The 72089-nt window shown below is 44.4% G+C and overlaps 2 protein-coding genes and 1 long non-coding RNA gene across 4 annotated transcripts; all 3 read left to right on the top strand.

Moving 5' to 3' along the window:
* The first annotated feature begins 1285 nt into the window (after window positions 1–1285).
* On the top strand, window positions 1286–26847 carry LOC123739471 (palmitoyltransferase ZDHHC3). Its single transcript, XM_082977324.1, has 9 exons — window positions 1286–1433; window positions 2069–2157; window positions 4172–4245; window positions 4773–4885; window positions 19061–19122; window positions 25288–25408; window positions 25513–25585; window positions 25885–26044; window positions 26243–26847. Exons 1-9 carry the CDS (start codon window positions 1309–1311, stop codon window positions 26332–26334), a joined length of 909 nt encoding a protein of 302 aa, XP_082833450.1. The 5' UTR covers window positions 1286–1308; the 3' UTR covers window positions 26335–26847.
* Window positions 26848–26953: 106 nt separating this feature from the next.
* LOC145879990 (uncharacterized) lies at window positions 26954–31717 on the top strand. The gene is made up of 2 exons (XR_014392855.1): window positions 26954–27811; window positions 27855–31717. It is a non-coding gene; the product is annotated as an uncharacterized LOC145879990 (long non-coding RNA).
* Window positions 31718–34294: 2577 nt separating this feature from the next.
* On the top strand, window positions 34295–44170 carry pip4p1b (phosphatidylinositol-4,5-bisphosphate 4-phosphatase 1b). Of its 2 annotated transcripts, none has more exons than XM_082977325.1 (8): window positions 34295–34581; window positions 35202–35319; window positions 35528–35606; window positions 36112–36218; window positions 39481–39598; window positions 39695–39747; window positions 39840–39930; window positions 40501–41820. In XM_082977325.1, the coding sequence occupies exons 1-8, from the start codon at window positions 34491–34493 to the stop codon at window positions 40567–40569; spliced, it is 726 nt and encodes a 241-aa protein (XP_082833451.1). In that variant the 5' UTR covers window positions 34295–34490; the 3' UTR covers window positions 40570–41820. The 2 variants fall into 2 exon arrangements, with proteins under 2 accessions (XP_082833451.1, XP_045577392.1); XM_045721436.2 differs by lacking the exon at window positions 40501–41820 and adding an exon at window positions 42641–44170 and having other exon boundaries at window positions 34297–34581.
* Window positions 44171–72089: the final 27919 nt, after the last annotated feature.

Here is a 72089-nt window from a genome sequence, read left to right on the forward strand (position 1 = left end):
ACCCTGTCTAACTGGGACATATTTTCGTAGCAGGGCGTCTATCAAAGGAGTTTATTTCTGGGGTGGCGCAAGAAATGGAGGCAGAGGATGATATAACCGAAGACATCGATGGAGAGGTTGGTGCTCGTCGGCTGACCTGTATGGTGGACGGAGAAAATATGTTCACTTCATCCATACTACTGTTCTTTGAGGAATCTTCTTAATCCTAACTTCTTATATGAAATGCCCTGTTAGGGGCGAAGGAGAATGAAGTGGCAAAGGGTAAGGAGTGTCCAGCGTTTCTTCTAACTGGAGGCGATGAGAAAATTGGAAGGAACGAGTGGCGGGTGAAGAAGCAACGGTAGTAGAGCCACTTCGACCAGTGAAGGGTTCTCATCAGCCGAACGGATAGTGAAAGGTGGATTTTGTATTATTTATTGGTCTTCAACTGTACAACACAAGCGGAAAAGAAGTCTAAGAAAAATTGAAATGATTGTGAACGCCGCTGAATGTTTTTTTTGGGGGGGGGGGGGGGTCTTTGTGACTTCACAGCCGAGGCCGTGCAAGAAATCCTGTCGGTGAATTTAGCCCCATCACTGGTTTCTGAGGCTGTGTAGGGATGTAAATTAGTAGTGGACTGTGATTTTTTTAAATTTATTTTAATTTAACCTTAATTTAACTAGGCAAGTCAGTTAAGAACAAATTCTTATTTATAATGACGGCCTACTCTGTCCAAACTCTAACAACACTGGGACAATTGTGCGCTCCCAATCACGGTTGGTTGAGATACAGCCTGGAATCAAACCATGGTCTGTAGTGGCGGTTCTAGACCATTTCAACTAGGGGGGGGGCAGTTGTACTGTTAGAGGGGGCCAGTTACATTAGTCTATTGTTGTCATATTGTTTTCTTCACTGCATTAGCAGGCAAAAGACCATGTTCATAATCATCATCGTTGCCGCTGTCTAATAACAGATGTAAAAAAAGAACGATAGCAAAAAATGTGTTATGTAAAAATTATTTTATACTCCACATTTAGGGGGGGGGGCCACAAGAGGGTCCGAAAGTGTTGTCAAAGGGGCACTGCCCCCCCCCCCCCCCCCCCCCGCGCCACTCGGGAGCCCAGTTCTTATTCAATACCGCCTCCAGCTGGTGGCGGTAACGCACATAATAACATTGGACGGTAACCGCAGTTCACCCCATCGGAGAGAACATGGCGTTTTGCTTCTCCCCCCCCCCCTGACGTCACCTCCCTCCTGACGTCACCGCCCTCCTGACGTCACCGCCCCCCTGACGTCACCCGGAAGAGGGGGACGGACGGGGGAACCAAGATGGCGTTTCTACGCTGTAGGCGAGACCCGTGTGGATTTATATGTCTCATACTCACTTATTTCAGCGTTTTTTACGCCGACTATGTGGTAATTCAGTATGTCCTCATCCCTGCCTACTCGGGAAGGTAAGTATTGCGTGCGTTTCTTCCTCTTAACTGCTTAAAAACGGCTTAGCGTCTGTACAGCTAACGTTAGCATACCTTGGCTGTTTGTATAGGTATTCTGTATCATTATCCAATCTTGACAACGGCTTCGTTATATTACTTTTAGTTACCTGTAGCGGGGATGTACATTCACTATAACCAGGTAGTTAACTTGTTTTCTCAAATCAGTCTTTGAGCACAGTACACATGAACAAAGTGAATGGCTAGTTTGGTAGCATCAAAACAATGTTGTTGACAGTCGGAGCTCCACTACTGAGAGTTCGTTTTGCATGGCCCGCTGCCCCGGGTGGGTAGGGATGGCATTTTAGGACTAATGGAATGGTATAAAATGCGCAAATCCAGTGCACCGGGACATGTATAATGAACTCGCCCAATGTGTGGGTTTACGGTGAACCTACAAATTGTAATCTATCCTTGTCAAACCAGCCAAACCGGATAAACATTTCATCCCTTCACTACTTCAGTTAGCGAAAAGGGTAAAATAGTTTTGTTTGGTGCTACAAGCCAGTGTAGTTGGCTAGCTAGTTCACTGTCATTCATTCAATCGGTGCTGGCAGTCTCCACCCTTGACTCTCTCTCTCTCTCTCTTTCTTCAGTGTGTGGTGTACACTACATGGGTCAGTATTTAACTTGATTCTACTACTGCTGCTGGCCTGTCACTCCAAAGCTGTCTTCTCAGACCCAGGTTTGTTCAGCCCGTGTGTGTGAGAGATAGAGACAATACTACCAACTAACGAGACTAACCCTGTTTGTAGCTGTCTGTCTGTCTGTAGCTGTGTGTATTTGGTGCAGTGGAGTAAAGTACTTAAGTAAAACTACTTTAAAGTACTACTAGAGTTGTTTTTTTGGGAATCTGTATTTTACTTCACTACACTCCTTAAGAAAATATTGTACTTTTTACTCCATACATTTCCCCTGACACCCAAAAGTACTCGTTACATGTTGAATGCTTAGCAGGACAGAAAACGGTCAAATTCACACACTAAACAAGAGAACATCCCTGGTCATCCCTACTGCCTCTGATCTGGAGGACTCACTAAACAGAGAACATCCCTGGTCATCCCTACTGCCTCTGATCTGGAGGACTCACTAAACAGAGAACATCCCTGGTCATCCCTACTGCCTCTGATCTGGAGGACTCACTAAACAGAGAACATCCCTGGTCATCCCTACTGCCTCTGATCTGGAGGACTCACTAAACAGAGAACATCCCTGGTCATCCCTACTGCCTCTGATCTGGAGGACTCACTAAACAGAGAACATCCCTGGTCATCCCTACTGCCTCTGATCTGGAGGACTCACTAAACAGAGAACATCCCTGGTCATCCCTACTGCCTCTGATCTGGAGGACTCACTAAACAGAGAACATCCCTGGTCATCCCTACTGCCTCTGATCTGGAGGACTCACTAAACAGAGAACATCCCTGGTCATCCCTACTGCCTCTGATCTGGAGGACTCACTAAACAGAGAACATCCCTGGTCATCCCTACTGCCTCTGATCTGGAGGACTCACTAAACAGAGAACATCCCTGGTCATCCCTACTGCCTCTGATCTGGAGGACTCACTAAACAGAGAACATCCCTGGTCATCCCTACTGCCTCTGATCTGGAGGACTCACTAAACAGAGAACATCCCTGGTCATCCCTACTGCCTCTGATCTGGAGGACTCACTAAACAGAGAACATCCCTGGTCATCCCTACTGCCTCTGATCTGGAGGACTCACTAAACAGAGAACATCCCTGGTCATCCCTACTGCCTCTGATCTGGAGGACTCACTAAACAGAGAACATCCCTGGTCATCCCTACTGCCTCTGATCTGGAGGACTCAGTAAACAGAGAACATCCCTGGTCATCCCTACTGCCTCTGATCTGGAGGACTCACTAAACAGAGAACATCCCTGGTCATCCCTACTGCCTCTGATCTGGAGGACTCACTAAACAGAGAACATCCCTGGTCATCCCTACTGCCTCTGATCTGGAGGACTCACTAAACAGAGAACATCCCTGGTCATCCCTACTGTCTCTGATCTGGAGGACTCACTAAACAGAGAACATCCCTGGTCATCCCTACTGCCTCTGATCTGGAGGACTCACTAAACAGAGAACATCCCTGGTCATCCCTACTGCCTCTGATCTGGAGGACTCACTAAACAGAGAACATCGCTGGTCATCCCTACTGCCTCTGATCTGGAGGACTCACTAAACAGAGAACATCCCTGGTCCTCCCTGCTGCCTCTGATCTGGAGGACTCACTAAACACACATGCTTCGTTTGTAAATTATCTCTGAATGTTGGAGTGTGCTCTCGTCCCTCTCTCTCCTCTCTCTCTGAACTGAAAGTTAATCTAAGTGTGTTCACCCCCACTGCAGTCCTGATCATACAGTTAGTGGCACAAGTTATAAAATAAATTACACACACACACTATTCCAAGGCTGGAGCCTGCGGCTATAAGGGAGATATTACAGAGAAATCCGTCAATTAAAAAAAAACAAGGAAATGGTGCTGTCTGCTTTGTTTAATATAAAGAATTTGAAATGATTTATACTTTTACTTTTGGTACTTAAGTATATTTTTAAACTTTAGACTTTTACTCAAGTATGACAGTTGTGTATTTTTCCCACCGCTGGTCTGGTATGGGTTTATAATATGTTTGTGTTGTGATTCAGGTTGTACCTGACTACCTGTGTGTCTTCCAGGTATGGTTCCTCTACCAGAGACGGCTATAGACTTCTCTGACCTGAGATCCCAGAATTCACACATGAATGAGAGGGTGAGTAAACACACTCACAGCACTAGTGTGATGGATGTCACTGTGCTCGATTAGACCCGCTGCTTCCTTCCCTATCTGGGTACACCGTCCTTACAAAGGCTTGATCCTCTGCTTCCTTCCCTATCTGGGTACACCGTCCTTACAAAGGCTTGATCCTCTGCTTCCTTCCCTATCTGGGTACACCGTCCTTACAAAGGCTTGATCCTCTGCTTCCTTCCCTATCTGGGTACACCGTCCTTACAAAGGCTTGATCCTGGGACCCTCTGCTTCGCAAACACACGTGACAACCGTCTTTTAGCCACCGAAAATCGAGCAATCCGGGGAAACGAGGGGAGCGATTTATATTTTTTCAAGCTGTGGAGTGAACTTAACGGTGTAGTCTAATTGACTATGATGTGTGGGGGTCTAGTATGATATTGTGTGTCCCTACGTTTTTAGTTGTGAAATGTTTAGTTGCTGTCCAGAGGCTGATACAGACAGACACACAGTAGTGTAATATATTGTCGCTATGATATTGTGTGTTACAGGGTTGTGAAGGCTGGACTGTTTGTAGTCGTTGTGAGACATACCGCCCCCCCAGAGCTCACCACTGTAGAGTATGTCAACGATGCATACGACGCATGGACCACCACTGTCCCTGGTTAGTAACACTACTCTCCTCCTACTACCTCTCCATCTCTGTCCCTGGTTAGTAACACTACTCTCCTCCTACTACCTCTCTCTGTCCCTGGTTAGTAACACTACTCTCCTCCTACTACCTCTCTCTGTCCCTGGTTAGTAACACTACTCTCCTCCTACTACCTCTCCATCTCTGTTCCTGGTTAGTAACACTACTCTCCTCCTACTACCTCTCTCTGTCCCTGGTTAGTAACACTACTCTCCTCCTACTACCTCTCTGTCCCTGGTTAGTAACGCTACTCTCCTCCTACTACCTCTCCATCTCTGTCCCTGGTTAGTAACACTACTCTCCTCCTACTACCTCTCTGTCCCTGGTTAGTAACACTACTCTCCTCCTACTACCTCTCTCTGTCCCTGGTTAGTAACACTACTCTCCTCCTACTACCTCTCTCTGTCCCTGGTTAGTAACACTACTCTCCTCCTACTACCTCTCCATCTCTGTCCCTGGTTAGTAACACTACTCTCCTCCTACTACCTCTCCATCTCTGTCCCTGGTTAGTAACACTACTCTCCTCCTACTACCTCTCCATCTCTGTCCCTGGTTAGTAACACTACTCTCCTCCTACTACCTCTCTCTGTCCCTGGTTAGTAACACTACTCTCCTCCTACTACCTCTCCATCTCTGTCCCTGGTTAGTAACACTACTCTCCTCCTACTACCTCTCTCTGTCCCTGGTTAGTAACGCTACTCTCCTCCTACTACCTCTCTCTGTCCCTGGTTAGTAACACTACTCTCCTCCTACTACCTCTCTCTGTCCCTGGTTAGTAACACTACTCTCCTCCTACTACCTCTCCATCTCTGTCCCTGGTTAGTAACACTACTCTCCTCCTACTACCTCTCCATCTCTGTCCCTGGTTAGTAACGCTACTCTCCTCCTACTACCTCTCCATCTCTGTCCCTGGTTAGTAACACTACTCTCCTCCTACCTCTCTCTGTCCCTGGTTAGTAACACTACTCTCCTCCTACTACCTCTCCATCTCTGTCCCTGGTTAGTAACGCTACTCTCCTCCTACTACCTCTCCATCTCTGTCCCTGGTTAGTAACACTACTCTCCTCCTACTACCTCTCCATCTCTGTCCCTGGTTAGTAACACTACTCTCCTCCTACTACCTCTCTCTGTCCCTGGTTAGTAACACTACTCTCCTCCTACTACCTCTCCATCTCTGTCCCTGGTTAGTAACGCTACTCTCCTCCTACTACCTCTCTCTGTCCCTGGTTAGTAACGCTACTCTCCTCCTACTACCTCTCCATCTCTGTCCCTGGTTAGTAACACTACTCTCCTCCTACTACCTCTCTCTGTCCCTGGTTAGTAACACTACTCTCCTCCTACTACCTCTCCATCTCTGTCCCTGGTTAGTAACACTACTCTCCTCCTACTACCTCTCCATCTCTGTCCCTGGTTAGTAACGCTACTCTCCTCCTACTACCTCTCCATCTCTGTCCCTGGTTAGTAACACTACTCTCCTCCTACTACCTCTCCATCTCTGTTCCTGGTTAGTAACACTACTCTCCTCCTACTACCTCTCTCTGTCCCTGGTTAGTAACGCTACTCTCCTCCTACTACCTCTCTCTGTCCCTGGTTAGTAACACTACTCTCCTCCTACTACCTCAACATCTCTGTCCCTGGTTAGTAACACTACTCTCCTCCTACTACCTCTCCATCTCTGTCCCTGGTTAGTAACGCTACTCTCCTCCTACTACCTCTCTCTGTCCCTGGTTAGTAACACTACTCTCCTCCTACTACCTCTCCATCTCTGTCCCTGGTTAGTAACACTACTCTCCTCCTACTACCTCTCTCTGTCCCTGGTTAGTAACACTACTCTCCTCCTACTACCTCTCCATCTCTGTCCCTGGTTAGTAACGCTACTCTCCTCCTACTACCTCTCTCTGTCCCTGGTTAGTAACGCTACTCTCCTCCTACTACCTCTCTCTGTCCCTGGTTAGTAACGCTACTCTCCTCCTACTACCTCTCTCTGTCCCTGGTTAGTAACACTACTCTCCTCCTACTACCTCTCTCTGTCCCTGGTTAGTAACACTACTCTCCTCCTACTACCTCTCTGTCCCTGGTTAGTAACGCTACTCTCCTCCTACTACCTCTCTCTGTCCCTGGTTAGTAACACTACTCTCCTCCTACTACCTCTCTCTGTCCCTGGTTAGTAACACTACTCTCCTCCTACTACCTCTCTCTGTCCCTGGTTAGTAACACTACTCTCCTCCTACTACCTCTCCATCTCTGTCCCTGGTTAGTAACACTACTCTCCTCCTACTACCTCTCTCTGTCCCTGGTTAGTAACGCTACTCTCCTCCTACTACCTCTCTCTGTCCCTGGTTAGTAACACTACTCTCCTCCTACTACCTCTCCATCTCTGTCCCTGGTTAGTAACGCTACTCTCCTCCTACTACCTCTCTCTGTCCCTGGTTAGTAACACTACTCTCCTCCTACTACCTCTCCATCTCTGTCCCTGGTTAGTAACACTACTCTCCTCCTACTACCTCTCCATCTCTGTCCCTGGTTAGTAACGCTACTCTCCTCCTACTACCTCTCTCTGTCCCTGGTTAGTAACACTACTCTCCTCCTACTACCTCTCCATCTCTGTCCCTGGTTAGTAACACTACTCTCCTCCTACTACCTCTCCATCTCTGTCCCTGGTTAGTAACGCTACTCTCCTCCTACTACCTCTCTCTGTCCCTGGTTAGTAACACTACTCTCCTCCTACTACCTCTCTCTGTCCCTGGTTAGTAACACTACTCTCCTCCTACTACCTCTCCATCTCTGTCCCTGGTTAGTAACACTACTCTCCTCCTACTACCTCTCTCTGTCCCTGGTTAGTAACACTACTCTCCTCCTACTACCTCTCTCTGTCCCTGGTTAGTAACACTACTCTCCTCCTACTACCTCTCTCTGTCCCTGGTTAGTAACACTACTCTCCTCCTACTACCTCTCTCTGTCCCTGGTTAGTAACACTACTCTCCTCCTACTACCTCTCCATCTCTGTCCCTGGTTAGTAACACTACTCTCCTCCTACTACCTCTCCATCTCTGTCCCTGGTTAGTAACACTACTCTCCTCCTACTACCTCTCCATCTCTGTCCCTGGTTAGTAACGCTACTCTCCTCCTACTACCTCTCTCTGTCCCTGGTTAGTAACGCTACTCTCCTCCTACTACCTCTCCATCTCTGTCCCTGGTTAGTAACGCTACTCTCCTCCTACTACCTCTCCATCTCTGTCCCTGGTTAGTAACGCTACTCTCCTCCTACTACCTCTCTCTGTCCCTGGTTAGTAACACTACTCTCCTCCTACTACCTCTCTCTGTCCCTGGTTAGTAACACTACTCTCCTCCTACTACCTCTCTCTGTCCCTGGTTAGTAACACTACTCTCCTCCTACTACCTCTCTCTGTCCCTGGTTAGTAACACTACTCTCCTCCTACTACCTCTCTCTGTCCCTGGTTAGTAACACTACTCTCCTCCTACTACCTCTCTCTGTCCCTGGTTAGTAACACTACTCTCCTCCTACTACCTCTCCATCTCTGTCCCTGGTTAGTAACACTACTCTCCTCCTACTACCTCTCTCTGTCCCTGGTTAGTAACACTACTCTCCTCCTACTACCTCTCCATCTCTGTCCCTGGTTAGTAACACTACTCTCCTCCTACTACCTCTCTCTGTCCCTGGTTAGTAACACTACTCTCCTCCTACTACCTCTCCATCTCTGTCCCTGGTTAGTAACACTACTCTCCTCCTACTACCTCTCCATCTCTGTCCCTGGTTAGTAACACTACTCTCCTCCTACTACCTCTCTCTGTCCCTGGTTAGTAACACTACTCTCCTCCTACTACCTCTCCATCTCTGTCCCTGGTTAGTAACACTACTCTCCTCCTACTACCTCTCTCTGTCCCTGGTTAGTAACACTACTCTCCTCCTACTACCTCTCTCTGTCCCTGGTTAGTAACGCTACTCTCCTCCTACTACCTCTCTCTGTCCCTGGTTAGTAACACTACTCTCCTCCTACTACCTCTCCATCTCTGTCCCTGGTTAGTAACACTACTCTCCTCCTACTACCTCTCCATCTCTGTCCCTGGTTAGTAACACTACTCTCCTCCTACTACCTCTCTCTGTCCCTGGTTAGTAACACTACTCTCCTCCTACTACCTCTCCATCTCTGTCCCTGGTTAGTAACACTACTCTCCTCCTACTACCTCTCCATCTCTGTCCCTGGTTAGTAACACTACTCTCCTCCTACTACCTCTCTCTGTCCCTGGTTAGTAACACTACTCTCCTCCTACTACCTCTCCATCTCTGTCCCTGGTTAGTAACACTACTCTCCTCCTACTACCTCTCTCTGTCCCTGGTTAGTAACACTACTCTCCTCCTACTACCTCTCTCTGTCCCTGGTTAGTAACACTACTCTCCTCCTACTACCTCTCCATCTCTGTCCCTGGTTAGTAACACTACTCTCCTCCTACTACCTCTCTCTGTCCCTGGTTAGTAACACTACTCTCCTCCTACTACCTCTCTCTGTCCCTGGTTAGTAACACTACTCTCCTCCTACTACCTCTCCATCTCTGTCCCTGGTTAGTAACGCTACTCTCCTCCTACTACCTCTCCATCTCTGTCCCTGGTTAGTAACGCTACTCTCCTCCTACTACCTCTCTCTGTCCCTGGTTAGTAACACTACTCTCCTCCTACTACCTCTCCATCTCTGTCCCTGGTTAGTAACACTACTCTCCTCCTACTACCTCTCCATCTCTGTCCCTGGTTAGTAACACTACTCTCCTCCTACTACCTTCCATCTCTGTCCCTGGTTAGTAACACTACTCTCCTCCTACTACCTCTCTCTGTCCCTGGTTAGTAACACTACTCTCCTCCTACTACCTCTCCATCTCTGTCCCTGGTTAGTAACACTACTCTCCTCCTACTCTCCTCCTACTACCTCTCCATCTCTGTCCCTGGTTAGTAACACTACTCTCCTCCTACTACCTCTCTCTGTCCCTGGTTAGTAACACTACTCTCCTCCTACTACCTCTCTCTGTCCCTGGTTAGTAACACTACTCTCCTCCTACTACCTCTCCATCTCTGTCCCTGGTTAGTAACACTACTCTCCTCCTACTACCTCTCTCTGTCCCTGGTTAGTAACACTACTCTCCTCCTACTACCTCTCCATCTCTGTCCCTGGTTAGTAACACTACTCTCCTCCTACTACCTCATCTCTGTCCCTGGTTAGTAACGCTACTCTCCTCCTACTACCTCTCTCTGTCCCTGGTTAGTAACACTACTCTCCTCCTACTACCTCTCTCTGTCCCTGGTTAGTAACACTACTCTCCTCCTACTACCTCTCCATCTCTGTCCCTGGTTAGTAACACTACTCTCCTCCTACTACCTCTCCATCTCTGTCCCTGGTTAGTAACACTACTCTCCTCCTACTACCTCTCCATCTCTGTCCCTGGTTAGTAACACTACTCTCCTCCTACTACCTCTCCATCTCTGTCCCTGGTTAGTAACACTACTCTCCTCCTACTACCTCTCTCTGTCCCTGGTTAGTAACACTACTCTCCTCCTACTACCTCTCTCTGTCCCTGGTTAGTAACACTACTCTCCTCCTACTACCTCTCCATCTCTGTCCCTGGTTAGTAACACTACTCTCCTCCTACTACCTCTCTCTGTCCCTGGTTAGTAACACTACTCTCCTCCTACTACCTCTCCATCTCTGTCCCTGGTTAGTAACACTACTCTCCTCCTACTACCTCTCCATCTCTGTCCCTGGTTAGTAACACTACTCTCCTCCTACTACCTCTCCTCTGTCCCTGGTTAGTAACACTACTCTCCTCCTACTACCTCTCTCTGTCCCTGGTTAGTAACGCTACTCTCCTCCTACTACCTCTCCATCTCTGTCCCTGGTTAGTAACACTACTCTCCTCCTACTACCTCTCTCTGTCCCTGGTTAGTAACACTACTCTCCTCCTACTACCTCTCCATCTCTGTCCCTGGTTAGTAACGCTACTCTCCTCCTACTACCTCTCCATCTCTGTCCCTGGTTAGTAACACTACTCTCCTCCTACTACCTCTCTCTGTCCCTGGTTAGTAACGCTACTCTCCTCCTACTACCTCTCTCTGTCCCTGGTTAGTAACACTACTCTCCTCCTACTACCTCTCCATCTCTGTCCCTGGTTAGTAACACTACTCTCCTCCTACTACCTCTCTCTGTCCCTGGTTAGTAACACTACTCTCCTCCTACTACCTCTCTCTGTCCCTGGTTAGTAACACTACTCTCCTCCTACTACCTCTCTCTGTCCCTGGTTAGTAACACTACTCTCCTCCTACTACCTCTCTCTGTCCCTGGTTAGTAACACTACTCTCCTCCTACTACCTCTCCATCTCTGTCCCTGGTTAGTAACACTACTCTCCTCCTACTACCTCTCTCTGTCCCTGGTTAGTAACACTACTCTCCTCCTACTACCTCTCCATCTCTGTCCCTGGTTAGTAACACTACTCTCCTCCTACTACCTCTCTCTGTCCCTGGTTAGTAACACTACTCTCCTCCTACTACCTCTCCATCTCTGTCCCTGGTTAGTAACACTACTCTCCTCCTACTACCTCTCTCTGTCCCTGGTTAGTAACACTACTCTCCTCCTACTACCTCTCCATCTCTGTCCCTGGTTAGTAACACTACTCTCCTCCTACTACCTCTCCATCTCTGTCCCTGGTTAGTAACGCTACTCTCCTCCTACTACCTCTCTCTGTCCCTGGTTAGTAACACTACTCTCCTCCTACTACCTCTCCATCTCTGTCCCTGGTTAGTAACACTACTCTCCTCCTACTACCTCTCTCTGTCCCTGGTTAGTAACACTACTCTCCTCCTACTACCTCTCTCTGTCCCTGGTTAGTAACACTACTCTCCTCCTACTACCTCTCTCTGTCCCTGGTTAGTAACACTACTCTCCTCCTACTACCTCTCTCTGTCCCTGGTTAGTAACACTACTCTCCTCCTACTACCTCTCTCTGTCCCTGGTTAGTAACGCTACTCTCCTCCTACTACCTCTCATCTCTGTCCCTGGTTAGTAACACTACTCTCCTCCTACTACCTCTCTCTGTCCCTGGTTAGTAACACTACTCTCCTCCTACTACCTCTCCATCTCTGTCCCTGGTTAGTAACACTACTCTCCTCCTACTACCTCTCTCTGTCCCTGGTTAGTAACGCTACTCTCCTCCTACTACCTCTCCATCTCTGTCCCTGGTTAGTAACACTACTCTCCTCCTACTACCTCTCCATCTCTGTCCCTGGTTAGTAACGCTACTCTCCTCCTACTACCTCTCCATCTCTGTCCCTGGTTAGTAACACTACTCTCCTCCTACTACCTCTCTCTGTCCCTGGTTAGTAACACTACTCTCCTCCTACTACCTCTCTCTGTCCCTGGTTAGTAACACTACTCTCCTCCTACTACCTCTCCATCTCTGTCCCTGGTTAGTAACACTACTCTCCTCCTACTACCTCTCCATCTCTGTCCCTGGTTAGTAACACTACTCTCCTCCTACTACCTCTCTCTGTCCCTGGTTAGTAACACTACTCTCCTCCTACTACCTCTCTCTGTCCCTGGTTAGTAACACTACTCTCCTCCTACTACCTCTCTCTGTCCCTGGTTAGTAACACTACTCTCCTCCTACTACCTCTCTCTGTCCCTGGTTAGTAACACTACTCTCCTCCTACTACCTCTCTCTGTCCCTGGTTAGTAACACTACTCTCCTCCTACTACCTCTCTCTGTCCCTGGTTAGTAACACTACTCTCCTCCTACTACCTCTCCATCTCTGTCCCTGGTTAGTAACACTACTCTCCTCCTACTACCTCTCTCTGTCCCTGGTTAGTAACGCTACTCTCCTCCTACTACCTCTCTCTGTCCCTGGTTAGTAACACTACTCTCCTCCTACTACCTCTCCATCTCTGTCCCTGGTTAGTAACACTACTCTCCTCCTACTACCTCTCCATCTCTGTCCCTGGTTAGTAACACTACTCTCCTCCTACTACCTCTCTCTGTCCCTGGTTAGTAACACTACTCTCCTCCTACTACCTCTCCATCTCTGTCCCTGGTTAGTAACACTACTCTCCTCCTACTACCTCTCTCTGTCCCTGGTTAGTAACACTACTCTCCTCCTACTACCTCTCCATCTCTGTCCCTGGTTAGTAACACTACTCTCCTCCTACTACCTCTCTCTGTCCCTGGTTAGTAACACTACTCTCCTCCTACTACCTCTCTCTGTCCCTGGTTAGTAACACTACTCTCCTCCTACTACCTCTCCATCTCTGTCCCTGGTTAGTAACGCTACTCTCCTCCTACTACCTCTCCATCTCTGTCCCTGGTTAGTAACACTACTCTCCTCCTACTACCTCTCCATCTCTGTCCCTGGTTAGTAACACTACTCTCCTCCTACTACCTCTCCATCTCTGTCCCTGGTTAGTAACACTACTCTCCTCCTACTACCTCTCTCTGTCCCTGGTTAGTAACACTACTCTCCTCCTACTACCTCTCTCTGTCCCTGGTTAGTAACACTACTCTCCTCCTACTACCTCTCTCTGTCCCTGGTTAGTAACGCTACTCTCCTCCTACTACCTCTCCATCTCTGTCCCTGGTTAGTAACGCTACTCTCCTCCTACTACCTCTCCATCTCTGTCCCTGGTTAGTAACACTACTCTCCTCCTACTACCTCTCCATCTCTGTCCCTGGTTAGTAACGCTACTCTCCTCCTACTACCTCTCTGTCCCTGGTTAGTAACGCTACTCTCCTCCTACTACCTCTCTCTGTCCCTGGTTAGTAACACTACTCTCCTCCTACTACCTCTCCATCTCTGTCCCTGGTTAGTAACACTACTCTCCTCCTACTACCTCTCTCTGTCCCTGGTTAGTAACACTACTCTCCTCCTACTACCTCTCTCTGTCCCTGGTTAGTAACACTACTCTCCTCCTACTACCTCTCCATCTCTGTCCCTGGTTAGTAACACTACTCTCCTCCTACTACCTCTCTCTGTCCCTGGTTAGTAACGCTACTCTCCTCCTACTACCTCTCTCTGTCCCTGGTTAGTAACACTACTCTCCTCCTACTACCTCTCCATCTCTGTCCCTGGTTAGTAACGCTACTCTCCTCCTACTACCTCTCTCTGTCCCTGGTTAGTAACACTACTCTCCTCCTACTACCTCTCTCTGTCCCTGGTTAGTAACGCTACTCTCCTCCTACTACCTCTCTCTGTCCCTGGTTAGTAACACTACTCTCCTCCTACTACCTCTCTCTGTCCCTGGTTAGTAACACTACTCTCCTCCTACTACCTCTCTCTGTCCCTGGTTAGTAACGCTACTCTCCTCCTACTACCTCTCCATCTCTGTCCCTGGTTAGTAACGCTACTCTCCTCCTACTACCTCTCTCTGTCCCTGGTTAGTAACACTACTCTCCTCCTACTACCTCTCTCTGTCCCTGGTTAGTAACGCTACTCTCCTCCTACTACCTCTCCATCTCTGTCCCTGGTTAGTAACACTACTCTCCTCCTACTACCTCTCTCTGTCCCTGGTTAGTAACACTACTCTCCTCCTACTACCTCTCTCTGTCCCTGGTTAGTAACACTACTCTCCTCCTACTACCTCCATCTCTGTCCCTGGTTAGTAACACTACTCTCCTCCTACTACCTCTCTCTGTCCCTGGTTAGTAACGCTACTCTCCTCCTACTACCTCTCCATCTCTGTCCCTGGTTAGTAACGCTACTCTCCTCCTACTACCTCTCCATCTCTGTCCCTGGTTAGTAACGCTACTCTCCTCCTACTACCTCTCTCTGTCCCTGGTTAGTAACACTACTCTCCTCCTACTACCTCTCCATCTCTGTCCCTGGTTAGTAACGCTACTCTCCTCCTACTACCTCTCTCTGTCCCTGGTTAGTAACGCTACTCTCCTCCTACTACCTCTCTCTGTCCCTGGTTAGTAACACTACTCTCCTCCTACTACCTCTCCATCTCTGTCCCTGGTTAGTAACACTACTCTCCTCCTACTACCTCTCTCTGTCCCTGGTTAGTAACGCTACTCTCCTCCTACTACCTCTCTCTGTCCCTGGTTAGTAACACTACTCTCCTCCTACTACCTCTCTCTGTCCCTGGTTAGTAACACTACTCTCCTCCAACTACCTCTCCATCTCTGTCCCTGGTTAGTAACACTACTCTCCTCCTACTACCTCTCTCTGTCCCTGGTTAGTAACACTACTCTCCTCCTACTACCTCTCTCTGTCCCTGGTTAGTAACGCTACTCTCCTCCTACTACCTCTCCATCTCTGTCCCTGGTTAGTAACACTACTCTCCTCCTACTACCTCTCCATCTCTGTCCCTGGTTAGTAACACTACTCTCCTCCTACTACCTCTCTCTGTCCCTGGTTAGTAACACTACTCTCCTCCTACTACCTCTCTCTGTCCCTGGTTAGTAACGCTACTCTCCTCCTACTACCTCTCCATCTCTGTCCCTGGTTAGTAACACTACTCTCCTCCTACTACCTCTCTCTGTCCCTGGTTAGTAACACTACTCTCCTCCTACTACCTCTCTCTGTCCCTGGTTAGTAACGCTACTCTCCTCCTACTACCTCTCCATCTCTGTCCCTGGTTAGTAACGCTACTCTCCTCCTACTACCTCTCCATCTCTGTCCCTGGTTAGTAACACTACTCTCCTCCTACTACCTCTCCATCTCTGTCCCTGGTTAGTAACGCTACTCTCCTCCTACTACCTCTCTCTGTCCCTGGTTAGTAACACTACTCTCCTCCTACTACCTCTCCATCTCTGTCCCTGGTTAGTAACACTACTCTCCTCCTACTACCTCTCCATCTCTGTCCCTGGTTAGTAACGCTACTCTCCTCCTACTACCTCTCCATCTCTGTCCCTGGTTAGTAACGCTACTCTCCTCCTACTACCTCTCTCTGTCCCTGGTTAGTAACGCTACTCTCCTCCTACTACCTCTCCATCTCTGTCCCTGGTTAGTAACGCTACTCTCCTCCTACTACCTCTCTCTGTCCCTGGTTAGTAACACTACTCTCCTCCTACTACCTCTCCATCTCTGTCCCTGGTTAGTAACGCTACTCTCCTCCTACTACCTCTCCATCTCTGTCCCTGGTTAGTAACACTACTCTCCTCCTACTACCTCTCCATCTCTGTCCCTGGTTAGTAACACTACTCTCCTCCTACTACCTCTCTCTGTCCCTGGTTAGTAACACTACTCTCCTCCTACTACCTCTCTCTGTCCCTGGTTAGTAACACTACTCTCCTCCTACTACCTCTCTCTGTCCCTGGTTAGTAACACTACTCTCCTCCTACTACCTCTCTCTGTCCCTGGTTAGTAACGCTACTCTCCTCCTACTACCTCTCTCTGTCCCTGGTTAGTAACACTACTCTCCTCCTACTACCTCTCCATCTCTGTCCCTGGTTAGTAACACTACTCTCCTCCTACTACCTCTCTCTGTCCCTGGTTAGTAACGCTACTCTCCTCCTACTACCTCTCCATCTCTGTCCCTGGTTAGTAACACTACTCTCCTCCTACTACCTCTCTCTGTCCCTGGTTAGTAACACTACTCTCCTCCTACTACCTCTCTCTGTCCCTGGTTAGTAACGCTACTCTCCTCCTACTACCTCTCTCTGTCCCTGGTTAGTAACGCTACTCTCCTCCTACTACCTCTCTCTGTCCCTGGTTAGTAACACTACTCTCCTCCTACTACCTCTCTCTGTCCCTGGTTAGTAACGCTACTCTCCTCCTACTACCTCTCCATCTCTGTCCCTGGTTAGTAACACTACTCTCCTCCTACTACCTCTCCATCTCTGTCCCTGGTTAGTAACACTACTCTCCTCCTACTACCTCTCTCTGTCCCTGGTTAGTAACACTACTCTCCTCCTACTACCTCTCCATCTCTGTCCCTGGTTAGTAACACTACTCTCCTCCTACTACCTCTCTCTGTCCCTGGTTAGTAACACTACTCTCCTCCTACTACCTCTCCATCTCTGTCCCTGGTTAGTAACACTACTCTCCTCCTACTACCTCTCTCTGTCCCTGGTTAGTAACACTACTCTCCTCCTACTACCTCTCTCTGTCCCTGGTTAGTAACGCTACTCTCCTCCTACTACCTCTCCATCTCTGTCCCTGGTTAGTAACACTACTCTCCTCCTACTACCTCTCTCTGTCCCTGGTTAGTAACACTACTCTCCTCCTACTACCTCTCCATCTCTGTCCCTGGTTAGTAACACTACTCTCCTCCTACTACCTCTCTCTGTCCCTGGTTAGTAACGCTACTCTCCTCCTACTACCTCTCTCTGTCCCTGGTTAGTAACACTACTCTCCTCCTACTACCTCTCTCTGTCCCTGGTTAGTAACACTACTCTCCTCCTACTACCTCTCTCTGTCCCTGGTTAGTAACACTACTCTCCTCCTACTACCTCTCTCTGTCCCTGGTTAGTAACACTACTCTCCTCCTACTACCTCTCTCTGTCCCTGGTTAGTAACACTACTCTCCTCCTACTACCTCTCCATCTCTGTCCCTGGTTAGTAACACTACTCTCCTCCTACTACCTCTCCATCTCTGTCCCTGGTTAGTAACACTACTCTCCTCCTACTACCTCTCTCTGTCCCTGGTTAGTAACACTACTCTCCTCCTACTACCTCTCTCTGTCCCTGGTTAGTAACACTACTCTCCTCCTACTACCTCTCTCTGTCCCTGGTTAGTAACACTACTCTCCTCCTACTACCTCTCTCTGTCCCTGGTTAGTAACGCTACTCTCCTCCTACCACCTCTCTCTGTCCCTGGTTAGTAACACTACTCTCCTCCTACTACCTCTCCATCTCTGTCCCTGGTTAGTAACGCTACTCTCCTCCTACTACCTCTCTCTGTCCCTGGTTAGTAACACTACTCTCCTCCTACTACCTCCCCATCTCTGTCCCTGGTTAGTAACACTACTCTCCTCCTACTACCTCTCTCTGTCCCTGGTTAGTAACGCTACTCTCCTCCTACTACCTCTCCATCTCTGTCCCTGGTTAGTAACGCTACTCTCCTCCTACTACCTCTCCATCTCTGTCCCTGGTTAGTAACACTACTCTCCTCCTACTACCTCTCCATCTCTGTCCCTGGTTAGTAACGCTACTCTCCTCCTACTACCTCTCTCTGTCCCTGGTTAGTAACACTACTCTCCTCCTACTACCTCTCTCTGTCCCTGGTTAGTAACACTACTCTCCTCCTACTACCTCTCTCTGTCCCTGGTTAGTAACACTACTCTCCTCCAACTACCTCTCCATCTCTGTCCCTGGTTAGTAACGCTACTCTCCTCCTACTACCTCTCCATCTCTGTCCCTGGTTAGTAACACTACTCTCCTCCTACTACCTCTCCATCTCTGTCCCTGGTTAGTAACACTACTCTCCTCCTACTACCTCTCCATCTCTGTCCCTGGTTAGTAACACTACTCTCCTCCTACTACCTCTCTCTGTCCCTGGTTAGTAACACTACTCTCCTCCTACTACCTCTCCATCTCTGTCCCTGGTTAGTAACACTACTCTCCTCCTACTACCTCTCTCTGTCCCTGGTTAGTAACACTACTCTCCTCCTACTACCTCTCTCTGTCCCTGGTTAGTAACACTACTCTCCTCCTACTACCTCTCTCTGTCCCTGGTTAGTAACGCTACTCTCCTCCTACCACCTCTCTCTGTCCCTGGTTAGTAACACTACTCTCCTCCTACTACCTCTCCATCTCTGTCCCTGGTTAGTAACACTACTCTCCTCCTACTACCTCTCCATCTCTGTCCCTGGTTAGTAACACTACTCTCCTCCTACTACCTCCATCTCTGTCCCTGGTTAGTAACGCTACTCTCCTCCTACTACCTCTCCATCTCTGTCCCTGGTTAGTAACACTACTCTCCTCCTACTACCTCTCTCTGTCCTTGGTTAGTAACACTACTCTCCTCCTACTACCTCTCCATCTCTGTCCCTGGTTAGTAACACTACTCTCCTCCTACTACCTCTCTCTGTCCCTGTTAAACTTCCTCATCCCTCCTTCTGTCCTCATCCCTCCTTCTGTCCTCATCCCTCCCTTCTCCTATCCTTCTATCTCTCAGTCTGTCATTATAATATAGTGTGTGGTTGTGTTGTAGGATCAATAACTGTGTTGGAGAGTTGAACCAGAAGTACTTCATCCAGTTTCTCTTCTATACAGGTGAGTCCTTTATTACTTACCCAGGAGGTTGGTGGCACCTTCATTTAGGAGGACGGGCTTGTGGTAATGGCTGGAGTGGAATTCTATCTAATACCTCTAACACGTGATTCCATTAGCTCCAATCCAGTCATTCCTTTTCCTGTTTTTACTTTGTTTTTTTCTTCATGTTGTCGATCAGCTTTAATTTTGCAGATTGTAGCTTCCGTTAATGTAATTGTCTGCATCATTTCTAATCCCCCAAATATATTTTTTTGGGGTCAAATATATACAGTACCAGTCAAAAGTTTGGATACGGCTCCTCATTCCAGGGGATTTTCTTTATTTTGACTTTTTTTCTACATTGTGGAAAAATAGTGAAGACATCAAAACTATGTGAAATAACACACATGGAATCATACACTCTAACCACTAGGCTACCTGCCGCCCCTACACTCTAACCACTAGGCTACCTGCCGCCCCTACACTCTAACCGCTAGGCTACCTGCCGCCCCTACACTCTAACCACTAGGCTACCTGCCGCCCCTCCACTCTAACCACTAGGCTACCTGCCGCCCCTACACTCTAACCACTAGGCTACCTGCCGCCCCTACACTCTAACCACTAGGCTACCTGCCGCCCCTACACTCTAACCACTAGGCTACCTGCCGCCCCTCCACTATAACCACTAGGCTACCTGCCGCCCCTACACTCTAACCGCTAGGCTACCTGCCGCCCCTACACTCTAACCGCTAGGCTACCTGCCGCCCCTACACTCTAACCACTAGGCTACCTGCCGCCCCTACACTCTAACCACTAGGCTACCTGCCGCCCCTACGCTCTAACCACTAGGCTACCTGCCGCCCCTACACTCTAACCACTAGGCTACCTGCCGCCCCTACACTCTAACCACTAGGCTACCTGCCCCCCCTACACTCTAACCACTAGGCTACCTGCCGCCCCTACACTCTAACCACTAGGCTACCTGCCTCCCCTACACTCTAACCACTAGGCTACCTGCCGCCCCTACACTCTAACCACTAGGCTACCTGCCGCCCCTACACTCTAACCACTAGGCTACCTGCCGCCCCTACACTCTAACCACTAGGCTACCTGCCGCCCCTACGCTCTAACCACTAGGCTACCTGCCACCCCTACGCTCTAACCACTAGACTACCTGCCGCCCCTACACTCTAACCACTAGGATACCTGCCGCCCCTACACTCTAACCACTAGGCTACCTGCCGCCCCTACACTCTAACCACTAGGCTACCTGCCGCCCCTACACTCTAACCACTAGGCTACCTGCCCCCCCTACACTCTAACCACTAGGCTACCTGCCCCCCCTACGCTCTAACCACTAGGCTACCTGCCGCCCCTACGCTCTAACCACTAGGCTACCTGCCGCCCCTACGCTCTAACCACTAGGCTACCTGCCGCCCCTACGCTCTAACCACTAGGCTACCTGCCGCCCCTACACTCTAACCACTAGGCTACCTGCCGCCCCTACACTCTAACCACTAGGCTACCTGCCACCCCTACACTCTAACCACTAGGCTACCTGCCGCCCCTACACTCTAACCACTAGGCTACCTACCGCCCCTCCACTCTAACCACTAGGCTACCTGCCGCCCCTACACTCTAACCACTAGGATACCTGCCGCCCCTACACTCTAACCACTAGGCTACCTGCCGCCCCTACACTCTAACCACTAGGCTACCTGCCGCCCCTACACTCTAACCACTAGGCTACCTGCCGCCCCTACACTCTAACCACTAGGCTACCTGCCGCCCCTACACTCTAACCACTAGGCTACCTGCCGCCCCTACACTCTAACCACTAGGCTACCTGCCGCCCCTACACTCTAACCACTAGGCTACCTGCCCCCCCTACACTCTAACCACTAGGCTACCTGCCGCCCCTACACTCTAACCACTATGCTACCTGCCGCCCCTACACTCTAACCACTATGCTACCTGCCGCCCCTACACTCTAACCACTAGAATACCTGCCGCCCCTACACTCTAACCACTAGGCTACCTGCCGCCCCTACACTCTAACCACTAGGCTACCTGCCCCCCCTACCCTCTAACCACTAGGCTACCTGCCGCCCCTACACTCTAACCACTAGGCTACCTGCCGCCCCTACACTCTAACCACTAGGCTACCTGCCGCCCCTACACTCTAACCACTAGGATACCTGCCGCCCCTACACTCTAACCACTAGGCTACCTGCCCCCCCTACCCTCTAACCACTAGGCTACCTGCCGCCCCTACACTCTAACCACTAGGCTACCTGCCGCCCCTACACTCTAACCACTAGGCTACCTGCCGCCCCTACACTCTAACCACTAGGCTACCTGCCGCCCCTACACTCTAACCACTAGGCTACCTGCCGCCCCTACGCTCTAACCACTAGGCTACCTGCCGCCCCTACACTCTAACCACTAGGCTACCTGCCTCCCCTACGCTCTAACCACTAGTCTACCTGCCGTCCCTACACTCTAACCACTAGGCTACCTGCCGCCCCTACACTCTAAGCACTAGGCTACCTGCCGCCCCTACACTCTAACCACTAGTCTACCTGCCGCCCCTACGCTCTAACCACTAGTCTACCTGCCGTCCCTACACTCTAACCACTAGGCTACCTAACGTTCTATTAAAATGTATATGAGTGAGGTCATTTCTGTCTTTGGGGTGTATACAGAGTATGTCCACATCAGACCATTTTATTGATAAACAACACTAAACGTTGTATTTTATTTAGTGATGTAATACTGATCATAATTTGGTTTCGATCCATAGAGGTTATAAAAATTATCTAGATCCTCTATGAGGCCGTGGAAGGATTCAGATTGTGGTTTTAAAAGAAAACATGAATCATCAGAGTATAATATTAATATTATCATATATATATATATATATAGTGGCAAACCTCTTCAAAGTTAGGAGCGTTTGTCACAAATTAAGTGCTAAACTGTCACCAAAGTCAGCCCAGAATGAAAGTTCTTTCGAACATGACAGTACCTGTGTGTTTGTTTCGCTGTCCTGGTCCACCCAGGCCGCAGGTAAGGTCAAGGATAGCAGGGTTCGGTACACAAATCTGGTTCTCGGTAGGTCCAGGTCTAAACGCCAACAGGTAAGTCCAAAACAGTCCAGCTCGTACACGGTAAATCCAGCCAATGTAGATTGTCTCTTTCTCTATGGTTCATAGATCCTTCCCGCCCTCTCTCTTGCTCTTCCTGGTTTTTCTTGACCTTTTATCTGTGGGTCGGCTCCACCTTCTGAGGGTTCCCCTTGCTTCTGGGAATTGTAGTTTGGGCAGTCGGCCATTTTGTGATCTGTAGTTCTGATCGGGGTGGCCATTTTAGTGATCGGGCAGAGCCCGTTTATTAGTTCTCTTGACGGTTTAATACTTTCTGAGAAGTAGCCATTATTTACTATTTTACACCTCGGGTTGCTATACATGATTTTAACTCATTTTATAAGAGATTCTCCTAAATTGAAATGTTCCAGGCATTTATATATATATATATATATATATATATATATATATATATATATATATATATATATATATATAAAGTCCAGTTGTACTTTATCAAAAGCCTTTTCAAAGCCAGCTATGACTAGCAGGCCTGGTTTCACAGATTTTTCATAGTGTTCTGTGAGGCGACTCCGGGATGCCGGCCTTCTAGGCAGAGTTCCTCTGTCCAGTCTCAACGTCAACAGTGAAGAGGCGACTCCGGGATGCCGGCCTTCTAGGCAGAGTTCCTCTGTCCAGTCTCAACGTCAACAGTGAAGAGGCGACTCCGGGATGCCGGCCTTCTAGGCAGAGTTCCTCTGTCCAGTGTCAACGTCAACAGTGAAGAGGCGACTCCGGGATGCTGGCCTTCTAGGCAGAGTTCCTCTGTCCAGTGTCTGTGTTCTTTTGCCCATCTTAATCTTTTCTTTTTATTGGCCAGTCTGAGATATGGCTTTTTTCTTTACAACTCTGCCTAGAAGGCCAGGACTTGTGAGGCGTTTGTTTCTCCAACTAGACACTCTAATGTACTTGTCCTCTTGCTCAGTTGTGCACCGGGGCCTCCCACTCCTCTTTCTATTCTGGTTAGATCCAGTTTGCGCTGTTCTGTGAAGGGAGTAGTACACAGCGTTGTACGAGATCTTCAGTTTCTTGGCAATTTCTCGCATAGAATAGCCTTAATTTCTCAGAACAAGAATAGACTGATGAGTTTCAGAAGAAAGTTATTTGTTTCTGGACATTTTGAGCCTGTAATCAAAGCCACAAATGCTGATGCTCCAGATACTCAACTAGTCTAAAGAAGGACAGTTTTATTGCTTCTTTAATCAGAACAACAGTTTTCAGCTGTGCTAACATAATTGCAAAAAAGGGTTTTCTAATGTTCAATTAGCCTTTTATAATGATAAACTTGGATTAACTAACACAACGTGCCTTTGGAACACAGGAGTGATGGTTGCTGATAATGGGCCTCTGTACGCCTATGTAGATATTCCATTAAAAATCAGCCGTTTCCAGCTACAATAGTCATTTACAACATTAACAATGTCTACGCTGTATTTCTGATCAATTTGATGTTATTTTAATGGACAGAAAATGTGCTTTTCTTTCAAAAACAAGGACATTTCTAAGTGGCCCCAAACTTTTGAACGGTAGTGTGTATATACATATATTCAAACAAATCTTGCATATCTTAATTAGTTTAATTCTTAATTTCCATGATAATATTAATATTATATAATAAATATTATATTAATATGAATTAATATGGCGTAATAATGTTGACAGTTTGTGTTGTGTATAACCAGGACGACCGTTTGTGTTACGTTTTTGTCAAGCAATTATTATTTTAGCAAACAATTATTGTGATTCATCCTGTATTGTCCCTAACATCTTTACCCCCTAGCAACAGCTGTGGCACACACACACACACACACACACACTCAACTCTTTTCCTCCACAATGAACCATCGGCTCAGATGCTCAACAGTTGTTACTGAGCCAAACTCAAGAAAGGACTTGATTTACATGTACAGTCACAGAATGCAAGATTGAGTAAAATTGGCAAAAATGGGGAGATAAACCATTGTCGAGTCCTATGTGATGGAGGTCAGATACACACCGTTCCTCTGAAACACACACTGGTCCCCTGTCGTGAGCGTCTCTGTGCAGTCAGACATTTCCATCCATTATTATGAGCCGTCCTCCCTTCAACAGCCTCCTCTGATTTATTTATTATTTCATATCCCTCTTTCTCATCTCCCCCTCTCTCATCCCCCCCTCTCTCTCATCCCCCCCTCTCTCTCATCCCCCCTCTCTCTCTCATCCCCCCTTCTCTCTCATCCCCCCCTCTCTCTCATCACCCCCTCTCTCTCATCCCCCCCTCTCTCTCATCCCCCCTTCTCTCTCATCCCCCCCTCTCTCTCATCACCCCCTCTCTCTCATCCCCCCTCTCTCTCTCATCCCCCCTTCTCTCTCATCCCCCCTCTCTCTCATCCCCCCCTCTCTCTCATCCCCCCCTCTCTCTCATCCCCCCTTCTCTCTCATCCCCCCTCTCTCTCTCATCCCCCTTCTCTCTCATCCCCCCTTCTCTCTCATCCCCCCCTCTCTCTCATCCCCCCCTCTCTTTCTCATCCCTCTCTTTCTCATCCCTCTCTTTCTCTCATCCCTCTCTTTCTCTCATCCCCCTCTCTTTCTCATCCCTCTCTTTCTCATCCCCCTCTCTTTCTCGCATCCCCCTCTCTCATCTCTCATCCCTCTCTTTCTCTCATCCCCCTCTCTTTCTCATCCCCCTCTCTTTCTCATCCCCCCCTCTTTCTCATCCCCCCCTCTTTCTCATCCCCCCCTCTTTCTCATCCCCCCCTCTTTCTCATCCCCCTCTCTTTCTCATCCCTCTCTTTCTCACATCCCCCTCTCTCAACCCTGTCTCTCATCCCTCTCTTTCTCATCCCCCTCTCTCTGTCTTTCTCATCACTCTGTCTCTCTCATCCCTCTCTGTCTCTCTCATCCCTCTCTCTCTGTCGCTCTCATCCCTCTCTCTCATCCCTCTCTGTCTCTCATCCCTCTCTGTCTCTCATCCCTCTCTGTCTCTCTCATCCATCTCTGTCTCTCTCATCCCTCTCTGTCTCTCTCATCCCTCTCTGTCTCTCTCATCCCTCTCTCTCTCCAGGTATGGCCAGTCTCTACTCCATGGCTCTGGTGGTGGCAGCCTGGGTGTGGAGAATACGGAGCGAGAGAGACGGGGAAGGAGAGAAAGAAGGAGAGGAGTCTCCCAGCAAACACCTTATTGTGTGAGTAGAGAGAGAGAGAGAGAGAGAGAGAGAGAGAGAGAGAGAGAGAGAGAGAGAGAGATGTATAATTTATATTGTGTCTTTCGTTGTTGCCCCTTCCTCAGAGCTCACTACATCATCCTCCTGGTTGAGTCGGTGTTGTTTGGTGTGTTCGTCATGGTTATCTTCTACGACCAGGTACGGTGAAGTCTCGGTCAAATGTGTTGACCTCAGAAGACCTCGTTTTTAACCTGAAACTTTGGGGACATGTTTATGTTTTAACCTGATCACTTAATTCTCCACCTCTCTCTCTCTCTCTCTCTCTCTCCATCCACCTCTCTCTCTCTCTATCCACCCCTCTCTCTCTATCCACCTCTCTCTTTCTCTATCCACCCCTCTCTCTCCACCCACCTCTCTCTCTCTCTCTATCCACCTCTCTCTATCCACCTCTCTCTCTCATCCCTCTCTCTCTATCCACCTCTCTCTCTGTCTCTCAGTTGGTGTCCATTATAACAGATGAAACTCCTATAGAACATATGAGGAACAGACTGCTGAAAGACAGAACATCGATCACCAGCAGCACCTCTCAGCCACCAACACACATCCCACACACACGCAAGCCCAAACTGGCCCTGCTCAGAGAGGTCTTCGGGAGAGGTGTGTGTGTGTGTGTGTGTGTGTGTGTGTGTGTGTGTGTGTGTGTGTGTGTTGTTCAACCATCTGTACATGGTTCCGCTCACAGCCTTAAAGAACTCTTAACATATAGTACCAAGTTTATGATCTCTCTGTCTCTCTCTCTCTCTCTCTCTCTCTCTCTCTCTCTCTCTCTCGTTCTCTCTCGTCCTCTTCTCTCAGGGTCGGTGTTCTGTTGGCTGTTCCCTCTACATTCCAGTCCCCCCACCGTCGGTGGAATCAGCTACTCGGCTGTTCCGGATTATGATGTCTAACGTTCCCACAACATTCAAACAACATTCTGGTGATAGCGTTAACGTTGTGGTTACGTTATGGTCATGATATAATTAGGGCTGTCAAATAATTCATTTAATTTCGTGACGTTAGTTAATCGCAATTCATCACTATGTTTCACACAACACACACACACACACACACACACACACACACACACACACACACACACAGAACTGTTAAAGCTTCAGACATTCTGAATGAGTGTGACTTTAGGATAAAATAACTGGCTCTATGGATACAAAGAACAATGTTCTGAAAACACTGTAACCATCTGTACTGAACACACACGCAGACCTACACACTCACTTCTCACCACTCTCTCTCTCTCTGTCTCTCTCTCTCTCACCCCTCTCTCTCTCTCTCTCTCTCACTCTCTGTCTCTCTCTCTCTCTCTCTCTCTCTCTCTCTCTCTCTCTCTCTCACCCTCTCTCTCTCTCTCTCTCTCACCCTCTCTCTCTCTCTCTCTCTCTCACCCTCTCTCTCTCTCTCTCTCTCACCCTCTCTCTCTCTCTCTCTCTCTCTCTCTCTCACCCTCTCTCTCTCTCTCTCTCTCACCCTCTCTCTCACCCTCTCTCTCTCTCTCTCTCTCACCCTCTCTCTCTCTCTCTCTCTCTCTCTCACCCTCTCTCTCTCTCTCTCTCTCTCTCTCTCTCTCACCCTCTCTCTCTCTCTCTCTCTCTCTCTCTCTCTCTCTCTCTCTCTCTCTCTCACCCTCTCTCTCTCTCTCTCTCTCACCCTCTCTCTCTCTCTCTCTCTCTCACCCTCTCTCTCTCTCTCTCTCTCTCTCTCTCTCTCTCTCTCTCTCTCTCTCTCTCTCTCTCTCTCTCTCTCACTCTCTCTCTCTCTCTCTCTCTCTCTCTCTCTCTCTCTCTCTCTCACCCCATAGCCTTCTTTTCCAGTTCTGCCTTTGCCATCCAAATTGTGCATAGCCTAGTCAGTGGTAAAGTTATCAGGTTTCTAGCTAAACAATGTTGTTTGTTAATCAAACCAACAACAATAAAAAAAAAGTGTTTAAAACGTCCGGCGACATGCACACGAATCCGCAAAAGAAAGAAAATGCATATAGCTCTGACATGACTTTGGCTCGCGGTCTAAAGTGATGTAGCTGTGTTGCGTTTTAAAAGGTTCCGTTGGGAAACACGTGCGCTTTAAAGGTTCCTGTTAGAAATTGAGATAAGATTAACAAACAAAAAAAAGTACAGCGATTTTAAAAAATTTCCCGTTTATTAAACACATTAACTTTGACAGCCCTAAATATAGTATATATTAATATCATAGGTTACTGAAATGTTTGCAGTGAAAATGTGTTTGGTTAACTAACGTTCCCACAATGTTAGGGGATCATGGGAACCTTTTCAAAAAAAAAATAATGTTCCTTCAACGTTGTGTATGCGTTAGGGTCAGGTCACTGAAAGGTTACATTTGAAGTTTTGGTTACTGCAGTTTTGCGTGAAGGTTAGGTTTAGATGTTGAGGTTAGGGTTAGATGTTGAGGGAAGGTTAGGGTTAGATGTTGAGGGAAGGTTAGGGTTAGATGTTGAGGGAAGGTTAGGGTTAGATGTTGAGGGAAGGTTAGGGTTAGATGTTGAGGGAAGGTTAGGGTTAGATGTTGAGGGAAGGTTAGGGTTAGATGTTGAGGGAAGGTTAGGGTTAGATGTTGAGGGAAGGTTAGGGTTAGATGTTGAGGGAAGGTTAGGGTTAGATGTTGAGGGAAGGTTAGGGTTAGATGTTGAGGTTAGGGTTAGATGTTGAGGGAAGGTTAGGGTTAGATGTTGAGGGAAGGTTAGGGTTAGATGTTGAGGGAAGGTTAGGGTTAGATGTTGAGGGAAGGTTAGGGTTAGATGTTGAGGTTAGGGTTAGATGTTGAGGGAAGGTTAGGGTTAGATGTTGAGGGAAGGTTAGGGTTAGATGTTGAGGGAAGGTTAGGGTTACAGTATAATGTTACAGGAGTGGGTATTGATACGATATTACTGATTATACTACTGATGTATTCTGACTTGTTACACACACACACACACACTACCACACACACACTACCACACACACACACTACACCACACACACTACCACACACACACACTACACCAGACACACACTACCACACACACACACTACAACACACACACTACCACACACACACACTACACCACACACACTACCACACACACACACTACACCACACACACTACCACACACACTACCACACACACACACTACCACACACACACACTACCACAAACACACACACACACTACCACACACACACACTACCACACACACACACACACTACCACACACACACACTACCACACACACACACTACCACACACACCCTACCACTACCACACCCTACCACTACCACTACCACACCCTACCACTACCACACACACACACACTACCACACACACTACACCACACGACACCACACACACTACACCACCACACCCTACCACTACCACACCCTACCACTACCACACCCTACCACTGATTAATTTATATAGACTACTCAGCTTTCTATCTCTACCTGTGTGTGTTTTGTGGTTAAACGTTTTACCTACCTACCTACCGATCAGACCTGGGGTTCAAATACTTTTTTAAAAAAAATAATTTCAAATGATTTGAGAGTTTGCTTCAGTCTGCCTCGAATGCCAGATGGCCAGGGTTTGTACTTTTGGGACTTTTCTATTTATAAATTTTTTTTAAACGTGGAGAAGCTCAATCAAGCCCAGATACTTTTTCTGAAAAAGTATGTCGAATAGTATTTGAACCCAGGTCTACTACCTGTACTTACACTGAGTGGACAAAACATTAAGAACACCTGCTCTTTCCATGATATAGACTGACCAGGTGAATCCAGGTGAAAGCTATGATCCCTTATTGATGTCACTTGTTAAATCCACTTCAATCAGTGTAGATGAAGGGGAGGAGACGGGTTAAAGAAGGATTGTTAAGCCTTGCGACAATTGAGACATGGATTGTGTGTGTGTGCCATTCAGAGGGTGAATGAGCAAGACAAAATATTTAAGTGCTTTTGAACGAGGGAATGGTAGTAGGTGCCAGGCGCACCGGTTTGTGTCAAGAACTGCAACGCTGCTGGGTTTTTCAGTTTCCCGTATTTATCAAGAATGATCCACCAGCCAACCTGACACAACTGTGGGGAAGCATTGTAGTCCACATGGGCCGGTATCCCTGTGGAACGCTTTCAACACCTTGTAGAGTCCATGTCCCGATCAATTGAGGGTGTTCTTAATATTTAGTATGCTTGGTACTCAACATTAGGAAGGTGTTCTTAATATTTAGTATGCTCAGTAGTCAACATTAGGAAGGTGTTCTTAATATTTAGTATGCTAGGTACTCAACATTAGGAAGGTGTTCTTAATATTTAGTATGCTCAGGTACTCAACATTAGGAAGGTGTTCTTAATATTTAGTATGCTAGGTACTCAACATTAGGAAGGTGTTCTTAATATTTAGTATGCTAGGTACTCAACATTAGGAAGGTGTTCTTAATATTTAGTATGCTCAGGTACTCAACATTAGGAAGGTGTTCTTAATATTTAGTATGCTAGGTACTCAACATTAGGAAGGTGTTCTTAATATTTAGTATGCTAGGTACTCAACATTAGGAAGGTGTTCTTAATATTTAGTATGCTAGGTACTCAACATTAGGAAGGTGTTCTTAATATTTGGTATACTCAGTGTACAGGTGTATTTTATGTGTTCTATTCATATGAAGGGGGGAGATATGGTATTCGTCCCAAACAGCACCCTATTCCCTATATAGTGCACTAACTACTAGAGTACCATTTGAGACGGCTACCATTTTAAGTTGATTCTAACAACATGATCAGGGTACTGGTTTGCCTCTTGGTTTTATGTTGAAACGATTAACAGTTTTTTTTTATTTATTCATAACGATATTGTTACTGGCTGCGTCCTTGTCCCGAAATGGCACCCTTTATTCCCTATTTAGTGCACTACTTTTGACCAGAGCCCCTACGGTGCATTCTGTAGGGAATAGGGCGCCGTTAGGGATACAGCCTCGTTTTTTGGGGAAAATCTTGATTTTTGTTTTGTTGACAGCGGAGTGGAATGTATATATGTGTACAGAGGAGAAATCATGTTTCATGATAACGTTTACATTTATTAATATATTGATATTTACTGTGGATCTGTCCCAAATGGCACTCTATTCCCAATTTTAGTGCACTACTTTTAAAGGGAATAGAGTGCCATTTTGGACGTATTGTGTGTGTATCTCTGACTGTGAACTACAATTTGTTTGTTTTCTATATGCTGCTGCGACTACTGCGTTATGTGGAAGTAAAATAACATTTTAAAATCTGGTATTTATTTTGTGTGAGGAGTATGTGAAATGACATGTTTTATATTTTCCAAAAACATTTTTATTTTTTTTTTTAGCATTTTTTTTAGATTTACATCGGATAGAAAAATCCTGGTCCCCGGAGAACCGTAGCCCCATTTCGTGTTCTTAACGACCTGGAAGACCAGGTGTGTTGAATTTTAGGCAATCACCGAACTGATCAATTAGCTCGGTCCGTCAGGTGTGGCGCTGTTATGAGAATTATGTTCTCAATGTTAACTTCAATTAAAATACTCAAGTCTGCCACCCAGAATGTGTAAGATTCTGGTTGAATAACACAGGCGGAGGCGCGGATTACAAGAATCAGAAGTGTTTTTATTCACGAGGGCGCTCTGAAGTCCATTGTACGGAGACATCGATTTATGTACCACTTCTTATTTACGCACACACATTACACACAAACATTAAGGCCCCAGATCTCTTAACACTGTAGATCATTACCCAGCCGACAGATTCATTCCTCTGAGATTAGGGAAACCTTGAGGGGAACTCCCTCTCATATCTTAAACCCTCAAGAGTTCAAGCTAGGTCAGGTCAACCACAGTTTAACAGTTCTTGGTGTTTTCCTTAAACACACAGACACACATTCTTCTCTTACCCTAGTCCAACCTTGTTAGACTTAGGCTTAAACCCTTTTAGTTACTCATTCTACAAGCTATATAGACCATATCCCTAATAGTTAAGTCTCAGGGTAGAATTATTTAATCATTACATTCAAACCTATAAATCCCTTTTACAGGCGCCCAGTTGGAACGGACTACCTGCAGTACTACAGGAACAGAATTGCCTACCCCTGTCATACAGAGTCGTGAGGAAGAGCTGTATGGACCATTCGTGTCCGGAAGTCATTTAGCCATTCCATTGTAGCCAACGGCGCTCTGTAGAGTTGATATTTTCTCGAGTTTTCTTGTGTGAATTAACTCGTGACATTCCTGGATTACTCATTTATATTAATAAAGTTCTGATTTTAATAAACCAATACGATAGTTATTTGATTAAAAAATGTTTTTAAAAGAGGTTGGTGGGGATAGGTTGTCCGTTGTCACAGTTCCAAGACCAGTCAGAAACGTCCAGCTAAACCCTACGCCAATGACGCCGGTGGATCTCATAACTGACCTTGGATCTACGTTTAAGTAGCAATGATATATCCTTCGCCGCCGTTGTCTTCCGACACAACAGGAAGCTCGAACCAGTCATAGCAATTCAAGGTTCTTTACAGATAATTTCTTAGTTACGTTGATTTGAGTAACACTTCATTTTAAGGCGTCATTTATTATAGATTAATTACACAAGTATTGTAAAAACGTTTTTATTTAATCTTTTAACTGTAATAACGTGTAACTGGTGGTGTAGTTGCAGTTTTTAATTAGAGGTAAAACAACAAATGCTTCTTACGATGCTTGTTGCAAATGGGCAAAAGTTTTCACTAAATTCACACATTTTTAAGGGTTAGTTTCTTCTCAGCTGCAACCGATTCAGTAATAACGGGCACAAGGTTGTAATCGCTTGTGGACAGATGCGCTGGGTGTCTGAGATTTAAAGTTTTGAGGCTATAATTTACCTACCTGTGAATGAACACTCTTCATAATCTCCACTCAATGTTGTTGCCAGCACTTGCCCCCCCCCCCAAAAAAATGTACCATCGAGGTCAACTTGGTTTACAAAATCAGATGTACAGAGCTGTGAAAAAGTATTTTCCCCCTTTCTGATTTTCTCTGTCAAATCTTCAACCAAAACCTAATATTGCCATTTCCCACCTGGATAAAAGGAACATCTATGTGAGAATGTTGTTCATTGACTACAGCTCAGCGTTCAACACCATAGTCCCTCAAAGCTCATCACTAAGCTAAGGACCCTGGGACTAAACACCTCCCCCTGCAACTGGATCCTGGACTTCCTGACGGGCCGCCCCCAGGTGGTGAGGGTAGGTAACAACACATCCGCCTCGCTGATCCTCAACACGGGGACCTCTCAGGGGTGCGTGCTCAGTCCCCTCCTGTACTCCCTGTTCACTCATGACTGCACGGCCAGGCACGACTCCAACACCATCATTAAGTTTGCCGATGACACAACAGCGGTAGGCCTGATCACCGACAACGACGACACAGCCTATAGGGAGGAGGTCAGAGACCTGGCCGTGTGGTGCCAGGACAACAACCTCTCCCTCAACATGATCAAGACAAAGGAGATGATTGTGGACTACAGGAAAAGGAGGACCAAGCACACCCCCATTCTCATCAACGGGGCTGTAGTGGAGCAGGTTGAGAGCTTCAACTTCCTTGGTGTCCACATCACCAACGAACTATCATGGTCCAAACACACCAAGACAGTCGTGAAGAGGGCACGACAAAGCCCATTTCCCCTCAGGAGGACTGAAAAAATTTGGCGTGGGTCCTGAGATCCTCAAAAGGTTCGACAGCTGCACCATCGAGAGCATCCTGACTGGTTGCATCACTGCCTGGTACGGCAACTGCTTGGCCTCCAACCGCAAGGCACTTCAGAGGGTAGTGCGAACGGCCCAGTACATCACTGGGGCCAAGCTTCCAGCCATCCAGGACCTCTATACCAGGTGGTGTCAGAGGAAGGCCCTAAATATTGTTAAAGACCCCAGCCACCCTAGTCCATACACTGTTCTCTCTGCTACCGCACGGCAAGCGGTACCGGAGCGCCAAGTCTAGGTCCAAGAGGCTTCTAAACAGCTTCTAGCCCCAAGCCATAAGACTCCTGAACATCTAGTCAAATGGCTACCCAGACTATTTGCAGTGGCCCCCCTCTTTACACCACTGCCACTCTCTGTTGTCATCTATGCATAGTCACTTTAGTATCTCTACCTACATGTACATACTACCTCAAATAACCGGTGCCTCTGCACATTGACTCTGTACCAGTACACCCCTGTATATAGTCTCACTATTGTTATTTCACTGCTGCTCTTTATTTACTTGTTAGTTTTATCTCTTATTCTTATTTCTATTTTTGTAAACTGTAATGTTGGTTAGGGGCTCGTAAGTAAGCATTCCACTGTAAGGTCTACACCTGTTGTATTCAGCGCATGTGACTAATAAAATTTGAATTGACTTCTAATTATATACCTGATGTTACCAGTGAATGCAGTTTTTGTGAACTAGAAACTGAATCTATTGAACACTTATTCTGTCATTGTTTATATAGTGAAGTGTTCTGGACTGATGTAAAACTATATCTTGGCAACAAAATGCATAAAACCATTGAAATATCTAAGTTTGACATATTCTTTTACTACACTGATTCCACAATTGAAATGTATGTCATAAATCTCTATTTTTTTTAGGGACATTTTTCATACACAAATCAAAATGTATGAAGAAAAAGCCCCTTTTCTTATTTAAAATAAATCTGATTTGGACTTTTTAGAGTAATTAAAACGTTTAACAAAACAAAATGTCAACAAAATGTATTTGCTACATGCCTGTATTTCAATTGATTTGAATTATTATATTAAAACATTTTGCTTCCTGGTTTCCGTGATCATGTGACAAGAGTGTTTTTTTTGGTTGTTGTTTTTTTTTGCTTTCTTCTTCCTGGTTTCCGTGATCATGTGACAAGAGTGTTTTTTTGTTGTTGTTTTTTTTGCTTCCTTCTTCCTGGTTTCCGTGATCATGTGAATACTTCAGCTAACAAGGTTCACTCAGCCGTCCCGGCCATACACACTACCCCAGTTTGAGTACTCGACACCCCGCTACAACCTGCGCTGGTTCCCACTAGCTACGCTAATGGCGGATGGAGAGCGTAGCCCGTTGCTTTCGGACCAGCACGACGGGACGAATGGTCCCGTCTCGTATGACTTTCCCCCGAGGCCACAGAGTGAGTAGTTATAACAACAGCTGGCATTGGCTATGTTACTTAGCTGGCTAGCTAACAACAATAGCTAACTACCTAGCTAGCAACAGTAGCTAACTACCTAGCTAGCAACAGTAGCTAACTACCTAGCTAGCAACAGTAGCTAACAACAACAGTTAACTACCTAGCTAGCAACAGTAGCTAACTACCTAGCTAACAACATCAGTTAACTACCTAGCTAGCAACAGTAGCTAACTACCTAGCTAGCAACAGTAGCTAACTAGCTCGCTAAGGTCAACTAGCTAGCTTAGCGTGATGCACTATAAGCTGTCTAGTTAGCTAGTTTATTAACAACTCGGCTATTTACAGTTTTGTTCCCCGTAGCTACTAGCTGGCTGAATAGTAACTAACGTTACCTAGTGGAAGAGGGTATCTGTCCATCAATAACAACTGATTTCACTTCCTTATTCTATTTCTAGACAGTCATGTGTACTCAGAAGTGAAAGCTTTTGTGTGAACGAATCATTCCCCCTTTTTTTTTTTTGTATTTCCTGTCATTCTATCTCTCAACCCCCATATCCTTTCTCTGCCTTTCTTCCCGTAAAATATATTACCCACCTCTCTCCTCCTGTCCTCTACCCCAGGTTTTCCTCCATTCCTCAGCCCCAGTGCCCCCCCTCCGGTCCTGTTCGGTGAAGCCCCCCCTCCCTACTCTCCCCTGGGCAGCCCAGACATTGGCAGCTCTCCCATCATCAGTTGTAGGTAGGTAGCCCAGCAACACACACACACTCTTTCACTCTATACATCCTACCTCAGCAGCTAAGCAGATGAACCTGTAGCTGAGATGTTGTCCTTTTTGAATCCCTGGCCGGGGACTGGATAAACGGGGTTAAACATTTTAGCTGAAGGCAAAATCTGTTGTTTTGCTGTAACATTTGGACAATAAAGTTGTATTGTACTGTATTTATAGGGTATGTCAGAGTGCCATCAACGTGGAGGGAAAGACACACCAACACGTAGTCAAGTGTGTCATCTGCAATGAGGCTACGGTGAGCAGAATGCACACACAGTTCAAATCAAATACAAATTAATTTATATAGCCCTTCTTACATCAGCTGATGTCACAAAGTGCTGTACAGAAACCCAGCCTAAAACCCCCCAAACAGCAGGCAATGCAGGTGTAGAAGCACGGTGGCTAGGAAAAAACTCCCTAGAAAGGCCAAAACCTAGGAAGAAACCTAGAGAGGAACCAGGCTATGAGGGGTGGCCAGTCCTCTTCTGGCTGTTCTATCTACTTACAACACACACTGATGGAAGGATACTATTAACAGGTTATCAGAACTAACTCTTATATCAACGTCTGTCTCCCTCTCTCTCTCTCTCTCTCTCTCTCTCTCTCTCTCTCTCTCTCTCTCTCTCTCTCTGTCTCTCTCTCTCTCTCTGTCTCTCTCTGTCTCTCTCTGTCTCTCTGTCTCTCTCTGTCTCTCTCTCTCTCTCTGTCTCTCTCTGTGTCTCTCTCTCTCTCTCTCTCTCTCTCTCTCTCTCTCTCTCTAGCCTATAAAGAATGCTCCGGCAGGGAAGAAGTATGTGCGCTGTCCCTGTAACTGTCTCCTCATCTGTAAAGTCACCTCACAGAGGATCGCCTGTCCCCGACTTTACTGGTGAGAGAGAGATGGACATAGGGGACATAAAGACAAGGTAGAGAGAGAGAGCACCGAGGTAGAGAGAAAGGAAGTGGAATGTGACGGGCTAGAGAGAGAAAGGACAAGATTTGGTTGGGAGAGGGAGAAGAGTCTAGGCTAGAGTCCATTCTGTTACTGGTCTAGAGTCCATTCTGTTACTGGTCTAGAGTCCATTCTGTTACTGGTCTAGAGTCCATTCTGTTACTGGTCTAGAGTCCATTGTGTTACTGGTCTAGAGTCCATTCTGTTACTGGTCTAGAGTCCATTCTGTTACTGGTCTAGAGTCCATTCTGTTACTGGTCTAGGCTAGAGTCCATTCTGTTACTGGTCTAGAGTCCATTCTGTTACTGGGCTAGAGTCCATTCTGTTACTGGTCTAGAGTCCATTCTGTTACTGGTCTAGAGTCCATTCTGTTACTGGTCTAGAGTCCATTCTGTTACTGGTCTAGAGTCCATTCTGTTACTGGTCTAGAGTCCATTCTGTTACTGGTCTAGAGTCCATTCTGTTACTGGTCTAGAGTCCATTCTGTTACTGGTCTAGAGTCCATTCTGTTACTGGTCTAGAGTCCATTCTGTTACTGGTCTAGGCTAGAGTCCATTCTGTTACTGGTCTAGAGTCCATTCTGTTACTGGGCTAGAGTCCATTCTGTTACTGGTCTAGAGTCCATTCTGTTACTGGTCTAGAGTCCATTCTGTTACTGGTCTAGGCTAGAGTCCATTCTGTTACTGGTCTAGAGTCCATTCTGTTACTGGTCTAGAGTCCATTCTGTTACTGGTCTAGAGTCCATTCTGTTACTGGTCTAGGCTAGAGTCCATTCTGTTACTGGTCTAGAGTCCATTCTGTTACTGATCTAGAGTCCATTCTGTTACTGGTCTAGGCTAGAGTCCATTCTGTTACTGGTCTAGGCTAGAGTCCATTCTGTTACTGGGCTAGGCTAGAGTCCATTCTGTTACTGGTCTAGGCTAGAGTCCATTCTGTTACTGGTCTAGGCTAGAGTCCATTCTGTTACTGGTCTAGAGTCCATTCTGTTACTGGTCTAGAGTCCATTCTGTTACTGGTCTAGAGTCCATTCTGTTACTGATCTAGAGTCCATTCTGTTACTGATCTAGAGTCCATTCTGTTACTGGTCTAGAGTCCATTCTGTTACTGGTCTAGAGTCCATTCTGTTACTGGTCTAGAGTCCATTCTGTTACTGGTCTAGGCTAGAGTCCATTCTGTTACTGATCTAGAGTCCATTCTGTTACTGGTCTAGAGTCCATTCTGTTACTGGTCTAGAGTCCATTCTGTTACTGGTCTAGAGTCCATTCTGTTACTGGTCTAGAGTCCATTCTGTTACTGGTCTAGAGTCCATTCTGTTACTGGTCTAGAGTCCATTCTGTTACTGGTCTAGAGTCCATTCTGTTACTGGTCTAGAGTCCATTCTGTTACTGGTCTAGAGTCCATTCTGTTACTGGTCTAGAGTCCATTCTGTTACTGGTCTAGAGTCCATTCTGTTACTGGTCTAGAGTCCATTCTGTTACTGGTCTAGAGTCCATTCTGTTACTGGTCTAGAGTCCATTCTGTTACTGGTCTAGAGTCCATTCTGTTACTGGTCTAGAGTCCATTCTGTTACTGGTCTAGAGTCCATTCTGTTACTGATCTAGAGTCCATTCTGTTACTGGTCTAGAGTCCATTCTGTTACTGGTCTAGAGTCCATTCTGTTACTGGTCTAGAGTCCATTCTGTTACTGGTCTAGAGTCCATTCTGTTACTGGTCTAGAGTCCATTCTGTTACTGGTCTAGAGTCCATTCTGTTACTGGTCTAGGCTAGAGTCCATTCTGTTACTGGTCTAGAGTCCATTCTGTTACTGGTCTAGAGTCCATTCTGTTACTGGTCTAGGCTAGAGTCCATTCTGTTACTGGTCTAGGCTAGAGTCCATTCTGTTACTGGTCTAGAGTCCATTCTGTTACTGGTCTAGAGTCCATTCTGTTACTGGTCTAGAGTCCATTCTGTTACTGGTCTAGAGTCCATTCTGTTACTGGTCTAGAGTCCATTCTGTTACTGGGCTAGAGTCCATTCTGTTACTGGTCTAGAGTCCATTCTGTTACTGGTCTAGAGTCCATTCTGTTACTGGTCTAGAGTCCATTCTGTTACTGGTCTAGAGTCCATTCTGTTACTGGTCTAGAGTCCATTCTGTTACTGGTCTAGAGTCCATTCTGTTACTGGTCTAGAGTCCATTCTGTTACTGGTCTAGAGTCCATTCTGTTACTGGTCTAGAGTCCATTCTGTTACTGGTCTAGAGTCCATTCTGTTACTGGTCTAGAGTCCATTCTGTTACTGGTCTAGAGTCCATTCTGTTACTGGTCTAGAGTCCATTCTGTTACTGGTCTAGAGTCCATTCTGTTACTGGTCTAGAGTCCATTCTGTTACTGGTCTAGAGTCCATTCTGTTACTGGTCTAGAGTCCATTCTGTTACTGGTCTAGAGTCCATTCTGTTACTGGTCTAGAGTCCATTCTGTTACTGGTCTAGAGTCCATTCTGTTACTGGTCTAGAGTCCATTCTGTTACTGGTCTAGAGTCCATTCTGTTACTGGTCTAGGCTAGAGTCCATTCTGTTACTGGTCTAGAGTCCATTCTGTTACTGGTCTAGAGTCCATTCTGTTACTGGTCTAGAGTCCATTCTGTTACTGGTCTAGAGTCCATTCTGTTACTGGTCTAGAGTCCATTCTGTTACTGGTCTAGAGTCCATTCTGTTACTGGTCTAGAGTCCATTCTGTTACTGATCTAGAGTCCATTCTGTTACTGGTCTAGAGTCCATTCTGTTACTGGTCTAGAGTCCATTCTGTTACTGGTCTAGAGTCCATTCTGTTACTGGTCTAGAGTCCATTCTGTTACTGGGCTAGAGTCCATTCTGTTACTGGTCTAGAGTCCATTCTGTTACTGGTCTAGAGTCCATTCTGTTACTGATCTAGAGTCCATTCTGTTACTGGTCTAGAGTCCATTCTGTTACTGGTCTAGAGTCCATTCTGTTACTGGTCTAGAGTCCATTCTGTTACTGGTCTAGGCTAGAGTCCATTCTGTTACTGGTCTAGAGTCCATTCTGTTACTGGTCTAGAGTCCATTCTGTTACTGGTCTAGAGTCCATTCTGTTACTGGTCTAGAGTCCATTCTGTTTGGTGTGTCGGTGGTTAAGGATTGTAACTGATCGTGTGTGTGTGTGTGTGTGTGTGTGTGTGTGTGTGTGTTCGTTCGTTCGTTCCAGTAAGCGTGTCATGAACTTGGGTCTGGTACATGCTGCAGGGTCGGGTTCAGACAGTCCAGAACCTCAACAACTCGCTGGGGTCAGAGTGGTCTGTGGACACTGCAGAAACACATTCCTGGTAGGACCATCTGTCTGTCTGTCTCTCTCTGTCTGTCTGAGGGAAGGGGGGGGGGGGGTAGTAGTAGTGGTGTAAACTAACTGTGTGTGTTTTCAGTGGACTGAGTTCTCAGACAGAACGTTAGCCAGATGTCCCCACTGCAGAAAAGTGTGAGTCTATATTACCATCTCACGTCAGCTTATTCCTTTTACCGATCTTCAACTCTGTTCCTGTACTGACTTCCTGTTTATCTCTATTGCAGCTCTTCTGTTGGCCGGCGGTACCCCAGGAGGCGGGGCTTGTGGTGTTTCCTGTTGTTTTTGGTTTTCTCCGGCGGCACGGCAGGACTAGTGGTGAGTTTAGTTTATGAACATACGATTTCAGTCACAAACGTGTGTGTGTGTGTGTGTATAAGCATCTGTAGGTGGGAACATGGAAGCCAGAGGGAACTATGCCTAGTACTCTAACCTCTCTCTTTTTCACATCTCTGTTTCTCCTCTGTTACGTTCTCTCTCTGTTTCCCCCCCCCCCTCTCTCTCTATATATATTATCTGTCTAGGTGGGAACATGTAAACCAGCCTCTCTCTCTCTCTCTCTCTCTCTCTCTCTCTGTGTTTCTCTGTCTAGGTGGGAACATGTAAACCAGCCTCTCTCTCTCTCTCTCTCTGTGTTTCTCTGTCTAGGTGGTAACATGTAAACCAGCCTCTCTCTCTCTCTCTCTCTCTCTCTCTCTCTCTCTGTGTTTCTCTGTCTAGGTGGGAACATGTAAACCAGCCTCTCTCTCTCTCTGTGTTTCTCTGTCTAGGTGGGAACATGTAAACCAGCCTCTCTCTCTCTCTCTCTCTCTCTCTGTGTTTCTCTGTCTAGGTGGGAACATGTAAACCAGCCTCTCTCTCTCTCTCTCTCTGTGTTTCTCTGTCTAGGTGGGAACGTGTAAACCAGCCTCTCTCTCTCTCTCTCTCTCTCTCTGTGTTTCTCTGTCTAGGTGGTAACATGTAAACCAGCCTCTCTCTCTCTGTGTTTCTCTGTCTAGGTGGTAACATGTAAACCAGCCTCTCTCTCTCTGTGTTTCTCTGTCTAGGTGGTAACATGTAAACCAGCCTCTCTCTCTCTCTCTCTCTGTGTTTTTCTGTCTAGGTGGTAACATGTAAACCAGCCTCTCTCTCTCTCTCTGTGTTTCTCTGTCTAGGTGGGAACATGTAAACCAGCCTCTCTCTCTCTCTCTCTCTCTCTGTGTTTCTCTGTCTAGGTGGTAACATGTAAACCAGCCTCTCTCTCTCTCTCTCTGTGTGTTTCTCTGTCTAGGTGGGAACATGTAAACCAGCCTCTCTCTCTCTCTGTGTTTCTCTGTCTAGGTGGGAACATGTAAACCAGCCTCTCTCTCTCTCTGTGTTTCTCTGTCTAGGTGGTAACATGTAAACCAGCCTCTCTCTCTCTCTGTGTTTCTCTGTCTAGGTGGGAACATGTAAACCAGCCTCTCTCTCTCTCTGTGTTTCTCTGTCTAGGTGGGAACATGTAAACCAGCCTCTCTCTCTCTGTGTTTCTCTGTCTAGGTGGGAACATGTAAACCAGCCTCTCTCTCTCTCTGTGTTTCTCTGTCTAGGTGGGAACGTGTAAACCAGCCTCTCTCTCTCTGTGTTTCTCTGTCTAGGTGGTAACATGTAAACCAGCCTCTCTCTCTCTCTCTCTCTCTCTGTGTTTCTCTGTCTAGGTGGGAACATGTAAACCAGCCCCTCTCTCTCTCTGTGTTTCTCTGTCTAGGTGGGAACATGTAAACCAGCCTCTCTCTCTCTCTCTCTCTCTCTCTCTGTGTTTCTCTGTCTAGGTGGGAACATGTAAACCAGCCTCTCTCTCTCTCTGTGTTTCTCTGTCTAGGTGGGAACGTGTAAACCAGCCTCTCTCTCTCTCTCTCTCTCTCTCTCTCTCTCTGTGTTTCTCTGTCTAGGTGGGAACATGTAAACCAGCCTCTCTCTCTCTCTCTCTCTCTGTGTTTCTCTGTCTAGGTGGGAACATGTAAACCAGCCTCTCTCTCTCTCTCTCTCTCTCTCTGTGTTTCTCTGTCTAGGTGGGAACATGTAAACCAGCCTCTCTCTCTCTCTGTGTTTCTCTGTCTAGGTGGTAACATGTAAACCAGCCTCTCTCTCTCTGTGTTTCTCTGTCTAGGTGGGAACATGTAAACCAGCCTCTCTCTCTCTCTCTCTCTCTCTCTCTCTGTGTTTCTCTGTCTAGGTGGTAACATGTAAACCAGCTCTCTCTCTCTCTCTCTCTCTCTCGTGTTTCTCTGTCTAGGTGGGAACATGTAAACCAGCCTCTCTCTCTCTCTCTCTCTGTGTTTCTCTGTCTAGGTGGGAACATGTAAACCAGCCTCTCTCTCTCTCTCTCTCTGTGTTTCTCTGTCTAGGTGGGAACATGTAAACCAGCCTCTCTCTCTCTCTCTCTCTGTGTTTCTCTGTCTAGGTGGGAACATGTAAACCAGCCTCTCTCTCTCTCTGTGTTTCTCTGTCTAGGTGGGAACGTGTAAACCAGCCTCTATCTCTCTCTCTCTCTCTCTGTGTTTCTCTGTCTAGGTGGGAACGTGTAAACCAGCCTCTATCTCTCTCTCTCTCTCTCTGTGTTTTTCTGTCTAGGTGGGAACGTGTAAACCAGCCTCTATCTCTCTCTCTCTCTCTCTGTGTTTCTCTGTCTAGGTGGGAACGTGTAAACCAGCCTCTATCTCTCTCTCTCTCTCTCTGTGTTTCTCTGTCTAGGTGGGAACATGTAAACCAGCCTCTCTCTCTCTCTGTGTTTCTCTGTCTAGGTGGGAACGTGTAAACCAGCCTCTATCTCTCTCTCTCTCTCTCTGTGTTTCTCTGTCTAGGTGGGAACGTGTAAACCAGCCTCTCTCTCTCTGTGTTTCTCTGTCTAGGTGGGAACATGTAAACCAGCCTCTCTCTCTCTCTCTCTGTGTTTCTCTGTCTAGGTGGGAACATGTAAACCAGCCTCTCTCTCTCTCTCTCTGTGTTTCTCTGTCTAGGTGGGAACGTGTAAACCAGCCTCTCTCTCTCTCTGTGTTTCTCTGTCTAGGTGGGAACGTGTAAACCAGCCTTGCTCCACAGAGGGATCTATGCCTCTTGGGTCTTCCTGATTCTCCTGGCTGTACTGAGCATGTGCAGAATGATCTATTGGGGCTGTCTGAAGATCAGCGAACCCGTCCAGAACATCACATAGAGCAGTGGTTCTCAAACTGACAGGGGCGGCACAGCTTTAAACTTACTCTTGAAAATTGTAATAGTAGAATGAGCAAGGTACAGTTTGTAAATTGGGTAGTACATTATCAGTACCTCTTGTCATTATAGACCTTAGAGAGAGATTAGTGTAACTTGTCAGAAATGTCCAGATCAGCTAGTCCATGTCAGATAACATTTCCTTAAGGTTTTGTTTAGGCCATTGATATTGTTGTACATTTTAATTTTTTTTGTCACTCAAATATCACATGAATATAGACATTAGAAATGGCAAAAATGTATAGAATTGCAACAACAACAAAATGCTTTAAATCTGCAACATTTTCTTTGCAAACACATGACAAAATGTGTAGAATTGCAGGAACTATACTTTAAACCTGCAACATTCTCTCCACCAACAAGAGGGAGGTGAATAGTTTGTGTTGTGAACAGTGCTTGTACCCATATTCTCTAGACGGGTTAAAACATTAGGGAAGCCCTGACATAGAGGGGAGGGGAACAGAGAGAGGTACGGTATAGGAAGGAGCGTGAGAACAAACGTTAACATGACCATGTCAAACTAGATCAAACTAGATCCAAACTGTCTAAACTGACTCCGTCTGGAATTTACTAACCGGTCTTAGGGGTTGTGTCCCAAATAGTACACTATTCACGATGCAGTGCACTCAACGTTTGCCCAGGGCCCTTATTCACTGTGTAGTACACTACTTTAGACCAGATACCTATAGGCTCTGTAATGCGCTATATAAATCTGTGGTCAAAAGCAGTGCACTATATAGGAAATATAGGGCTGAACCTTGGACTGGCTGTCTGGACCAGTAGTCCCCTACTGGACTGGACTGGCTGTCTGGACTAATAGTCCCCTACTGGACTGGACTGGCTGTCTGGACTAATAGTCCCCTACTGGACTGGACTGGCTGTCTGGACTAATAGTCCCCTACTGGACTGGCTGTCAGGACTAATAGTCCCCTACTGGACTGGACTGGCTGTCTGGACTAATAGTCCCCTACTGGACTGGCTGTCTGGACCAATAGTCCCCTACTGGACTGGCTGTCTGGACTAATAGTCCCCTACTGGACTGGCTGTCTGGACCAATAGTCCCCTACTGGACTGGACTGGCTGTCTGGACTAATAGTCCCCTACTGGACTGGCTGTCTGGACCAATAGTCCCCTACTGGACTGGCTGTCTGGACCAATAGTCCCCTACTGGACTGGACTGGCTGTTAGGACTAATAGTCCCCTACTGGACTGGCTGTCAGGACTAATAGTCCCCTACTGGACTGGCTGTTAGGACTAATAGTCCCCTACTGGACTGGCTGTTAGGACTAATAGTCCCCTACTGGACTGGACTGGCTGCTTAGGACTAATAGTCCCCTACTGGACTGGCTGTCTAGGACTAATAGTCCCCTACTGGACTGGCTGTCTGGACTAATAGTCCCCTACTGGACTGGCTGTCTAGGACCTAATAGTCCCCTACTGGACTGGCTGTCTAGGACTAATAGTCCCCTACTGGACTGGACTGGCTGCTTAGGACTAATAGTCCCCTACTGGACTGGCTGTTGGACTAATAGTCCCCTACTGGACTGGCTGTCTGGACTAATAGTCCCCTACTGGACTGGCTGTCAGGACTAATAGTCCCCTACTGGACTGGCTGTTAGGACTAATAGTCCCCTACTGGACTGGCTGTTAGGACTAATAGTCCCCTACTGGACTGGCTGTCTGGACTAATAGTCCCCTACTGGACTGGCTGTCAGGACTAATAGTCCCCTACTGGACTGGCTGTCTGGACTAATAGTCCCCTACTGGACTGGCTGTCAGGACTAATAGTCCCCTACTGGACTGGACTGGCTGCTAGGACTAATAGTCCCCTACTGGACTGGCTGTCTGGACTAATAGTCCCCTACTGGACTGGCTGTCTGGACTAATAGTCCCCTACTGGACTGGCTGTTAGGACTAATAGTCCCCTACTGGACTGGACTGGCTGTCTAGGACTAATAGTCCCCTACTGGACTGGCTGTTAGGACTAATAGTCCCCTACTGGACTGGCTGTCAGGACTAATAGTCCCCTACTGGACTGGCTGTAGACTAATAGTCCCCTACTGGACTGGCTGTTAGGACTAATAGTCCCCTACTGGACTGGCTGTCTAGGACTAATAGTCCCCTACTGGACTGGCTGTTAGGACTAATAGTCCCCTACTGGACTGGCTGTCTAGGACTAATAGTCCCCTACTGGACTGGCTGTCTGGACTAATAGTCCCCTACTGGACTGGCTGTCTGGACTAATAGTCCCCTACTGGACTGGCTGTTACGACTAATAGTCCCCTACTGGACTGGACTGGCTGTTAGGACCAATAGTCCCCTACTGGACTGGACTGGCTGTTAGGACTAATAGTCCCCTACTGGACTGGCTGTCAGGACTAATAGTCCCCTACTGGACTGGCTGTCTGGACCAATAGTCCCCTACTGGACTGGCTGTCAGGACTAATAGTCCCCTACTGGACTGGCTGTCTGGACTAATAGTCCCCTACTGGACTGGCTGTCTGGACTAATAGTCCCCTACTGGACTGGCTGTCTGGACTAATAGTCCCCTACTGGACTGGACTGGCTGTTAGGACTAATAGTCCCCTACTGGACTGGCTGTCTGGACTAATAGTCCCCTACTGGACTGGCTGTCTGGTCTAATAGTCCCCTACTGGACTGGCTGTCTGGACTAATAGTCCCCTACTGGACTGGCTGTCTGGACTAATAGTCCCCTACTGGACTTTTTACTGTAGAAACTATATATATATCATGTTTGAGTGTCAGTTTCTACAGTAAAAATCACTGAGTGCTACAGACCTGGAGATATTTATTGGTTTTTGATCGATCGGTGATAGATTGGTGTGATTTATGTGTATATATATTCACTCACTCTCTGCAGTCATTGTCATGTGATTTATTTTTAAGTAGCTGGTTTATTTTCTATTATAGAGTTTTCTCCTCTTGTTTGTCTGTCACCCTCTCTGGTTAATTGTTGTAATATCTAACTAAGCAGAGTCCCAAATGCTACCCTATTCCCTACTACTATTGACCTGAGCCCTATGGGCCATAGTGCCCTACTTTTGACCAGGGCTCTATGGGCCATTGTGCCCTTCTTTTAAGTAGTGCCCTATAAAAGGAATAGAGTGCCATTTGGGATGCAATGTAACTGTAATATGTTGTTGCACTACATCCTAATGATTAGATCTGGTCCAAGGCGTTACGTGCGACTTGCTGGTGCTAAACCTGCTAGATGCATGTAACAACTTGGTCCAGAGCTACCTAACAATTATACAGCTGAATATTAATAATAATAATAATAAGTCCTGTGGTCTGATATTCTGAGTAATGTTGTGAAACTAAAATACTTTTAACAAACCTCTATCTCTCTCTGTGTGTGTGTGTGTGTGTGTGTGTGTGTGTGTGTGTGTGTGTGTGTGTGTGTGTGTGTGTGTGTGTGTGTGTGTGTGTGTGTGTGTGTGTGTGAAATATATGCCTAGGCAGAGAGGGAGAATAGTACATTGTTAAAAGTCTAAGCCATTGGGGAGGGGTTTAAGTTAACATGGTATTGCTTTAAGCTGGTTATACTATGGCTCATTTAGATATTTTATTTTGAATTTTAGGACCCCTTTAGGTATCAAAATGATGTATAATTTTTTTTTTTGGGGGGGGGGGAATCAAATATTGAATTTGGCCTTTACTACTATAGCCCAGAGAAATGCATTGAATAACACATTCATAAATGGCAAAAACAGACAGTCAACAAATAAGAAACCAGGTTTTGAAGTGTTTGTCCTGTATCTAGGAGACATAAAGTTCAGGAAATGTGTTATTTTGACAACATCTCGCCCGTTTCTTGGGTAGGCACAAAACTATCTTCATACTGCAATAGCTAAAAATGCTTCGGACTCCACAAACAGAAGTTAGCACGTCGACGGTGCCGACTTCAGATGAGTACCCTGACAATGGCGGGGGACTTAGAGGAAAAATGGAGACCACCAACAAATGCACATTTTGTATTTGTATTATTGTTGGACAAAAGACTAATCACAAGGAATTCAGGTAAAATGATTTTAATCAAGGAAGTCTTAAAATTTTCCCACGAATATATACAGAAACATATTGATTGCATCTAAAGAAGAGGAGAGCCGTCTCTGTTGAGTTGACCCGTCTTGAAGACTGACTGGTTAGGGTCCAGAAGATGGTTCTGAGAGAGAGATAGCGAGAGAGTTCGTTAGAGACAGAACGCTCAAGTGTTTTAGAAAGAATGGATGCAGGTCTGTTGTTTTTGACGTCGGAGGAGTCGAGTTTTGGTTTCTTGAGAAGTGGAGCGACTCGGGCCATTTTGAAGTCATGGGACGGCGCCAGTAGTCAGGGATGAGTTGATGAGGGAAGTGAGGAAGTGAATCTCCACTTAGGAGAAATGAGCAGCCCTGTGCCACCACCGCGATGACCAGATGCTCTCGGACTACGAGAGAAAAACGTAGTCGGATGAAGACGGAGCAGCTTGGAGTAGCAGTGGTCTCTGGGGTTGATCCATGTCTCCGTCAGGGTCAAAAGGTCAAGGGACTGAAGAGCAGCCTAGGCTCTGCGTTCTTGACTGCAGATCAGCAGTTCCAAACACTACCAGAGAACAGGAATTCCACATGGGTCGTGCGCGCAGGGTACACTAAATTAGAAGAGAGGGGAAAAATAGGGGGGGGGGGGGGGGAAGCACAAAGAACGATAGAAGTCCAAACATTCCAACGGTCTACAAAATCTCTGCTGTTCACTGTCTGTTCACACACACACACACAGAGTGAAGTGAAGTGTCAAACAATGTTCAATGATTAGCAAGGAGTGTATTCAGCTAGAAAGTCATCCTGCCGAAATTAAAATATCTTAGAACCCACACCATGTGGTAAGAGCGCCATCTAGTGTCGTTTTTCAGTTCATAAAAACTCACTGCTGTTTTTTTTTATTTTTACATTCTGTATAGTCATTGTATACATTTAAATATTGCATTTCTTTTATATATATATATATATATTGATTAATAAGTAATAAATGTGGATGATGAGATTTTTTTTCTTTCTGTAGATGTAAATAGTAACAAATATAAATAGCAACCGTATGTATATAAGAGATTTATTTACCAGGAGAAATGCTGAGATTGGTACATACATGAGAACACGTCTTCATAACGGAATACACACTTTATTGACAGATTAATTCAGATCAAAACCTTTATTAATAGAAACAGGATACAGTTATTTCTGTAACGCTGTACAAAACAGGTACATGTCTGTAAACAAGGTTCAATTCAACACCATTTTACGGTTCAAACGACCATTAATGTTGAATACACCCATGCTTTGTCAATCAAATCTGCTACACACACAACACACACACACATACACACAATACACACAATTCACACACACACACACACACCATACACACAATACACATACACAACCCTCGCTGATCTACACACACAGAAGAAAAGGTCAGGTGGATGGGAATGTGAATATATATGAAGTTATCCCAAAACCAGCTAACCCTAGTTGGAAACAAACAGCTGGAAGATGTCATATAAGTCACATGGACTGATTTTCCAGCCTATAGCACACGATGGAACGCGCTCAGGCGAATCACTTTAGGCACGTCGCTTTCCAAAGTGTGTTGCATTATGGGGATGAAAATGGTATGATTTGCGCCTACATGACGGCTGCATTAACTATTACCCAGGAAGCCCAAATTCACATATTTCTTCCCCACTTTTGACCAATCAGATCGCCTCTGTCAATAATTCAGTAAAGGATCAGAATTGGGCTGCAAAGAGTTTACCCTGCTCTGTGTTGGTGGTATGGTGACAACCCTAATCAATAACATCAGATATGGTGACAACCCTAATCAATAACATCAGATATGGTGACAACCCTAATCAATAACATCAGAAATGGTGACAACCCTAATCATTAATGATATGGTGACAACCCTAATCAATAACATCAGATATGGTGACAACCCTAATCAATAATGATATGGTGACAACCCTAATCAATAATGATATGGTGACAACCCTAATCAATAACATCAGATATGGTGACAACCCTAATCAATAATGATATGGTGACAACCCTAATCAATAATGATATGGTGACAACCCTAATCAATAACATCAGATATGGTGACAACCCTAATCAATAATGATATGGTGACAACCCTAATCAATAATGATATGGTGACAACCCTAATCAATAACATCAGATATGGTGACAACCCTAATCAATAACATCAGATATGGTGACAACCCTAATCAATAACATCAGATATGGTGACAACCCTAATCAATAATGATATGGTGACAACCCTAATCATTAATGATATGGTGACAACCCTAATCAATAATGATATGGTGACAACCCTAATCATTAATGATATGGTGACAACCCTAATCAATAACATCAGATATGGTGACAACCCTAATCAATAATGATATGGTGACAACCCTAATCAATACATCGATATGGTGACAACCCTAATCAATAACATCAGATATGGTGACAACCCTAATCAATAACATCAGATATGGTGACAACCCTAATCATTAATGATATGGTGACAACCCTAATCAATAATGATATGGTGACAACCCTAATCAATAATGATATGGTGACAACCCTAATCAATAATGATATGGTGACAACCCTAATCAATAACATCAGATATGGTGACAACCCTAATCAATAATGATATGGTGACAACCCTAATCAATACATCAGATATGGTGACAACCCTAATCAATAATGATATGGTGACAACCCTAATCAATAACATCAGATATGGTGACAACCCTAATCAATAATGATATGGTGACAACTCTAATCAATAACATCAGATATGGTGACAACCCTAATCAATAACATCAGATATGGTGACAACCCTAATCAATAACATCAGATATGGTGACAACCCTAATCATTAATGATATGGTGACAACCCTAATCAATAACATCAGATATGGTGACAACCCTAATCATTAATGATATGGTGACAACCCTAATCAATAACATCAGATATGGTGACAACCCTAATTGATATGGTGACAACCCTAATCAATAATGATATGGTGACAACCCTAATCAATAACATCAGATATGGTGACAACCCTAATCAATAACATCAGATATGGTGACAACCCTAATCATTAATGATATGGTGACAACCCTAATCAATCATGATATGGTGACAACCCTAATCAATAACATCAGATATGGTGACAACCCTAATCAATAACATCAGATATGGTGACAACCCTAATCAATAACATCAGATATGGTGACAACCCTAATCAATAACATCAGATATGGTGACAACCCTAATCAATAACATCAGATATGGTGACAACCCTAATCAATAATGATATGGTGACAACCCTAATCAATAATGATATGGTGACAACCCTAATCATTAATGATATGGTGACAACCCTAATCAATAACATCAGATATGGTGACAACCCTAATCAATAATGATATGGTGACAACCCTAATCAATAACATCAGATATGGTGACAACCCTAATCAATAATGATATGGTGACAACCCTAATCAATAACATCAGATATGGTGACAACCCTAATCAATAATGATATGGTGACAACCCTAATCAATAACATCAGATATGGTGACAACCAAAATCAATAATGATATGGTGACAACCCTAATCAATAACATCAGATATGGTGACAACCCTAATCAATAATGATATGGTGACAACTCTAATCAATAACATCAGATATGGTGACAACCCTAATCAATAACATCAGATATGGTGACAACCCTAATCAATAACATCAGATATGGTGACAACCCTAATCATTAATGATATGGTGACAACCCTAATCAATAACATCAGATATGGTGACAACCCTAATCATTAATGATATGGTGACAACCCTAATCAATAACATCAGATATGGTGACAACCCTAATCAATAATGATATGGTGACAACCCTAATCAATAATGATATGGTGACAACCCTAATCAATAACATCAGATATGGTGACAACCCTAATCAATAACATCAGATATGGTGACAACCCTAATCAATAATGATATGGTAACAACCCTAATCAATAACATCAGATATGGTGACAACCCTAATCAATAACATCAGATATGGTGACAACCCTAATCAATAATGATATGGTGACAACCCTAATCAATAACATCAGATATGGTGACAACCCTAATCAATAATGATATGGTGACAACCCTAATCAATAACATCAGATATGGTGACAACCCTAATCAATAATGATATGGTGACAACCCTAATCAATAACATCAGATATGGTGACAACCCTAATCAATAATGATATGGTGACAACTCTAATCAATAACATCAGATATGGTGACAACCCTAATCAATAACATCAGATATGGTGACAACCCTAATCAATAACATCAGATATGGTGACAACCCTAATCAATAATGATATGGTGACAACCCTAATCAATAACATCAGATATGGTGACAACCCTAATCAATAACATCAGATATGGTGACAACCCTAATCAATAACATCAGATATGGTGACAACCCTAATCAATAATGATATGGTGACAACCCTAATCATTAATGATATGGTGACAACCCTAATCAATAACATCAGATATGGTGACAACCCTAATCAATAATGATATGGTGACAACCCTAATCAATAATGATATGGTGACAACCCTAATCAATAACATCAGATATGGTGACAACCCTAATCATCAATGATATGGTGACAACCCTAATCAATAACATCAGATATGGTGACAACCCTAATCAATAATGATATGGTGACAACCCTAATCAATAACATCAGATATGGTGACAACCCTAATCATTAATGATATGGTGACAACCCTAATCAATAACATCAGATATGGTGACAACCCTAATCAATAATGATATGGTGACAACCCTAATCAATAACATCAGATATGGTGACAACCCTAATCAATAACATCAGATATGGTGACAACCCTAATCAATAATGATATGGTGACAACCCTAATCAATAACATCAGATATGGTGACAACCCTAATCAATGATGATATGGTGACAACCCTAATCATTAATGATATGGTGACAACCCTAATCAATAATGATATGGTGACAACCCTAATCAATAACATCAGATATGGTGACAACCCTAATCAATAACATCAGATATGGTGACAACCCTAATCAATAACATCAGATATGGTGACAACCCTAATCAATAATGATATGGTGACAACCCTAATCATTAATGATATGGTGACAACCCTAATCAATAACATCAGATATGGTGACAACCCTAATCAATAATGATATGGTGACAACTCTAATCAATAACATCAGATATGGTGACAACCCTAATCAATAACATCAGATATGGTGACAACCCTAATCAATAATGATATGGTGACAACCCTAATCATTAATGATATGGTGACAACCCTAATCAATAACATCAGATATGGTGACAACCCTAATCAATAATGATATGGTGACAAGCCTAATCAATAACATCAGATATGGTGACAACCCTAATCAATAACATCAGATATGGTGACAACCCTAATCATTAATGATATGGTGACAACCCTAATCAATAACATCAGATATGGTGACAACCCTAATCATTAATGATATGGTGACAACCCTAATCAATAACATCAGATATGGTGACAACCCTAATCAATAATGATATGGTGACAACCCTAATCAATAATGATATGGTGACAACCCTAATCAATAACATCAGATATGGTGACAACCCTAATCAATAACATCAGATATGGTGACAACCCTAATCAATAACATCAGATATGGTGACAACCCTAATCAATAATGATATGGTAACAACCCTAATCAATAACATCAGATATGGCGACAACCCTAATCAATAATGATATGGTGACAACCCTAATCAATAACATCAGATATGGTGACAACCCTAATCAATAATGATATGGTGACAACCCTAATCAATAACATCAGATATGGTGACAACCCTAATCAATAATGATATGGTGACAACTCTAATCAATAACATCAGATATGGTGACAACCCTAATCAATAACATCAGATATGGTGACAACCCTAATCAATAACATCAGATATGGTGACAACCCTAATCAATAATGATATGGTGACAACCCTAATCAATAACATCAGATATGGTGACAACCCTAATCAATAACATCAGATATGGTGACAACCCTAATCAATAATGATATGGTGACAACCCTAATCAATAACATCAGATATGGTGACAACCCTAATCAATAATGATATGGTGACAACCCTAATCAATAACATCAGATATGGTGACAACCCTAATCAATAATGATATGGTGACAACTCTAATCAATAACATCAGATATGGTGACAACCCTAATCAATAACATCAGATATGGTGACAACCCTAATCAATAATGATATGGTGACAACCCTAATCAATAACATCAGATATGGTGACAACCCTAATCAATAACATCAGATATGGTGACAACCCTAATCAATAACATCAGATATGGTGACAACCCTAATCAATAACATCAGATATGGTGACAACCCTAATCAATAATGATATGGTGACAACCCTAATCATTAATGATATGGTGACAACCCTAATCAATAACATCAGATATGGTGACAACCCTAATCAATAATGATATGGTGACAACCCTAATCAATAATGATATGGTGACAACCCTAATCAATAACATCAGATATGGTGACAACCCTAATCATCAATGATATGGTGACAACCCTAATCAATAACATCAGATATGGTGACAACCCTAATCAATAATGATATGGTGACAACCCTAATCAATAACATCAGATATGGTGACAACCCTAATCATTAATGATATGGTGACAACCCTAATCAATAACATCAGATATGGTGACAACCCTAATCAATAATGATATGGTGACAACCCTAATCAATAATGATATGGTGACAACCCTAATCAATAACATCAGATATGGTGACAACCCTAATCAATAACATCAGATATGGTGACAACCCTAATCAATAACATCAGATATGGTGACAACCCTAATCAATAATGATATGGTGACAACCCTAATCATTAATGATATGGTGACAACCCTAATCAATAATGATATGGTGACAACCCTAATCAATAACATCAGATATGGTGACAACCCTAATCAATAACATCAGATATGGTGACAACCCTAATCAATAATGATATGGTGACAACCCTAATCATTAATGATATGGTGACAACCCTAATCAATAACATCAGATATGGTGACAACCCTAATCAATAATGATATGGTGACAACCCTAATCAATAATGATATGGTGACAACCCTAATCAATAACATCAGATATGGTGACAACCCTAATCATCAATGATATGGTGACAACCCTAATCAATAACATCAGATATGGTGACAACCCTAATCAATAATGATATGGTGACAACCCTAATCAATAACATCAGATATGGTGACAACCCTAATCATTAATGATATGGTGACAACCCTAATCAATAACATCAGATATGGTGACAACCCTAATCAATAATGATATGGTGACAACCCTAATCAATAACATCAGATATGGTGACAACCCTAATCAATAACATCAGATATGGTGACAACCCTAATCAATAATGATATGGTGACAACCCTAATCAATAACATCAGATATGGTGACAACCCTAATCAATAATGATATGGTGACAACCCTAATCATTAATGATATGGTGACAACCCTAATCAATAATGATATGGTGACAACCCTAATCAATAACATCAGATATGGTGACAACCCTAATCAATAACATCAGATATGGTGACAACCCTAATCAATAACATCAGATATGGTGACAACCCTAATCAATAATGATATGGTGACAACCCTAATCATTAATGATATGGTGACAACCCTAATCAATAACATCAGATATGGTGACAACCCTAATCAATAATGATATGGTGACAACTCTAATCAATAACATCAGATATGGTGACAACCCTAATCAATAACATCAGATATGGTGACAACCCTAATCAATAATGATATGGTGACAACCCTAATCATTAATGATATGGTGACAACCCTAATCAATAACATCAGATATGGTGACAACCCTAATCAATAATGATATGGTGACAAGCCTAATCAATAACATCAGATATGGTGACAACCCTAATCAATAACATCAGATATGGTGACAACCCTAATCATTAATGATATGGTGACAACCCTAATCAATAACATCAGATATGGTGACAACCCTAATCATTAATGATATGGTGACAACCCTAATCAATAACATCAGATATGGTGACAACCCTAATCAATAATGATATGGTGACAACCCTAATCAATAATGATATGGTGACAACCCTAATCAATAACATCAGATATGGTGACAACCCTAATCAATAACATCAGATATGGTGACAACCCTAATCAATAACATCAGATATGGTGACAACCCTAATCAATAATGATATGGTAACAACCCTAATCAATAACATCAGATATGGCGACAACCCTAATCAATAATGATATGGTGACAACCCTAATCAATAACATCAGATATGGTGACAACCCTAATCAATAATGATATGGTGACAACCCTAATCAATAACATCAGATATGGTGACAACCCTAATCAATAATGATATGGTGACAACTCTAATCAATAACATCAGATATGGTGACAACCCTAATCAATAACATCAGATATGGTGACAACCCTAATCAATAACATCAGATATGGTGACAACCCTAATCAATAATGATATGGTGACAACCCTAATCAATAACATCAGATATGGTGACAACCCTAATCAATAACATCAGATATGGTGACAACCCTAATCAATAACATCAGATATGGTGACAACCCTAATCAATAACATCAGATATGGTGACAACCCTAATCAATAATGATATGGTGACAACCCTAATCATTAATGATATGGTGACAACCCTAATCAATAACATCAGATATGGTGACAACCCTAATCAATAATGATATGGTGACAACCCTAATCAATAATGATATGGTGACAACCCTAATCAATAACATCAGATATGGTGACAACCCTAATCAATAACATCAGATATGGTGACAACCCTAATCAATAACATCAGATATGGTGACAACCCTAATCAATAACATCAGATATGGTGACAACCCTAATCAATAATGATATGGTGACAACCCTAATCATTAATGATATGGTGACAACCCTAATCAATAACATCAGATATGGTGACAACCCTAATCAATAATGATATGGTGACAACCCTAATCAATAATGATATGGTGACAACCCTAATCAATAACATCAGATATGGTGACAACCCTAATCATCAATGATATGGTGACAACCCTAATCAATAACATCAGATATGGTGACAACCCTAATCAATAATGATATGGTGACAACCCTAATCAATAACATCAGATATGGTGACAACCCTAATCATTAATGATATGGTGACAACCCTAATCAATAACATCAGATATGGTGACAACCCTAATCAATAATGATATGGTGACAACCCTAATCAATAACATCAGATATGTTGACAACCCTAATCAATAACATCAGATATGGTGACAACCCTAATCAATAATGATATGGTGACAACCCTAATCAATAACATCAGATATGGTGACAACCCTAATCAATAATGATATGGTGACAACCCTAATCATTAATGATATGGTGACAACCCTAATCAATAATGATATGGTGACAACCCTAATCAATAACATCAGATATGGTGACAACCCTAATCAATAACATCAGATATGGTGACAACCCTAATCAATAATGATATGGTGACAACCCTAATCAATAATGTCAGATATGTATTTATTTTTTTATAATTTTTTTATTTCACCTTTATTTAACTAGGTAGGATAGTTGAGAACAAGTTCTCACTTACAACTGCGACCTGGCCATGATAAAGCAAAGCAGTGTGACACAGACAACAACACAGAGCCGTACGCACTACCCTCTGTGGTGCCTTGCGGTCGGAGGCCCGAGCAGTTGCCATACCAGGCAGTGATGCAACCATTCAGAATGCTCTCGGTGGTGCAGCTGTAGAACCTTTTGAGGATCTCAGGACCCACCCCAAATCTTTTCAGTCTCCTGAGGGGGAGTAGGTTTAGTCGTGCCCTCTTCACGACTGTCTTCGTGTGCTTGGACCATGTTAGTTTGTTGGTGATGTGGACGCCAAGGAAGTTGAAGCTCTCAACCTGCTCCACTACAGCCCCGTCGATGAAAATGGGGGCGTGCTCGGTCCTCCTTTTCCTGTAGTCCACAATCATCTCCTACGTCTCGATCACATTGAGGAAGAGGTTGTTGTCCTGGCACCACACGGCCAGGTCTCTGACCTTCTCCTTACAGGCTGTCTCGTCGTTGTCGGTGATCAGGTCTATGACACTGTTGTGTCATCGGCAAACTTAATGATGGTGTTGGAGTCATGCCTGGCCGTGCAGTCATGAGTGAACAGGGAGTACAGGAGGGGACTGAGCACGTACCCCTGATGGGCCCCCGTGTTGAGGATCAGCGTGGCGGATGTGTTGTTACTTACCCTTACCACCTGTGCGTGTGTGTGCTGTTGCTCACACACTTACCTGTGTTTTCTGTGAAATATTCCTGGTTAGGGACGTACTGTTTCACATCTAGATGGTGGTAACGCTAATGCTAAGGAAGTGACAGTAGATGCTAATGCTAAGGAAGTGACAGTAGATGCTAATGCTAAAGAAGTGACAGTAGATGCTAATGCTAAGGAAGTGACAGTAGATGCTAATGCTAAGGAAGTGACTCCACAGGGACAATAGGATCTAGTTTTTTGTTGTTATATGTACATTCTACGTATATTTTATATACAGTAGCTTTTTTACACAGTAGTTAAATAGCAAAAAATATTGTTATTTGATATACATTACACCTGGATAGATAGTGTTTAGGTACTAACAGTATATATTATATATTGTGCTTTAAGTCATAACTATTATTGCTCTCAGCCCATCCCACCTATCTCTGTAAACCACCCTCTTATGATTATAATGTTCCATATATCTGATATTTCACAAATTCTGAACCTTTCTAATCTCATAGTATCCACAGAATGTAAACAATTGAAGAGTTTACATTTTTTACATTTTAGTCATTTAGCAGACGCTCTTATCCAGAGCGACTTACAGTAGTGAATGCATACATTTCATTAAAAAACTATTTCCCCCGTACTGGTCCCCCGTGGAAATCGAACCCACAACCCTGGCGTTGCAAACACCACGCTCTACCAACTGTGCCACACGGGAAGATGTTAGGAGTTGTCACGTAAAAATTGAATGAAAGAGTCGTATTCGTTAATGAACACCGTAGCAAAACTATGGTCTGCATTACGACCCAGAGGAACAGAATCGACTTGACTCACACTGCAGTATATGGGACACCAGTAGGGCGGCGCTGTTGTCATTACAGGTTAGACTGCCTGTAGAGAGGTCCCTGCTTTATCTGGAGAGCAAACAGATACCTGTCACAGAGGAGAGAGGACATTTTACATAAACACACAAAGCGCTGTAACCAAGGAGCAGAAGATGGAGATTGTATGACTTTATTGTACTATATGTTTGCAACGAGGTGTTCCTTTACAACGAGATGTTCCTTTACAACAAGATGTTCCTTTACAACAAGGTGTTCCTTTACAACGAGATGTTCCTTTACAACAAGGTGTTCCTTTACAACAAGATGTTCCTTTACAACAAGGTGTTCCTTTACAACAAGATGTTCCTTTACAACAAGATGTTCCTTTACAACAAGATGTTCCTTTACAACAAGATGTTCATTTTACAACAAGATGTTCCTTTACAACGAGATGTTCCTTTACAACAAGGTGTTCCTTTACAACGAGATGTTCCTTTACAACGAGATGTTCCTTTACAACAAGATGTTCCTTTACAACAAGGTGTTCCTTTACAACAAGATGTTCCTTTACAACAAGATGTTCCTTTACAACAAGATGTTCCTTTACAACAAGGTGTTCCTTTACAACAAGATGTTCCTTTACAACAAGATGTTCCTTTACAACAAGATGTTCCTTTACAACGAGATGTTCCTTTACAACAAGATGTTCCTTTACAACAAGATGTTCCTTTACAACAAGATGTTATTTTACAACAAGATGTTCCTTTACAACGAGATGTTCTTTTACAACAAGATGATCCTTTACAACGAGATGTTCCTTTACAACAAGGTGTTCCTTTACAACAAGGTGTTCCTTTACAACAAGATGTTCCTTTACAACAAGATGTTCCTTTACAACGAGATGTTCCTTTACAACAAGATGTTCCTTTACAACAAGATGTTCCTTTACAACAAGATGTTATTTTACAACAAGATGTTCCTTTACAACGAGATGTTCTTTTACAACAAGATGTTCCTTTACAACGAGATGTTCTTTTACAACAAGGTGTTCCTTTACAACAAGGTGTTCCTTTACAACAAGATGTTCCTTTACAACAAGATGTTCCTTTACAACAAGATGTTCCTTTACAACAAGATGTTCCTTTACAACAAGATGTTCCTTTACAACAAGATGTTCCTTTACAACAAGATGTTCCTTTACAACAAGGTGTTCCTTTACAACAAGATGTTCCTTTACAACAAGATGTTCCTTTACAACAAGATGTTCCCTTATAACCAGATGGAACCATCCTGAACCTGTTCCCTTATAACAAGATGGAACCATCCTGAACCTGTTCCCTTATAACAAGATGGAACCATCCTGAACCTGTTCCCTTATAACAAGATGGAACCATCCTGAACCTGTTCTCTTATAACAAGATGGAACCATCCTGAACCTGTTCCTAATAACAAGATGGAACCATCCTGAACCTGTTCCCTTATAACAAGATGGAACCATCCTGAACCTGTTCCCTAATAACACGATGGAACCATCCTGAACCTGTTCCCTTATAACAATATGGAACCATCCTGAACCTGTTCTAATACAATGAGATGGAATCATCCTGAACCTGTTCCCTTATAACAAGATGGAACCATCCTGAACCTGTTCCCTTATAACAAGATGGAACCATCCTGAACCTGTTCCCTTATAACACGATGGAACCATCCTGAACCTGTTCCCTTATAACAAGATGGAACCATCCTGAACCTGTTCCCTTATAACAAGATGGAACCATCCTGAACCTGTTCCCTTATAACAAGATGGAACCATCCTGAACCTGTTCCCTTATAACAATATGGAACCATCCTGAACCTGTTCCCTTATAACAAGATGGAACCATCCTGAACCTGTTCCCTTATAACAAGATGGAACCATCCTGAACCTGTTCCCTTATAACAAGATGGAACCATCCTGAACCTGTTCCCTTATAACAATATGGAACCATCCTGAACCTGTTCCCTTATAACAAGATGGAACCATCCTGAACCTGTTCCCTTATAACAAGATGGAACCATCCTGAACCTGTTCCCTTATAACAAGATGGAACCATCCTGAACCTGTTCCCTTATAACAAGATGGAACCATCCTGAACCTGTTCCCTTATAACAAGATGGAATCTTCCTGAACCTGTTCCCTTATAACAATATGGAGCCTTCCTGAACCTGTTCCCTTATAACAATATGGAACCATCCTGAACCTGTTCCCTTATAACAAGATGGAACCATCCTGAACCTGTTCCCTTATAACAAGATGGAATCTTCCTGAACCTGTTCCCTTATAACAATATGGAGCCTTCCTGAACCTGTTCCCTTATAACAATATGGAACCATCCTGAACCTGTTCTAATACAATGAGATGGAATCTTCCTGAACCTGTTCCCTTATAACAAGATGGAACCATCCTGAACCTGTTCCCTTATAACAAGATGGAACCATCCTGAACCTGTTCCCTAATAACACGATGGAACCATCCTGAACCTGTTCCCTAATAACACGATGGAACCATCCTGAACCTGTTCCCTTATAACAAGATGGAACCATCCTGAACCTGTTCTAATACAATGAGATGGAATCATCCTGAACCTGTTCCCTTATAACAAGATGGAACCATCCTGAACCTGTTCCCTTATAACAATATGGAACCATCCTGAACCTGTTCCCTTATAACAATATGGAACCATCCTGAACCTGTTCCCTTATAACAAGATGGAACCATCCTGAACCTGTTCCCTTATAACAATATGGAACCATCCTGAACCTGTTCCCTTATAACAAGATGGAACCATCCTGAACCTGTTCCCTTATAACAAGATGGAACCATCCTGAACCTGTTCCCTTATAACAAGATGGAACCATCCTGAACCTGTTCCCTTATAACAAGATGGAACCATCCTGAACCTGTTCTAATACAATGAGATGGAATCTTCCTGAACCTGTTCCCTTATAACAAGATGGAACCATCCTGAACCTGTTCCCTTATAACAATATGGAGCCTTCCTGAACCTGTTCCCTTATAACAAGATGGAACCATCCTGAACCTGTTCCCTCAAAACAAGATGATGATGGCCCTAGTGAGAGACCCTCTACTAACAGAAACACTATCACTGATTATGGCCCTAGTGAGAGACCCTCTACTAACAGAAACACTATCACTGACGATGGCCCTAGTGAGAGACCCTCTACTAACAGAAACACTATCACTGACGATGGCCCTAGTGAGAGACCCTCTACTAATGCATCTGGAGAAGGTACGTCACACACACACACAAGCACACCTGGGCAGGTAAAACAATAACACATAATCAAATTAACACACCTGGTGAGTCCTCTCTGCAGCTGGCAGGGGTCTGGAAGGAAAAACTTGACGATGAATTCTGAGAACAGGGTTAGGGTTAGTTCCTGCCAAGGCAGCAGCTACTCTTCCTGGGGTTTATTATGGATCCCCATTAGTTCCTGCCAAGGCAGCAGTTACTCTTCCTGGGGTTTATTATGGATCCCCATTAGTTTCTGCCAAGGCAGCAGCTACTCTTCCTGGGGTTTTAATGGATCCCCATTAGTTCCTGCCAAGGCAGCAGCTACTCTTCCTGGGGTTTATTATGGATCCCCATTAGTTCCTGTTGCCAAGGCAGCAGCTACTCTTCCTGGGGTTTATTATGGATCCCCATTAGTTCCTGTCAAGGCAGCAGCTACTCTTCCTGGGGTTTATTATGGATCCCCATTAGTTCCTGCCAAGGCAGCAGCTACTCTTCCTGGGGTTTTTATGGATCCCCGTTAGTTCCTGTCAAGGCAGCAGTTACTCTTCCTGGGGTTTATTATGGATCCCGATTAGTTCCTGCCAAGGCAGCAGCTACTCTTCCTGGGGTTTATTACGGATCCCCATTAGTTCCTGCCAAGGAGGCAGCTACTCTTTCTGGGGTTTATTACGGATCCCCATTAGTTCCTGCCAAGGCAGCAGCTACTCTTCCTGGGGTTTATTATGAATCCCCATTAGTTCCTGCCAAGGCAGCAGCTACTCTTCCTGGGGTTTATTATGGATCCCCATTAGTTCCTGTCAAAGCAGCAGCTACTCTTCCTGGGGTTTATTATGGATCCCCATTAGTTCCTGCCAAAGCAGCAGCTACTCTTCCTGGGGTCCAGCAAATTAAGGCAGTTTATACCATTTAAAAACATTACAATACATTCGCAGATTTCACAACAGACTGTGGGCCCTCAGTCCCCTACTCCACCACTACCACATATCTACAGTACTAAATCCATGTGTATGTTATCATTCTACAATTTAAGTTAACTTTTCCCATTTAGCCTATAGGCTACCCATGCCATGCAGATAATAGTTAGGTGTCTCTGTCTGTTTTGGTGCGCTCTATTGGGATGCATTCCCTAACTGTTCAGGGGAGTTTAGGTTCTGTCAAGAGTTGTTCCCTTCCAGTTCTCACTGTCTTTAATCACCGGTGCCGTTAACGGAGGAGATGAGATGGGTGGGTGCATGATTATTTTCCCCGGCGCTGTGACACAGCCGAACCCGGTGTTTAGGCCTGCTTGACTGACACGACGGGAGAGCGTGTGTATCATCTCAGTACCGTGGCGTTACCGGAAAAGCCGAGGCGGGAGGAGAATCGTCCCTTAACCCGGTCATCAACGACGTTTAACGTTGGGACATTTTTAACAACTATGCTGTCAAACTAAGAGAGAGAGAGAGAGAGAGAGAGAGAGAGAGAGAGAGAGAGAGAGAGAGAGAGAGAGAGAGAGACAGGCTCAGTGAGCACAGCCTTGCCATTGAGAAGGGTAGACACAGGAAAACCTGGCTCCCTGTAGAGGAAAGGCTGTGCAACCACTGCACCACAGCAGAACCTGAGACGGAGCTGCATTTCCTGACAAAATGTCAAAAATATAAAACAATTAGAGAGTGTCATTTCTCCAACTTTGAAACCCTTATTCAAGGTTTCAAAGACCTCTCTGATGAGGATAGGCTACCCGTCCTGTTGGGGGAGGACGCAGAGAGCTGTGGGTTGGCAGCGCACTACATTGCTGCCTGACATAAGTTGAGGGACAGTGTCTGACAGACCAATCAACCTGCACATGTCCTCTACTGTATGATTATTGTTATTGTTCAATGTATGGTTATTTTGACCCTTGGTTATTGTTGTTACTGTTGTCCCGTTGACAATTTTGATTCTCATTTTTATTTATTTTTATATTGTAAATATCCAAAATAAGCGTTGGCAATGTGTACATTGTTACGTCATGCCAATTAAGCGAATTGAATTGAATTCACAGAGAGAGAGAGAGAGACAGAGAGAGAGAGACAGAGAGAGAGAGACAGACAGACAGACTGAGAGACAGAGACAGAGACAGAGAGAGAGAGACAGAGAGAGAGAGACAGAGAGAGAGAGACAGAGACAGAGACAGAGACAGAGAGAGAGAGAGAGAGAGAGAGACAGATACTGAACACACAAACTCTCATCTCTAGTCTACACAGTCTTAGAATAAATGGTTCCAAAAAGGTTCTTCCCTATAGGAGAACATGGAACTCAAAAGGGTTCTACATGGAACCAAAAATGGGTTTTCAAAGGGTTCTTCGATGGGGACAGGCGAAGAGATAACCTGATCCCAGAGCATTTCATATTATTCTGTATGTCAATCCATTTAGTATAATATGTTAGGTTCCTGCCTTTCTAGGGAGTTTTTCCTAGCTAACGTGCTTCTACACCTGCATTGCTTGCTGTTTGGGGTTGATGTAATACGGGCTTTATAAATACATTTGATTTGATTTAAGGTTAAGTTTAGGAGAAGGTTAAGGTGAAGGGTTAACTAAAAGAGTTAGGGTTAAGGTTAGGGGAAGGGGAAGGGTTAGCTAACATGCTAAGTAGTTGAATTGTTGATAATTAGCTAAAGTTGTCCATAATGAGATTCGAACTCGCTACGTTGGCGTTGCTGGGCGTTGGCGTTGCTCGGCGTTGGCGTTGCTCGGCGTTGGCGTTGCTCGACGTTGGCGTTGCTCGGCGTTGGCGTTGCTCGACGTTGGCGTTGCTCGGCGTTGGCGTTGCTCGGCGTTGGCGTTGCTCGGCGTTGGCGTTGCTCGGCGTTGGCGTTGCTCGGCGTTGGCGTTCGTTGGCGTTGCTCGACGTTGGCGTTGCTCGACGTTGGCGTTGCTCGGCGTTGGCGTTGCTCGACGTTGGCGTTGCTCGGCGTTGGCGTTGCTCGACGTTGGCGTTGCTCGGCTTTGGCGTTGCTCGGCGTTGGCGTTGTTCGGCGTTGGCGTTGCTCGGCGTTGGCGTTGCTCGGCGTTGGCGTTCGTTGGCGTTGCTCGACGTTGGCGTTGCTCGACGTTGGCGTTATACACATGATCAACCAGTCACCCTACTTTTGTTTTTGCCTTAAGTAACCATCTGTCTTATGTCATCAAACCAAACGTAACATATCATACTAAAAGGAGTGTCTCTGTTTTACAGTAAGTCTCTGTTTTACAGTAAATAATCCGAAATGCTCTGAGACCAGGTTGGAAGAGAACCTTACAGGTTCTAGATAACACAGAGTTTATAGGCCAATCATCCATCCACAACCTACCGCTCCCTGTCTCTGTGGCCAGGCAGCTAAGTGTTCATTCGGCACAGGGGTAAAGAGATGGGTTATTGGTATTGGTGTTTTGGTATTTTATTAGGATCCCCATTAGCTGTTGTAAAAGCAGCAGGTACTCTTCCTGGGGTCCACACACAACATGAAACATAATACAGAACATCAATAGACAAGAACAGCTCAAAGACGGGAACTACATCAAAATGTTTTAAAAAGGCACACGTAGCCTACATATCAATACATACACACAAACTATCTGGGTCAAATAGCCTACATATCAATACATACACACAAACTATCTGGGTCAAATAGCCTACATATCAATACATACACACAAACTATCTGGGTCAAATAGCCTACATATCAATACATATACACAAACTATCTGGGTCAAATAGCCTACATATCAATACATACACACAAACTATCTGGGTCAAATAGCCTACATATCAATACATACACACAAACTATCTGGGTCAAATAGCCTACATATCAATACATACACACAAACTATCTGGGTCAAATAGCCTACATATCAATACATATACACAAACTATCTGGGTCAAATAGCCTACATATCAATACATACACACAAACTATCTGGGTCAAATAGCCTACATATCAATACATACACACAAACTATCTGGGTCAAATAGCCTACATATCAATACATACACACAAACTATCTGGGTCAAATAGCCTACATATCAATACATACACACAAACTATCTGGGTCAAATAGCCTACATATCAATACATACACACAAACTATCTGGGTCAAATAGCCTACATATCAATACATACACACAAACTATCTGGGTCAAATAGCCTACATATCAATACATACACACAAACTATCTGGGTCAAATAGCCTACATATCAATACATACACACAAACTATCTGGGTCAAATAGCCTACATATCAATACATACACACAAACTATCTGGGTCAAATAGCCTACATATCAATACATACACACGAACTATCTGGGTCAAATAGCCTACATATCAATACATACACACAAACTATCTGGGTCAAATAGCCTACATATCAATACATACACACAAACTATCTGGGTCAAATAGCCTACATATCAATACATACACACGAACTATCTGGGTCAAATAGCCTACATATCAATACATACACACGAACTATCTGGGTCAAATAGCCTACATATCAATACATACACACGAACTATCTGGGTCAAATAGCCTACATATCAATACATACACACGAACTATCTGGGTCAAATAGCCTACATATCAATACATACACACGAACTATCTGGGTCAAATAGCCTACATATCAATACATACACACGAACTATCTGGGTCAAATAGCCTACATATCAATACATACACACGAACTATCTGGGTCAAATAGCCTACATATCAATACATACACACGAACTATCTGGGTCAAATAGCCTACATATCAATACATACACACAAACTATCTGGGTCAAATAGCCTACATATCAATACATACACACAAACTATCTGGGTCAAATAGCCTACATATCAATACATACACACGAACTATCTGGGTCAAATAGCCTACATATCAATACATACACACGAACTATCTGGGTCAAATAGCCTACATATCAATACATACACACAAACTATCTGGGTCAAATAGCCTACATATCAATACATACACACAAACTATCTGGGTCAAATAGGGGAGAGGCGTTGCTTTATCTGTTTTTTAAACCAGGTTTGCTGTTAATTTGAGCAATATGAGATGGAAGGAAGTTCCATGCAATTAGGGCTCTATACAAAACTGTACACTTTCTTGAATTTGTTCTGGATTTGGGCACTGTGAAAAGACCCCTGGTGGCATGTCTGGTGGGGTAAGTGTGTGTGTCAGAGCTGTGTGTAAAACAATTTAGAATTTTCAATATATTAAGGTTTCTTATAAAGTATTGGGGGAAAGAGAGAGGCTGGTGGTACTCTACTCACTACTCATCTCTCTCTCTCTCTCTCTCTGCCCCCCCCCCCCCCCACCCCCTTGACCTCCTAACAAAAACACACAGCTGGAGTCTTTCTTTGTTTTCACTGTTACTCCATCCCTGGCTGCAGAGGAGATGCAGTAAAGGCCCCTGAGGCCCCCGGTCACTCTTGCACTCTGACAGAGAAAGCAAGCGCTACCTGGATAATGGAACCGGAAATAACGGACTACTTTACAAAGACAACACCGCAAGCGAGCCAACACACACACACACACACACACACACACACACACACACACACACACACACACACACACACACACACACACACACACACACACACACACACACACACACACACACACACACACACATAGCTATACATCTCATAATAAAGATCCTATTGAATCGATAGACTTCCTGAGTTACCCGAGTTTGATGTTTATGTAAAACACGTTTTGAAACACATTAACTTGGGATAGAATAAACCAATTTCCTTCACGGCTACACAAGTTAACATTTGCAATGAATATGTGAATGCGTGCTCAAAATTACATGGCACAAAACAAAGAAACAAAACTAGATCATATTATAGAAACATTTAGTGAGTATGTATGTAACCTATTTTAATTTTTTTGTATTGTAAACTTAAACAAATTGTTTTTGATTTACCTCGAACCTCAAACGCTCGCTCGCTCGCTCGCTCGTTGTTCTCCAGAAAAGATCACACAGCAGCCAGAGTTTTCCTTCCTTGGAGACTCGAGGTTTCGGCGAGCGTGGAGAGAGGACAGCCAGTTTCCCGCGCCAGTCACCCATCTCTCTCTCTGGTTCCGGTTCCGGTCCAACCCAAACACCTTCACAACAACAACAAAAAAAAACAAGTAAACGATACCGGAAGTTCTTGTGTATCAATCCTCTGTTCCCAATGCACTGTGAATTAAGCACCGTGATCAGTCTGACTTGAGCGTTTTAACGGTTGCCCTCTCAACAAATTAGGCATCAGTAGCCTATAGAAGTCGACTGGTCTGGTCTGAGTATAGGCAGCTGGCTTCAAGCCACACATTAGCCTGTTACATGGATAATCAATTTAACTTCATGTTAAGATAAGATATGTAATTACACCTAACGTTACAGGAATACACAATGAGGACATTGTAATGTAAAGTAATACCCTCTTAGGGCTAGGGAGCAGTATCCTGAATTCCGGAAGACTGACGTGCCCAAAATAAACTGCCTGTTACTCAGGCCCAGAGGCTAGGATATGCATATACTTGGTAGCATTGGATAGAAAACACTCTGAAGTTTCTAAAACTGTTTAACTAATGTCTGTGAGTATGACAAAACTGATACGGCAGGCAAAAATCCAAGGAAAACCCATCAGGAACATTTTTTTTTTAGGTCACAGGCCATTTCAATGCTAGCCTATGGGATATACAAAATAATAGGACCCAGATTGCAGTTCCTATGGCTTCCACTAGATGTAAACAGTCTGTAGAAAGGGTTTCAGGCTTGTTTCTTGAAAAACGAACAAGTAGCTGTAGTTTTTCCAAGGTGTCTCTCATTAGAAAAGTGGCCTTGTTGGCGCGTGAATGAGGTGCGCGCTCTTCGTTATTTATCTTCCCTATTCAACATACAACATCTCCGTCTCAAATATGATCATTTATTTAGATATTAGGGTACCTGAGGATTAATTAGAAACGTCGTTTGACTTGTTTGGATGAACTTAACCGGTAACTTTCTGGATTTTTTGTTTGTATGCATGTTGAACGAGTGGCACACCTGAGGCCAATGACATTGTTCTATTTCTCTGATTGTGTGAGAGAGAGGGAGAGAAAGAGGGTTAAAAAAAGAAAGAGAGAGAGGACGGGGTTGGTGAATCTGTCTATATACATCCAGTAAGAATGTGTCCTATATAAATTACACGGTGGTTGGAGCCTTTCAAGGAAATGACCAGGGTTTTTGTGTGTACGCTACTCTGCCCTCCAGCATGAAGTCTTCTTCTACTGAGTCAATGGTTTACTTGTTTCATTTTCACACTGTTAGCTCTCTATTCAACCATAATCTGTCTCATGGGCATCAATATATATGTGGTGTATGTATTTCCACACATTGGGTCAGACTCAAAGCATATTTAGAACTTTTGTTAATCAAAAACATAAAATAATGTCAAAAAAGTAGAAAAATTGTGATATGATATTTTGGACACACCAAATCCCTTAATTGTGTTGAGACTGACGGGACGACAATAATCCCCAAAATGTTCCACTGCGCTCCAGAAGGGGGGTGGGGGGGGGGGGGAGAGAATGCCAAACAACATTCAAGGGAAAAAAAAACCTCAAGTTCAATTTGATGACTAAAATAGACCAGAGAGAGCGAGAGACAGAGAGGCGGAGAAGGGAGTAAGGGATTTAGATCATTTGACACAGAAAACGAATCAATAACAACAATCAATATTACTCTCACACACAGACCTACAGTTGAAGTCGGAAGTTTACATACACCTCAGCCAAATACATTTAAACTCAGTTTTTCACAATTCCTGACATTTAATCCTAGTATAAATTCCCTGTCTTAGGTCAGTTAGGATCACCACTTTATTTTAAGAATTTGAAATGTCAGAATAATAATAGAGAGAATGATTTATTTCAGCTTTTATTTCCTTCATCACATTCCCAGTGGGTCAGAAGTTTACATACACTCAATTAGTATTTGGTAGCATTGCCTTTAAATTCTTTAACTTTGGTCAAATGTTTTGGGTAGCCTTCCACAAGCTTCCCACAATAAGTTGGGTGAATTTTGGCCCATTCCTCCTGACAGAGCTGGTGTAACTGTAACGTTCGTCGCCTGGTGACGAGGAAGCGGACCAAAACGCAGCTGGGAGCGAACACATGTTTATTCAACACACTGGAATTAACAATGTACACAAAAATCAAGAAAAATGCAGATCCGTTACGTGCTCAAACAAAGAGACAACACCCCACAAACAGCGTGGGGAAAACAGCAACTTAAATGTGATCCCAATCAGAGACAATTAGCGACAGCTGTCTCTGATTGGGAATCGACAGAACCCAACATAGAAATAACCCACCTAGAGCCTACACAAGGCTAAAACGTAAACCAAACACAAACCAATGAAAAATACCTAACATGACACACCCTGACCCAATATACCCGAGTTCACCTGGTCAGGGCGTGACAGTAACTGTACATACACAATCCATGTTTTATTATTTATTTATTTATTTCACCTTTATTTAACCAGGTAGGCTAGTTGAGAACAAGTTCTCATTTACAACTGCGACCTGGCCAAGATAAAGCAAAGCAGTGCGACAAAAACAACACAGAGTTACACATAAACAAACATACAGTCAATAACACAATAGAAAGATCTATGTACAGTGTGTGCAAATGTAGATGATTAGGGAGGTAAGGCAATAAATAGGCCATAGAGGTTGAAATAATTACAATGTAGCATTAACACTGGAGTGATAGATGTGCAGATGATGATGTGCAAGTAGAGATGTTGGGGTGCAAAAGAGCAAAAAGATAATAACGATATGGGGATGAAGTAGTTGGGTGGGCTATTTACAGATGGGCTGTGTACAGGTACAGTGATCTGTAAACTGTTCTGACAGCTGATGCTTAAAGTTAAAGCTAGTGAGGGAGATATAAGTCTCCAGCTTCAGTGATTTTTGCAATTCGTTCCAGTCATTGGCAGCAGAGGACTGGAAGGAAAGGCGGCCAAAGAGGTGTTGGCTGTGGGGATGACCAGTGAAATATACCTGCTGGAGCGCGTGCTACGAGGTGGGTGTTGCTATGGTGACCAGTGAGCTGAGATAAGGTGGGGCTTTACCTAGCAGAGACCTATAGATGACCTGGAGCCAGTAGGTTTGGCGACAAATATGTAGCGAGGGCCAGCCAAGGAGGTCGTAGTGGTGGGTAGTATATGGGGCTTTGGTGACAAAACAGATGGCACTGTGATAGACTACATCTAGTTTGTTGAGTAGGGTGTTGGAGGCTATTTGGTAAATGACATCGCCGAAGTCGAGGATCGGTAGGATGGTCAGTTTTACGAGTGTATGTTTGGCAGCATGAGTGAAGGATGCTTTGTTGCGAAATAGGAAGCTGATTCTAGATTTAATTTTGGATTGGAGATGCTTAATGTGAGTCTGGAAGGAGAGTTTACAGTCTAACCAGACACCTAGGTATTTGTAGTCCACATATTCTAAGTCAGAACCGTCCAGAGTAGTGATGCTAGTCGGGCGGGTGCGGGCAGCGATCGGTTGAAGAGCATGCATTTTGTTTTACTAGCATTTAAGAGCAGTTGGAGGCCACGGAAGGAGAGTTGTATGGCATTGAAGCTCGTTTGGAGGTTTGTTATCACAGTGTCCAAAGAAGGGCCAGAAGTATACAGAATGGTGTCGTCTGCGTAGAGGTGGATCAAAGAATCACCAGCAGCAAGAGCAACATCATTGATATATACAGAGAAAATTTGACACACTGAACACTGTCTGAGAAGTAGTTGGTGAACCAGGCAAGGCAGTCATTTGAGAAACCAAGGCTGTTGAGTCTGCCGATAAGAATGCGGTGATTGACAGAGTCGAACGGTGGGATTCAAAATGGTCAGTGATCTGTTTGTTAACTTGGCTTTCCAAGATTTTAGAAAGGCAGGGCAGGATGGATATAGGTCTATAACAGTTTGGGTTTAGAGTGTCTCACCTTTTGAAGAGGGGGATGACCGCGGCAGCTTTCCAATCTTTGGGGATCTCAGAGTAATAGGGGTTGCAGCAATTTCAGCTGATCATTTTAGAAAGAAAGGGTCCAGATTGTCTAGCCCAGTTGATTTGTAGGGGTCCAGATTTTGCAGCTCTTTCAGAAGATCAGCTGTCTGGATTTGGGTGAAGGAGAAGCGGGGGGAGCTTTTTGCAAGTTGCTGCGGGGGGTGCAGAGCTGTTGGCCGGGATAGGGGTAGCCAGGTGGAAAGTATGGCCAGACGTAGAAAAATTCTTATTGAAATTCTCAATTATAGTGGATTTATCGGTGGTGACAGTGTTTCCTAGCCTCAGTGCAGTGAGCAGCTGGGAGGAGGTGCTCTTATTCTCCATGGACTTTACAGTCCCAAAACAGAAATCAACAAATTAGAGTGCCTGGGGAATGGGAGTGGTGCTGGGGGCTGCAGGGCCTGGGTTAACCTCTACATCACCAGAGGAACAGAGGAG

This window comes from Salmo salar, chromosome 07, assembly GCF_965601325.2.
Source record: "Salmo salar chromosome 07, fSalSal1, whole genome shotgun sequence".
Taxonomy (NCBI): Eukaryota; Metazoa; Chordata; class Actinopteri; order Salmoniformes; family Salmonidae; genus Salmo; species Salmo salar.

Bases quoted from the DNA above. Each gene is read 5' to 3' on its own strand.
- pip4p1b (XM_045721436.2), top strand. From the start codon at position 34,491: ATGGCGGATGGAGAGCGTAGCCCGTTGCTTTCGGACCAGCACGACGGG. The intron at 34,582-35,201 runs GTGAGTAGTTAT...CCTCTACCCCAG, and splicing joins CTTTCCCCCGAGGCCACAGA to GTTTTCCTCCATTCCTCAGC. The intron at 39,599-39,694 runs GTAGGACCATCT...GTGTGTTTTCAG, and splicing joins ACTGCAGAAACACATTCCTG to TGGACTGAGTTCTCAGACAG.
- LOC123739471 (XM_082977324.1), top strand. From the start codon at position 1,309: ATGGCGTTTCTACGCTGTAGGCGAGACCCGTGTGGATTTATATGTCTC. The intron at 19,123-25,287 runs GTGAGTCCTTTA...CTCTCTCTCCAG, and splicing joins CCAGTTTCTCTTCTATACAG to GTATGGCCAGTCTCTACTCC. The intron at 25,586-25,884 runs GTACGGTGAAGT...TCTGTCTCTCAG, and splicing joins TGGTTATCTTCTACGACCAG to TTGGTGTCCATTATAACAGA.